The 72,089-nt window shown below is 38.8% G+C and overlaps 1 protein-coding gene, 1 non-coding gene and 1 pseudogene across 4 annotated transcripts; 2 read left to right on the top strand and 1 right to left on the bottom strand.

Annotated features, from left to right (window-relative positions):
- Positions 1 to 14,872: 14,872 nt before the first annotated feature.
- On the top strand, positions 14,873 to 14,979 carry LOC145566367 (small nucleolar RNA R71). The gene has a single exon (XR_014095405.1). It is a non-coding gene; the product is annotated as a small nucleolar RNA R71 (small nucleolar RNA).
- Positions 14,980 to 22,634: 7,655 nt separating this feature from the next.
- LOC145555874 (shaggy-related protein kinase kappa) lies at positions 22,635 to 65,868 on the bottom strand. 3 transcript variants are annotated; one of them, XM_081617591.1, is made up of 13 exons: positions 65,712 to 65,868; positions 65,217 to 65,463; positions 62,803 to 62,898; positions 62,650 to 62,709; positions 62,290 to 62,562; positions 40,662 to 40,736; positions 32,321 to 32,377; positions 32,031 to 32,171; positions 31,897 to 31,947; positions 27,180 to 27,275; positions 25,365 to 25,448; positions 25,128 to 25,230; positions 22,635 to 23,204 (listed from the first exon to the last, which is right to left on the bottom strand). In XM_081617591.1, the coding sequence occupies exons 2-13, from the start codon at positions 65,364 to 65,366 to the stop codon at positions 23,116 to 23,118; spliced, it is 1,275 nt and encodes a 424-aa protein (XP_081473717.1). In that variant the 5' UTR covers positions 65,367 to 65,463; positions 65,712 to 65,868; the 3' UTR covers positions 22,635 to 23,115. The 3 variants fall into 3 exon arrangements, with proteins under 3 accessions (XP_081473717.1, XP_081473733.1, XP_081473725.1); XM_081617607.1 differs by having other exon boundaries at positions 62,803 to 62,895; XM_081617599.1 differs by having other exon boundaries at positions 65,217 to 65,442; positions 65,712 to 65,862.
- On the top strand, positions 45,281 to 47,660 carry LOC145563598 (uncharacterized; annotated as a pseudogene).
- Positions 65,869 to 72,089: the final 6,221 nt, after the last annotated feature.

Here is a 72,089-nt window from a genome sequence, read left to right as displayed (position 1 = left end):
CAGGAAGAGGTCAAAGTCTTTGAAGTCAAAGATTCAAGATTCTCTCAAAAGATTCACGCAAAGTGTGAATCTAAAGAGGGGGTCAACCTCTGTTATAGAGAGGGTAAAAAGTCTAGGGTTAAAACCCTAGATTCCCCTATGTTGAACAGTAAAAATCCGCCCAATGGGAAGCGGACACCTGTCAAATGCGTCTCGTGTTGAGCCACGTCACCCCTGTGAGGGGCAAATGATTTGGGTATTTATACCCCGCCCAGTGGCCCAATGATTAGTGGATTGTTGATTTTCTAGGAGTCGGCCAAATGGACTCCCCAGATGCTGACACGCGTCATGCAGATATGGCACCTGGAAAATGGCGGCCTTCAAGGCCCAAATCCCAAGGTACGCCGCAAAACGAAGCTGCCCAAATTCCTAGGTCATCAAAACCTAGGACATGACACTCTTTTCTAGGACCCTATAGGGAGATTCCCCCAATTATTGGGGCAACGTCTTAATCATTACGACATTTATTGCTCTCGAAAACAGAGAACACCTGATCTCGGAATCCGAGAAGATACTTACTTTTCGCACGTTTTACTCCAAATCCATATTAACTTAATCTTCGGAGGCGGACCTCCGACCATCTGGAGCTCCGTTCTTTTGCAGGTACATGTGGCCTTGTCGAATCCAGTCTTCGAGTTGTAACTCTCCCAAGGGACACAAAAACACCCGAAACAACTCTTGATTTGGTGATATTGTTCTTAGATTTTAGAGAGAGAAACTTGGTGTTTGATGATTGTGATATGGAGATCTTCATTCCTCTTTGATATTGATCAAAGTTTTGTAAGAATCCTTTACTTTTCAATGCAATTTGATGTTTGATTTTGTTATATTGTTGAATTTGATTTGTTTAGCTTGAATTTGATTGTTAAAGTTTGAATTACAATGTTGATGATGAGATTTATGATTTCTTTTGTTATGCTCTTCAATTTCACTATGATTAGTGGATAGTTGATTTGCTAGGGAATGTGATGAAGCATGTATTGGGGATAATCTAATGCTAATTTAGGGTTTTTGATTGATTTTTTAATGTGATTAAATTTGTTAATGAAATTTGTGCATGTGCCTGATTTGAAGAGGAGTAGCTAACCTTGATGATCATGCTAGATTGCATGATAGCCTTCAATGACACAAACAATTGATTTGGATGCTATTATTATTGTTTGATCTCGATTTGTGATTTTCCTTTGAAATCATTTGTAGAGACATCTAGCTTGACCCTAGGAAATAGCCTATTGAGTTATCTTGATTCCTTATTCCGTTTTCACTCACATCGCTTTGTTGATTGAATTCCCTCGAATTAGCAAATTGTTATCAATGCATGTGGATCCTAAATTCCCTTAGTGTTTTGATATTTGATCTCTACTTGATTTTTTTTATTGAATGGCTTTCTATAGTTAGACCAACCCACTCCCTTTAGCTTTCGGAATAGCTTAGCATCAACCTTAGTAATCCCTCCTTCCCTTGGGATTCGATCTAGACTTACCCTATACCTTGGGTTGGGTTAAGATTCATAAATATTGTTTTGACCAAGAAATCTAGCTTCCAACGACTTAAAATACACTGCCGCCGCTAGAAGGGGCATATTGAATCAAAGAAAAAGTACGGGATTGTACGTATTGTCTCGAAGCCCTAAATGGTCGTCCTATTCCTTGTACAAGGAATACGGATAACTTGAAGAAGTATCATGTTTAATTCTTACCCAAAAGTTGAATTTTCAACTAGGCCTGAACGGCCGAGCAATAATATAAGTAAGCCTTAATGGCGAGTAGTGTATTTAAATCCGTACGGACATCAACAATGTAAAAATTTGACAATTATTAATGAAAAGTCAAAACATTGTTATTAAACTTTTACTATTTACCATTATGTACGTCTACATTGTAAAGCTAAACAATCGAATGCAAATTATAACAAGGTGGCTTGCAGCAATGCTGATCGGCCACCACAATTAACCATAGCAGCTACCTGAAAGGAGAAACTAGTGATGCTTGCAACATAGCAGCTCGATTGTCCTCGAAATAAGGGGCATAAGGTTCTGGCCAAGAACAAACTCACCAAGAACATCCCAAAACAAAACTGTTCGGGCAACCCCATTCGAATGACAAAATGCCATAGATTGTCCAAGTAAACTGTTAAGTTAGGGCATCCTTTAAACTTATTCAGACACAAAATCGAAGCGAACAATGAAACCCTTCGGCCCTATGCTTGACGGACAGTTCATTAAAAAAAAATAAAAAAAATAACCCTTAAAATGCCGACTAAAAAGTTTGGCAAGGGCATCCCAGCCACTCGGCCATAAAGCCTATAAAGCTAATCTTATCATTCAGCGGACGGAAGAAGAATGGGAAGTTAAAAAATTGCCTACGACACTTGATACCAAATTAGGACAAGGACTCCTCTGTGCAAACGAGCCCCGTAAATAGAGATTTCCAAGTTAAGACAATACTTGAAATCTCTTAAGTGCGTTCGAGGGATAGTTTCAAAGGACAACTCAAACAAAGCCAATAAAACGACAATATGCATAACTAGGGTTGTTCCTCAATCCAAGACCGGACCGACCGGACCGAAGACCGAAAATTAGAATTTTAATAACTAAAGACCGGACCGATTAAGCTAGGACCAAACCCAGAACGGAGCAAAAGAGTCAGTACAAAACCTGGACCAAATTGTTTTAGACCAATTTAAGAATTTTTTTTAATAAGAATTCTAATTTTTTTAATAATCTTATGGAAAACTCGAAAAAAAGTAAAGGAAAATCTATACTTTAACCTTTTTTTTTTTTTGTATATTTGGTACAAAAAAGCTCATAAATTTAAAGTTTTTAAAGCTTATTAAGGATAATCTTAACCATAATTTAAAGTTTCACGCATGTTTTTAATAAAAAAAATCAGTCCGGTCCAAGATCGGTTTTATAGGGTATTGGACCGGACCGGACCTAAGGTTGGGAAAAATTTTCTAGACCCGAAGGTCCGGTCCGATCAAGTGTTGGTCCGAGGTGGTCTGGTCCATTTTTCGATCCGGACCGATTTATGAAAACCCCTATGCATAACGTTGATTCGGCATTCATGTAGTCCAAGGACAATCATTATTATGATCTGATTAAGGTACTAGTCGTCATACCCTTTTAAGGTATAAAACCGTGAGTTTATCAAACCACCTGAAATATGGACTACGCAAATGCCGAACAAAGGGGCAACCCCCAGTACTCGTACGAGCAAGCATGTCTAAAGCATGAAAACATTCCTAAAAATGCAAGTATGAAAAGCAAAAAAAATAAAAAATTGCATCAATTAAAATTTAAACCTCAGTGAGCGGCAAAAAATAAAGTTTTACAAACACCGCTCAAACAGGGGGCAAGCTAAAAATTATTCAACAGAAACAGGAAATAAAAATAGAAAGACATTTAAAAAAAATTAAAAAAAAAAGTTGAAATATAAGCTGTAGAAAGGGAGAGCTCTTCAGAAGGCCGCCTGATTACCATCCTGGCCATCTGCAGGCTTATTAGCGGCTGCATCCTTCACCTTAGCCGACTCCTCATCCTTGGTCGGCCCCCCATCCTTGGTTGGCTCATCATCCTCGTCTACCTCTTCCTCCTCCTTCTCTCCGTCCGAGCCATCTGACTCGCTCGGGGCAGGAGTCTCGACAAATAGTGAGACCGACAGACCAACGGCTTGGCATTCATCCCTCATAGTTATGAATTCCAGCCTCCTGGTGAAGCGCTCTAAATAGTAGCCGATCTCACTACTATTTACCATCATGGAAAAGGCCTCGTCAAATCGGTTCTTCAGTCGGGTGGTGGCCGACTTCTCGATCTTGACTACTTCAGCCGGGGAGACTTGCCTTGGAGCGTTGAGCTGTTCTTTCAACTCCTCCACCTCCTTCTTGATACGCTCATCCTCTTGGTTGTGTTCGTCTGCGATCTTCAACGCCGTTTCCAAAGCCTCATTATTGGACTCAAGCTCATCCTTGAGTTTGTCATAAGCCTCGGTCGCATCCTTCTAGGTGGCCGCCTGCGATATCACCTCATCTCTCTCTTTCATAAGAGCTTCGTTGACCAGCCTTTCTTCGTAACGGCATTGAGGGTAGTCTCGTGCCTGATCCTCTCCAAGGCCAGCGTGCTTGTATTCTCGTCCTGTAGCTTCTAGACGTTCTCCCAGGCCGCCAGGAGCTTACACCTCTGTAGTGAACGCCAGTCCTAGAAGACAAAGAGCCTAAGGAGGAGCTGAGGACGAATAGAAGGAAATTAGTCTAAGAAAGATGAAAAGTATGAAAAAGTATTGAAAATGGGAAAAGTGTCAATACCTCAACGCAGTTGTTGATCATAGGGTCGAGGTGCCCATTATGGATGCCTCAGTATTTGTCCTGAGCTTTGGCCGGAATGGCCCTTTGTATGGTGTCCCGAACGGCTTTTCGCTCGGTCCCCGTTAGAGAAGAATCGAGGGTCGAGCATCCGCTTCCTCGGAATTGTCTGTGAAAAGAAAACACGCATCAGAATGATAAAACATCAAAACCAAATTTATGAAAGTCATGAAAAATAAAGTGTTCCAAGTGTGGATCGAAGGGTTCTGCTAGCACGAGCTGGGTCCCGTCAACGACCTGCGCAAGGTAGCACACGTAAATTGCCCTCGGGGGTGGCTTGAGGAACCCCCCTCGGATGCTTAAGTTAGTGACAGGGTAAAGTCGTATCCCCTAATCAAAAGTAATTAGCTAAGTCCTCTAACTAAAGTAGATAGGGAAGTAGGGTCGAACTCCACAGAGAAACAATTCTTTCTATTCCTAATTAACTAATATAATCTAGATTATGAGGTAACCAATATTTATAATTGAATAATAAACTAAACTACGGAGATCAAGAATAAGGAGAAAATAAAATAATAAAGGATCTAGGGCATAGGTTCACCAATAAATAATATTCCAGGGTAGAATATAATAATCATTCATCAATGCATACATTAATCAGATTATAAAGGGCTTTCGCTGCGTATTATAATCACACAATTAATTTACTGGTATTAAATCTCATCTTTCAAATCTCGACCTAACCATTTATAAATTAACCTGCCTATTGAAACTAGACCTAAACATCAATTCTCATCTGTCGAATCTCGAATCAATATTGTCAAACTCATGCATAAAAGATCAGGCCTAATCTAGTCACAGAGCATTAAATCAATCAATAGGAAATTAATCTAGCATTGATAATTAACAACAATAACTTACCCTTTCATATTATTTATTGATCCCCATAAACCCTAGAAATAGAAAACTACTCACACATAATAGAAACTAAACTAATCAAGACAATAAAGCAAGACATGATTAAAGGAATAAAATAAACAACTAAGATTAAGAGAAGAGAAATAGTTACCAAACAATTCTTGAATTAAGAATGGATTAAGAACAAAAGTTTAAGAGAGAGAAAATCTAAGAAAACAATTAAAAGAGTAAAGAAAGAGTAAAGAGAGTGAGAGAGAGAGAGAGAGCTCCTAAAATCGTATTACGGAAGAGTATTTATACTCCGTACAAATCCTAAACTAAAACAAACTAAAACGACGCTAATCGTCTCCTAATAATTACATGCGCCCGATCGGGCGAGGCACCGCCCGATCGGGCGCGCCTTTTTGCTCTTCAATACGCTTCTCGCTCCCGGCCAGACGCGTCACCGGGCGCCGACCTTTGCTTCTCTCGCCCGGCCGGGCGCGCCTCCGGGCGCCAGCCTTTTTGGCCAGGCGGCTCTCTTGGGCCACTAATTGGACTACGATTGGGCTCTAATTCTTCGGGCCAATCTGGGTTTCCTCCTCGGGTCTTGAATACTCGGTCCAAATTCCCTGGTATCACCTATACCGAGCCCTTAATCACCGGTTCGATGGCTCTAACCGGCCCTGGGCTATAAAATCTGGTCGTGCTTCTCCAATGCTCGTGATTGCTCCAAAATATCTCGGAAAAATACTCAAAAAGTGTAATTATGACCAAGGTACGGGGGTAAAATACTATATAAAATAGACACATCAAACTCCCCCAAGCCAAACCTTTGCTTGTCCCTAAGCAAAGATCTCATCAATGAATCAATAAATATGCTTCACCCCAAAAAGTAAAAATCAAGCACAAACGATTCACGGTAAATCAAATAAACATGCTTCAAAATCAACCAATCAAATCCATCCAATTACCTTTCCTCCCTAACAATTGTCAAACAGAGCAAACCACAAGAGCATATAGAATTCAATACTAGTGCTCACACACTTAACTCTCATTTTTGTGGCGAGTAAAAGATGTACTCGATCGCTCTCCATTCAACCCCTTTATGTGAACAATGCCCTCCCAACTCACACTCTTGTGTGTATAAAACAATGAACGCTCAATCCTACTAGTCGACTCAAAATATGCCAAATCATAACTTGCATTGATAAACAACACTTTCACATTCATACAACTCTATGCACAAAGGTCGGAAGGTCTTTTAAGCTTGTAATGTAAGGCTAGGGTAAAGGGTAGGAATCATTTGGGAACAAGTGAGAGAAAAGTTATGTGTAATACCCCGTATTTTTATGTATTTTTATAAAGTATTAATAAAATGTATTGTCAAGGGCTTAATTAAATATTTTAAAGGGTTAAAGTATTTTAAATATAAAGTTTTATAAAAGTAAAATAAGTTTTTGGCCAAACGTTTATTAATTATTGGGCAATGTAAATTATTCCTACATACTCTTATTGGAATAACCCATTCCAAAAACCATAACTTAATCCCTATCCCATAACTCAAGCCCACATTTTTATAAGCCCAAACTTAACCCTACACTTTTTACTCTATAAATACCCCATGAATCCCCAAAAATTTCCCACACAAAAAGGTTAGCCTTATTTTCTCTCTCCTTTGTTTTATTAATTTGTGTAATTATAATTATTGATTTATGGGTTTTGATTTTATTAAATTGTATTTTGATGGTTGAACTTTATAATTTTCAGATTTTGTAAATTTTATAACCTAGGGTTTTTAATTATTGAAAATCATGATTTTAGGGTTTTTATGAATAATTGATTTAGGGCTTTTATAATAATGATGTTTTGAAATTTTGGTGATTATAACTACTTATTAGTTTAACTTAATTCCAGATTTATTTTGAACACGCAAAATTCATGTTTCAATAATTAGATTTCCGTTCGGTAATATTAATCTCGTTTTAATCCCGATCAGGTTCTAAACTCCTCCGATTTTGATAAAATAGTAGTGTTTTTCGAGTAGAAACAACGTTTTAAGAAAGACTCACTACCTTATGTAGTGAGCACCACCCTCTCGTGGCAAAATTTAGCCTCTAAATACGATTTTCGAGCAGTTTTTGATTTTTAACGAAGTTTTTTTTTATGCTTTAAATTTTATCTTTGAGTTTAAAAGGGGTAAGAGATAATTTAATGTTTCTATGGATAATTTAAGTATAAAGATGTATTTTGATGAAGTTTTAAAGGATTTTTGATTAGTTTAAAATGTTGGAATTTTATTTAAAGTAGTATAATTGTGATTTTTAATAAAAGGGTGTGATTATCCATTAAAAAGGAGTTTAATTAGGGGTTTTTAAATAATTTTCAGATTATTATAAGTTATTTAAAGTGAGTTTAAGTTGCTGGAAATTGTGTATACAAGGGTAATTAATATAGTATTATTGTCCCTTTATGTAGGAGACTTGGTTCGAGAATTGTTGTAGAGTACTCGATTATTTTAAGAGCTTATTTGAGGTACGTTCGCGTACTTAGCATATTTTGATGATGTAGAATCATGCTAGGTTTAATTTCAATCAATTACAAGTAGTATCATGCTAAGGTTTATGTATTGAATCGTGAATTATTGGTGTTGGTGATTGAATTGTGAAGCATGAATTATTTGTGAAGGTTTATGGATTGGAAAAATTATATTTTGGCATGATTATATGGACTACATATTTATTTATGGCATGATAGAGAGCATGTTTAATTAAACTAATTGTTTAATTATGGTTGGAATATTGAAAAGAAATTTTATTATGGTTCATATAATTTTTATTGATGCTTTAAGCATGAGAAAGGAGCTATATAAGTGTCTATGTACACAAGGAATAAATTGTATGTTGGTGCCTTTGTGCACTTAAGGTGTTTTAACACCGAGGTATAGGATTGTTGGCGCTTTATGCATTTAAGGTGTCTTCGACACTGAGGTAGAATTAAAAAGGGTTCAACATTAAATATTATGTGGTCACTAATGATTCAAGAATTAAATTGGTATATTTGTTTGATTGAATAATTATTGTTGATTAACTTATTATGCGTTGAGAGTCATCACCAAGTCTAATAATGTGTAAATAACGTAAAGTGAAAGAGATTATGCACCAAAACTCTTGGAACGTATATACCTTGAGTATGAACATATGGGGGGAGTTATGTGACTTTATATTTGATCATAACTTCTAACGGAGTACAGGACGCTGTATATTCCTTTTTATTATTATGCGCTGGAATTCCGCCACCTATGTGTGGCACAGGTTTGTTGCTGGCACGGTTAGCTCCCGTGTCAGTTAACCCCAATTTATTTGGGATAGGTATAGTTGGAAACCCGTTCGATGCGTAATCAACGCTAAATGAATTATTTAGTGTCTAGTTAGAGTGTCTTGTTGATTGTTGTGTGTGCTTGTAAACAGGTGCAATGAGGTAAGTGTGTGTGATGATATGAGAATGCATGTTAGTGTGTTTAATTACGCTTATGTACTCAGCTTTGCTGATTGTGTGTGTTGTTTGTGTCTGGCCATGTCTTTATTTTTTCCCTACGATGATCCATTTTAATGGGGAGTAGTGGGGGCAAGTAGAGATACACTTTTCAGGTATTGAAGCATGTTCATGACGGGGCATGAGTGAAGAGAGAATCATGCTAGCTTCCATTAGGATATGATGTGTTTTATGCATTGAATATTTTATTATATTACTTTATGGACTAACACAAAGGTTTGGTTGTTTCGGTTTTGAATAAGGGCCTTAAATGGTTCCAAGTTGTAGTGGATTTTATTTGACTTTGGGTTTGTTGATTTTCAACTTTACTTTCGTTGGTTTGGTTTTTAAATTGGGTTATTTAAATAGTTTTGGTTTTCAAGTCTTCCGCTGTGTATCTTTGATAGTTGCCTTAGCCGTTTTCACGGTGGCGGTAATGTCTTAGATATTCCTAAAACGTATTTTAAAAAGAGTAAAGTGTGTATTTAAAGGAAAGGAATTTCTAGGGTGTTACACTATGCTTAAGGGAGCAAATCCTAGTAGACCCCATGATCAAAATAAATAATGATCAACAACTCCTACATAACCAACTCTATCATCAACCAAATATACTCCAATCAAAATAAACAATCCCAATTCTTACAATTTCACTCATAAAAATATAATAATGAAGAAGTGGAGTGAATAAACAAACTTTATTTCCAAACTTGAATTTTTCATTGAAGCTCTTTTTTTTTTTCTTTGATCAACCTCCAACTAGAACATTTGAACATTGAACACTTTTTTTCTTTTTTTTTCTATTGAAGTTCACTTATTTTTTCCACTTTTTTTTCTTGAACTTCTCTTTTTTTTCATAGCATCATGATTTATTTATTTCCAAGAAAATATAACTCTCAAACTCATCAAAAATAAACATGATAAAAAACAAAACAACTTCTCAAAACCCACCCAAATTGTGCAAATAATAAGTACACTACAAACTCCCTCACCTCACTCACTAATAGCTCCCCCAAGCCAAGCTTGGGACTAGTAACCAACGGGGCAAAATAGGCTTGTAATGTGGCTAATAAAACAACAAAAAGTCAAGGCAACAACATGGGTAGCAAGAAGGGAACAAATGTATCTACAATCATCTGGAGGCTACCTAAAAGAACAAATGCCTTCGTCCTCCTCAATGTGCATAATAATGAATCATATAAACATTACTAATAGTTGCAAACCAATAATCAAATTCATTGACATACCAGGAACTAACACACATTCCTAATCAAATCAACTAGTCAAGCACTATATTCACAAGTAGTTGGAAAAAATTGACGCATGTTAAGGTTCCAAGGCGATCAAACATCAAATCATGATCAACTTATCCACAATGCTTATCATCATATACCAAGAATCAAAACATTTTTTCTCAAGTAAGGGGCAAAGGGAAGCATGATTTACAATTCATTGGAACATATTTTTGGATTTTTTTTTATTTTTCAATTTTTTTTGTATTTTTCATATATAAGAAAGCAATAAAACTAACCTAGAAAGCAATAAATCTAAACTAAGAAAACACACCAAAAATAAAAGAAAAGAGAAAAAGAAAGATACCTAATCCAAAATCTCCCCCAAGCCAGAATCAGACAATGTCCTCATTGGCTCGGGAACTAGCCCAGCATAGCTAGTCCTGATCATCTTCATCCATGTGGCCGAACCCTGCACCTCCACTGCCACCTGCACCACCTGCACCAGAGTGCTACCACCAAAATAATCAGCCTGAAAAGTCCCCCCCGCCGGTCCCCCGAAAGGAATGTCCTGGCCGTACCCATGGAAGGCAGAATAGTCAGTGTAAATACCACGAGCAGTGGGATCCCTATCGTATCCCTGGGGTGGAGGCTGAAACCAGTCAGAGTAAATAGCATCGTCGGGAATGTTGCCCCGACGAGCATAATCATCGTACATAGGGTAGAGAGCTCTACCCTGATTCCTCTCTAGGTACCCTAACCTCTAGTCTATAGAGCCTATCATCCTCCTAATGTCAATGTGGGAATGCTCGATACGTCCTAAGGCCTGACCTATACTCTGAAGGTCCCAAACTGGGTCAGAGTCAACATGAGGGACGGAATGAGACATGCGAAGTGGAGAAAACGCCACCTCGGGCTGAGGCTGAGGCTGGGGTGGTGGAACTGGTGGTGGTGGTGCTTGCCCCCTAGCGTTGGCAACTAAAAGATCATATGTGTAGGACGGTTGCCCTGGGGGAAAAGAGGTCAAGTCAAGACTAGGTAGGGGAAAGATGGGCAAAGGCTACTCGCTCCCAGTCCTAATACACCAAAAGGGTGTTTGCTCGCTATCCGGTCGTACCCACCCCAACTCCTCAAAATACCTAGCAGTCATATAGGTATCTGGTCCACAGTTGGTCAGTTGGTGGGGTCCATCCTCTACAAAACCGGCCTTTTTCACTGCTATTCGAGTGATAAGGCCTCCTATACGGATGGGGGTGCGAGATGTGGTACTGGTCGTGGCATGTCTGCTCAGATGGTGAATAATGTACCTATCTATGTTCAATTTCCCAAACCCAGACACATAGTGACCTATGACAGCTAGCTCGTTAGTTTGGGCGTTATGGGGCTCGTTCCTACCTAAAAAACACAAACCCGCATATCTTTGCCAGATTTTCGAGACAGGGTGATGAATAGGTTTGGTGCTAGCATGTAGGGGGTCGGGAGTAGGCAAACCAGTCAAAGCATGATATATATCACCCATTTTATAGTCCGCATGCCATTGGTGAGGTAACTCAGAATTTAATTCAAATAATTTACAAAATTCCACAAATGTTAAACTAATATTTCTATTGTTCAACCTAAAATTTAAATTCGGCCCATTTCTACTATTTACAACTTTAAAAGAAGACAAGAATTCACAAGTTAATTCTCGGTAAGTAGGATAATGCATATCAATGAATTTTCTCATGCCAATGTCATTTAAAAACCGTTTTACAAAATCATACAAACCAAATGATTCTAAAGTAGGGCGGTGTAACCACCGTGAAGGAATTACCTCGCGCCCGATTAGGTGTTCCAGCCGCTCCTTTTGCTCCTGGCTAGCGATACGGATCGTCGGCCAGTACGGGAGTTGCAAATCAGGATCGTATTCCTCCCTCGAACTAGAACTCCTACCGAAAATGGACCGAGCCCTCTTTGAAGCCATGGTAGAAATGGGTATGAAATTAATTTGAAAGAAATTCGAAAATTTTTATATAGGAATGGAGAGGATGAAGAGAGGAGTAATAATATGTAAAAAGTTTTGGATTTGGGTGAGAAATGGAGAAGAAATCTTAGAGAGAAGGTAGAGAGAATTTGAGTTTTAGAGAGAGAAAGTTATGGAGGAAGTAGAGTGAAATGAGAAAAAAGACGAAGAAAGGAGAAAAGAGGTCGGGTCCGTCGCGCGGGGGCTTGCCCGGTCGGGCGATCTAATTTACAAATTTTGCTGTGCTCTCGCGCCCGGTCGGGTGGCATTTGCCCGATCGGGCGATCTAAATGTCCGATTTGCGTCAATTCTCGCGTCCGGTCGGGCGATCTAACGCTCGAAATTTCGCCCCTTCTCGCGCCCGGTCGGGCGAGAGTCGCCTGATCGGGCGGACAAATATGTCCGTATACAACGGGTTTTGCGCTCGGTCGGGCGCCCATCGCCCGGTCGGGCGAAAACACTCAATTTTTGGACCTAGCTCTCGCGCCCGGTCAGGCGAGCTTCGCCCGGTCGAGCCCGAGGCTAATTGACGAATTTCGTATTTTCTTCTTTTCTTCAAATTTTGGCTAACTCTTTTCCTTCAAAACTGTACAAAAACTCATAAAACTCGATAAATTCCCTCATCTCTCCTCTCATAAAAAAAAAAGAGAATAAACTAGTCTAAAAAGCATTAAAAATACGGGTTGCCTCCCGCAAAGCGCTGGTTTATCTAGGTCCCACACGACCTTCTTACCAAGTATAATAACTATGACCCTTGGCCTAACGCTTGATCGGGTGGTTTCTCACCCGGTCTAGCGGTGTTTCGGCTGCGACGCGGCTTCCGGACATGCCCTGTGGGACGCCAATTCACTTTGTCCGGTGGATCCTCCTTGACTTGGGTTGGGGGTTCTTCAATGCTACGCACTAAAGATCCTTCTTTGATCGAGGGTTGCTTCAAACTGTCATTACTTTCAACACTTGCAACTCAATCTGGCGGAACACTTACCGTAGGCTCAAATTGCACAACTTGCTTGATTGATTCCACCTTTTCGTCCTCGAAACCAAGACCAATAGTGTAGAGGGCTCTTTCTATTACATCAACTTTCTTCTGCCATTTGTCTATCTCATCTGAAAGGGATGCAATACAAGATACCGCCTCCAAGGGATCTTTTTCAAGAGCTTGGGGCTTGTTAGAATAATTCTCAACCACATTGACACTAAAACATTTCTCCTCAGTCATGGGGCTTTTGGGGGTATTATTAAGATTAAAAACAATTTTATCATCCCCTACTGATAGTGTTAATTTACCACTTCTCACATCTATGATTGCTCCTGCAGTGTTGAGGAATGGTCTACCCAAAATAATTGGGGTTTGCACATCCTCAGCCATATCAAGAACAACAAAATCAACAGGTATATAAAATTTACCTACTCTAACGGGGACATCCTCTAGAACACCTAAGGGGTATTTGAAAGAACGGTCGGCCATTTGTAGAGTAATATTAGTAGATTTTAATTTACCCATATTCAGTTTAGAACACACAGATAATGGCATGACACTAACGCTAGCACCCAAATCACACAATGCATTATCAATCATTAGATTGCCAATATGACAAGGGATAGAAAAACTACCCGGATCTTTTAATTTAGGTGGAGATTTATTCTGAAGTACGACACTACACTCTGCAGTGAAAGCTACTGTCTCTACCTCACTAATAGACCTTTTCTTTGTCAATATTTCTTTCATAAATTTTGCATACGAAGGAATTTGTGTGATTAATTCAGTGAAGGGAACTGTTACCTTCAAATCTTTCACCATCTCCAGGAACTTACCAAACTGCTTATCCAAGTTTGTCTTTAAGTGACGATTGGGGAATGGAAGTTTGATAATTGGCTTTGGAGCGTTATTGCTGTTATCTAGAGTGGCCACCTTCTCTAGAGTCGTACCCTGCAATGTAGAATTAGATGTATTAGTACTATGCTTTAGCCTGCAGGGCTATTAGCTACATTGTCATGTTTAATGGAATCAAGATTAGCATTATTTAATAAAACAGGTTCATCAACTCTGGGCATAGGGGGCCCTTCATAGTTTGAACCACTCCGTAGAGTAATTGCATAGGCTTGATCCGTAGGCCTGGTCGGCTGTGCTGGAAGAGCTTCCTGTTGGTGGGCTTGTAGAGTAGCGGAAAGTTACGCAATCTGATTATCTACAATTTTGTTATGCGCAAGAATTGAATCAATTGTCGCATCTCTACTCTTTATGTGCTTCTGCATATTGACCAACATCGCTCTAATTTCCACCAAAGAAGGATCGGAAGATGAGGAGGTTTGTTGTGGATGGTTCTTCTGGCCAGCATTGGGATGGTGATATTTCTACTATTGTTGCTGTGGCGCCTGTGGTTCTTGTGGTGGTGGATTTTGAACATTGGTACTCCGGTAGGAAAGGTACGGATGATTTCGATACCCAGGATTGTAGGTGTTGGAGTATGGGTTATTCTCCCTATAAGCTTGAAAGGCATTAACTTGCTCCACGGAACTCCTGCAACCTTGTTCCCAATGACCTATAATACCACAATTTTCACAGAAAGCCTCGTTAGAATAATTATTAATTGCGGAAACATTAGCTACATTAGCAGTGCTCAGATTATCTAATTTTTGGCAGATAGAGGTCAATTGAGCTTGCAAAAAGGAGTCGACACTATGCTTCCCCTTGTTAGCAAATCCTCTAGGATTCCCATATTGGGAATTGTGTATCGTCATATCTTCAATAACCTGACCTGCATCATCAACATTAAGATTCATAAATCTCCCACTAGCTGCAGAATCTAAAATTATTCTAGAAGAATTTCCAATGCCATTGTAAAAGGCTTGGATTAACTGCCATTGTGCTAAATTATGGTAGGGGCATTCTCTTTGTAGGTCCTTGAACCTCTCCCAAGCCTCATATAAAGATTCATCGGCTTCTTGGGCAAAGTTCTGAATCGCACTCCGTAGTACAGCTATTCTCTCTGCAGGATAATACTTGTTATAAAAATTCAAAACAAGAGTTTCCCAGTCAGTTATACCAAGTGCAGTTCTATTTAAACCATTAAACCACAATTTAGCTTTTCCAGTTAAAGAGAAGGGAAAGATAATCTCCCTGATTTGGTCTTGAGTGACCCCGGCTTGCCTGATGGTATTACAATATTGACAATAGTCGGCAATGTGAAGATTTGGGTCTTCACCCTTAGCTCCACTGAATTTCTTCCTCTCTATCATCGTTATAAATTGAGGTTTAATTTCAAATTGTACCCCATCAAGAGCCAGAGTGGGGGTGAGATGTGGAAAATCTGTAAGCTTTGGTTGTGAGTAATCACTAAGCTTCTTTGGAGCCGTCATCTCTAATTCTAGATCTGATGATATCTCTGAATCGCTAGAACCAGTTGGAGGATCGCGGTGATTATTATTATCACCAGAATCTGCCAGGATTTGCTTGTAGAGATTTTTCTGTTTATGGAAGGATCGTTCGATCTCAGGATCGAATGGGATGTACCCTGATATGGAACACCTGGGCATAAACAAAAAACTAAAAGCAAATATGGGATTTTCCTCAAAGAACTAACGTTCTCCGAGACAAAAAGAAATAACCTAGACTACTAAAACAATCAGAAATAAAAATAAAACCGTTTCCTCGGCAACGGCGCCAAATTTTGACAGGGTAAAGTCGTATCCCCTAATCAAAAGTAATTACCTAAGTCCTCTAACTAAAGTAGATAGGGAAGTAGGGTTGAACTCCACAGGAAAACAAGTCTTTCTATTCTTAATTAACTAATATAATCTAGATTATGAGGTAACCAATAATTATAATTGAATAATAAACTAAACTACGAAGATCAAGAATAAGGAGAAAATAATATAATAAAGGATCTAGGGCATAGGTTCTCCAATAAATAATATTCCAGGGTAGAATATAATAATCATTCATCAATGCATACATTAATCAGATTATAAAGGGCTTTCGCTACGTATTATAATCACACAATTAATTTACCGGTATTAAATCTCATCTTTCAAATCTCGACCTAACCATTTATAAATTAACCTGTCTATTGAAACTAGACCTAAACATCAATTCTCATCTGTCGAATCTCGAATCAATATTGTCAAACTCATGCATAAAAGGTCAGGCCTAATCTAGTCACAGAGCATTAAATCGATCAATAGGAAATTAATCTAGCATTGATAATTAACAACAATAACTTACCCCTTCATATTATTTATGGATCCCCATAAAACCTAGAAATAGAAAACTACTCACACATAATAGAAACTAAACTAATCAAGGCAATAAAGCAAGACATGATTAAAGGAATAAAATAAACAACTAAGATTAAGAGAAGAGAAATAGTTACCAAACAAATCTGGAATTAAGAATATATGGATTAAGAACAAAAGTTTAAGAGAGAGAAAATCTAAGAAAACAATTAAGAGAGTAAAGAAAGAGTAAAGAGAGAGAGAGAGAGAGAAAGAGAGAGAGAGAGAGAGAGCTCCTAAAATCGTATTACGGAAGAGTATTTATACTCCGTACAAATCCTAAACAAAAACAAACTAAAACGACGCTAATCGTCTCCTAATAATTACACGCGCCCGATCGGGCGAGGCACCGCCCGATCGGGCGCGCTTTTTTCTCTTCAATAGGCTTCTCGCGCCCGGCCGGGCGCGTCACCGGGCGCCGACCTCAGCTTCTCTCGCCCGGCCGGGCGCGCCTCCGGGCGCTTGCCTTTTTGGTCGGGCGGCTCTCTTGGGCCACTAATTGGACTACGATTGGGCTCCAATTCTTCGGGCCAATCTGGGTTTCCTCCTCAGGTGTTGAATACTCGGTCCAAATGCCCTGGTATCACCTATACCGAGCCCTTAATCACCGGTTCAATTGCTCTAACCGACCCTGGGCTATAAAATCTGGTCGTGCTTCTCCAATGCTCGTGATTGCTCCAAAATATCTCGGGAAAATACTCCAAAAGTGTAAATCCCTGCAAAAGTCAACCAAATCTACGAAAACACTAGAAAATACCAATTAGTAATAAAAGTGGCTCTAAAGAGCCAAAAACACTACTAATTATGACCAAGGGACGGGGGTAAAATACTATATAAAATAGACACATCAGTTAGAATGTGTTTAGAGAGAGAAAGTGTACTTAGAGAGATAGAGTGTAATAACTAATGTGTCTAACCTCCTTTCTGTTGTACTTTGCCCTCTATTTATTGGCGTACGATCCCCTTTGTGGTGAGTCATACTTAGTCAGCCTACGAGCTGACTCTATCGGGCTGAGGAGCCACTTCGGCTATCCTTTCAGCGGTGAGTGCGCACCCCGGGGCCAGTCAGGGAGTCTGGTGATAGCTTTGTAGGAGCTACTCTATACATAAAGGTTGTATGAGTACCTTCCGAGAAAGAGGGTGGTGCTTGCAGATGCCTCTTCAAAGTTGGAGTAGGCGTAAGCTGCTGCTCGTCTGCCTTGAGCGGAGACAGCTACTCTTCCTCAACTTGGGAACCCAATAGCCGAGTCCCTAAGAACTTAACATACGGAGTTGAGTTGTCACCGGGCGTTTGGTCCAGGGACGGCTTTCCCTCTTCGTCGTTTAGGATGTTCTCGTCTCGGGCCACGTTGGATGGTTGTGGCTCTGAGCGCTTGAAGCCCTCACTAGGTGTCAGTTGGAGTTGTTCTCCTTTAGGCTGCTCTTTGAAAGCCCGCGACCTTCCCCTAGCCGCCTGCGCCCCTGAGGGGATTTTGGACGCAGATACCTTGCGAGATTTGGACGACCCCTCATCGTTTGAAGTCGGCGTCGACCGCTTCCTCGCAGGCTACAGAGTTGGACCTTCATGTCCGAGTAGAAGTTAAGGGAAAGCCCCTCCAAAGTATATCCACTTGGCCAGTCTGAAGAACAATAAGGTTGTCCAAATGAAAATGAAAAGAACCCTATCCAGAGTATAACAGGTCGGATGCAAAAAAAAAACAAAAAAAAAAACAAAAAAAAAAAAAAAGCATTTGTACCCCCTTAGCCGCCTCGTATTCCTGCCTCATGAGACGAAAGCACTGGGTTGAACTCGTTCATGTTTATTTCTGTCTTTTGTGTCTGGATGCACTGGGGGCGGTTCGGTCGATGATCTCCTCATTCGATTTAAACATGAGAAGAAATAAAATAGTTCATCTTCCTATTAAAATTCCGATCCTTGCATCAAACGAGGTATAACCTCTGCTTCCAGTCACGCCATTTGGAAGGCTTGGGCTGAACGACCATGTATCTGGCCGGGTGTTATAGATGAACCACCCGTCCGCCTCCGCTTTTAGTTTCATCATGTTGTGCATGGCTTAGAAGACCAGGAAGTTAGGGGTGAAGCCCATCTTAATGCATGTCACCAAGTACTCAAAAAAATTTGCCCAGCTATTCGTCCCCGGCTGGAACAAAGCAATTTGGTATTCGTCCAACAACTCCTAGACGAATGGATGAAAAGGGAAACAAAGGCCAACCTCCAAGGCGGCCCTATACACATTGAAGCCCGGCGAATAACGGTCAAGTCATCCAAAGCATCCACCGAATTAGAAGTTCTCGGCGGCTGGATTCTAAATTCCTCCCCCGGCATGAGGAACCTTTCAAACTTCTCAAATTTTTCATTGAGGAAACTCAAGGACGTCTCCCCTATCTCACAGCCGTACGGGCGGTCAAAATCATTCTCTTCCTCCTCAACCGGGGTGTCGGGGTTTTCATATCCCTATTCCGCCGGTTATGGTTCGGGTGCTCTCACTGAACCAAAGTCAGCGAACAAAACTCTATCCAGCTCAGCCACCTTGGCTGAGCTTCTTCCAACCGAGTCATGCCCTAACTCGACCACCACCACACTTTCAGGCACTAAGGGGGCCTTACCCTAATCTTTAGTTCCACCCCAGAACTCTTACTTCCAAATGGAACATTACGGGGGCGGTCAGTCGGCTCAACAATGTGAATGCCAGTTCGAGGCCTGGCCGATCCTGAATGATGTGAAGCGGGTGGTGGTAAAGTTTGTTCGAACGCCACACGAGACTGTGGCTGATTTTGGGCAGATAGAACAGTGTCCGATCGAGATAAAGAACGAGGCCTCCAAGAAGAATATCTCTCGGACGACCTTACATTCGACCTGATACGTTGTGCTGGGAGATGATTTGGGTTTCGCCCTGACGCTAACCAAGAAGAAAAAGTGTTTGGCTGATTTGCAGCCGGGGTTTGTTCGGATGTAGAAGTGCATCGCTAATTTTTGCGCTTCTCAAAAGAAGTAGTCACCTCAATCACGAGCATGCGCTTCCACCAGTAGTGGTAGAGGTTTTTGTGTTTGTGTTTGTGTTTGTGTCTATATTGGTGGTCTCTACATCTGTTTTGGGTGTTTTTTCCCTTGGAAGAGTTACGTCACAAAGATTGGTCCGGCTCGAGCTGCACCTTCAAAAACACGGAGACTCCGGTTGTAGGAGCTCCGCCTCTGACGATCAAGTTAGTAACTTGAAAAGGAATAAAGAGTGCGGAAATTTAGGTGGGTATCTGCTTAGATTCCAAGCTCAGGTGTTTCCCTGATGTGAGAGAATGTAGGTGTAATAAATGATTGATTGTGTCCTTAAAATGGGGGAATATATCCCTATTTATAGGATCATTGGAGGGTGTGCCCCTATCTAGGTCACTTGACCTAGATTTTAGTGGGCTACGCCGTTTTACGGCACTCTTGGAAATTGGGCCCTTGAAGGCCATAATTTCAGGAGATATCTTAAGGGGACACGTGTCAAATGGCTATTGGCCCACTTGGACCAGCCTGAGCTTGACATGTGGTCTTCTCTCATTGGTCCACATGTCTAGGGTATTTTTACCCTAAACAACGTCTGTATTATTCGGATCATAGGAGGCAAAAGGTTGAATTATGACGCCGTCTAGATTTCTAATAGCAAGCATAACGGTCGTACATTTGCCTCTACGCGCCATGTTCGACTGCATGAACATAGAAGAATAGGTGTGGGTGAGTAGTTACGCCCTAGAAATGGACCTTTTCCATAAAGACGAGGACTGGTCCCCGTCCACCCAAGATTCCTCCGTCCCGGGCCTCATGATGAGAAACGGATGAGGCCGAGTGTTGAGCCAGTGTGTGTTTGGAAATACAACAACTATAAAAAAAATAAAAGGAATGGAAAAAGGGAAAGAAAAAAAAGGAAAGTATTCGATTACCTCTGTTCGAGTAGAAAACTTGAAGACTTTGAAAATCTTGATGAAGATTGACTTGAAACTCAACTCCTTGACTGGAAAACTCCTAATGCACGGTAAAATTCTTGAAGATTCAAAGAAAACTCAACTTTCACTCTCTAGAAGCTCTGACTTCTCTCTAGAAAGTGAAGTAAACCAAAATAACAAAATAAAGTCAAAACTTTGTTGTATATAGGCGAAAATTTACAAGGGCTGGATGGTAAAATCACCTTTTCCTACCTAAAGAAGTCCAACAGTTTAACTTTTCAAAAGCTTAACCTAGAAGACAAACGGTTGAAAGTTAAAGACGCGGATTCAGATGTGCGTCATAAGGACCCGTCAAAGTTAACGTCCCTCTGGAACTTGAACCATCTTTTCGAAAAATCCGGAAGGATATTGATCATTTCCCAAAGGCCATTCAACCACACCGTCCGCCTGACTATCAGATAAAGTCCACCTATGAGATCTGGAGACCCGAACGAGGCATTCAGCCCAAAAACTCTCAGATAAATGGACGAATCTCTCCGACCTCTGATAAAGCTCCTAAATGCTCAAAAAAAATTAAGTACACAGACGAGTGGAAGATCAGAGGAGACGGCCCGCAGAGTACGAGCCACCTCCTCATAGGGGGGATTGTTTAGGGTAAAAATACCCCTAAAAACATGGACCAATCCCATAGAGACACGTGGCCTAACTTTAAAGGCGACACGTATCCTATTTGAATATGACATGTGTAAACCCTAAATGAAGCACCTGAATATACACAAGAAGGCCTCCTTACATCAGGAGACCCAATTCCCTAAACAGCCGCAAAACGACGCCCTCATCTGAAATGTGTCGTCATCTTTTGCTCAGTCAATCAAAGCACGAAAATCTAGGGTACCAACCCTAAGGGGCACAATTTCCCACCCCTATAAATACCCCAATCATTTATGATAGGAAAGGGTGGATTGTGACATACTCCCTCCATCTCCAAAACTTTAACCCTTTGGCCTAATTTTAGTCCCAAAATGATCGACCCATTTGCATTAAAATACCCACCAATTTACAACAATATTTGTGCAAAATTAGCTTCTCCATATAAAATTTTGTTTTTTTTATAATGTATTTTTAATAATTTATCTCTACTTTTTTACAAACCCCATGTAAATTTATCTTTCTTATATGTTTTTATTTCTTTTTATTTAAGTTTCTTAATAACTGAGAAATCAACCCAAAAGAGTCGAAGTTTTGGGGACAGAGTAACATTTAAGAGCACAACATGCTCCAACTTCTCTACTTTCTCTCTCTAGTGTTTTCGTTTTCGGGTTACTAACTTGACCTATCGGAATATTCGTTATTTTGCAGGTGTCCGAGCCCGAGCCCATCTATTAGAAAGCGTCACCAGTATCCCAAGGGAAATCAAAAAAATCCCCCAAAACACCCTCTATTTTATTTTAGGAAAAATTGCTCCCATTAATCTGAACTTTGCCTCGTCCGCCGAAAATAATCCCAACTTTCGTTTATCATCTATACTCCCAACTTTAGGGGGTATTAATTTTTGTTGCACCCCAATGACTTGGAACCGGTTGAAGAGGTAAATTTTGTTGACTTGTGATTAGTTGTACACGTGTCGCATCATGATAGGTTAAAATTTTTTAAAAAAAACTCACATCCACTTCCATCACCACCACTTCCCCTTCCATCAGCCCCTGAGGGTTGAAACGAAGGAGGAAATGGGCGAAAATGGAGGGAGCAAGGTGGCGGAAACGGAGGGAGGAAGCTAAGGGGGCGAAACGGAGGGAGAAGAGGGCAAATCGGAGGTGTCGGAGGGGGAAGGGGGTGAATCGGAGAAAAGGGAACGAATCAGAGGGGGCGAAAACGACCACCCTCCTGCCGGAAACAGCACGCAGGGGCCTCCCCTCTGCCGGAAACTGGAGGGCCTGCCTCGTGCTGGAAACGGAAGCTGCTGGGGAGGGGTTTTCGAGGGTGGCTGGGTTGCTGGGGAGGGGATTTCGGGGGTGGGGGAAGGGAAGGGGTGGCTAGGCAGCGGTTTCCGACAGCGGGGGAGGGGTTTTTGGGGGTGGGCGCGAATTTCCGGCGAAGTGGGGGTGGTGATGTAGTGTTTTTCGGGAATGGGGGGTGGTGGCTGGGTTTGGTAGTTTTTTTTTATTTTTGTTTTCATTATTTTTTTTCTTTTTTTATATTTTTTTTGGACCTATCACGTGTTGACACGTGTGTAGGTAACCTGCTACACCAAGTTGGATGACCTGTTGGGTGCAATAGAAATTAATACCCCTAAAATTAGGAGTGATAGATAATAAACGAAAGTTGAGATTAATTTGGGCGGACAAGGCAAAGTTCGGATTAATGGAAGCAATTTTTCTTTTATTTTAAGACAGTTTTTTTTTTTACACCACCCATTCAGTCATTCTGATAGGTGAACCAAAAGAAAACAGGAATTATTAAATATAGAATCCGTGCACAAAATATTCACATTATAATATACCCCTTTAAACTTGACATCATCCGTTATACCAAAAAACCATACTACGAAGTCTACAATCTAACAAGATACACACCGTGAGACAAAAAGATGCCCAAAGCTCTTTTAGTCAAACAAAATATTGGATACATTCTCGTGATTTGTATTGAGTTACTATACTATGCCAATATCTCAAGACGATAGTGTAAAAATACATGAATGAAATGATCATATTTTGATAAATAATACCAAGAAACCCCATCCAGCCCTTTCGTCCTGCAGGCTCTTGCAGCTTTAACTCGCTAACAAACAAATTTCTGTAGGCTCACAAGCTAATGCTAATATTTTACACAAGAATATTAGTCAAATGCCTACACAATTTGAGCAAACCCTAAGTGGATAAGCTGGCAAAGACATGCCCACCGCCCATCGATTACTTAAGAGTTCAATGCCATGAATAGGTTCTGCCTTCGAGCATGCTCCGGGATGAGGCGGTTTACCATATCAGGTGGGATGCCTGAGAGTTCTGAGGGTAAAACGAGATACATGTTATATGTGATGGCAAAGAAAATTGAAAAAAAAAAAAAAAAAAAAAAAAAAAAAAAACCAGATTTGGCCTATTCCAGACAAATAAAATTTATAACTATCCATGTTCCAAAGTTAATTATACAATGGTTATTTCAAGACTGCAATATTTGAACAAAATAAATAAATACTTCCTCCGTTTTTTTATTATCGCACCATAGGGGATGGGTACAAATATTTTGGTAGTGGGAAAAAGTAAGAGAGAGAAAGGTAAAAATACAAAATTGTCCATGTGATATATTGATAAACTATAAAGTAAGTGTGAAAAAACAAGGGTATGTTGGGTATTTGTAGTGTGAATACAAATAATTTTTTTTCTAAAGAGGAAATGGTGCAATAATTGTAAAACTTCCTAAAAAGGCAAGTGGTGCAATAATAAAAGAACGGAGGAAGTATATATATATATATAATATATAGGGGGAGGCTCTCGTGAGAACTTTTCTTATGTGAGAACACTCTTTATGTTCTAAATTTTTACTCGTATGTTCTAAATTTTAAATCCGATGTTCTAAACTTTTCCTTAGGTGTTCTAAATTAAATCAAATGTTCTAATTTAGTACTCACATGTTTTAAACTATAAATTAGTTAAGTTTAATATCATAAATTTTATTTTAAATAGCTTGTTCCAAAATTTTAACTTATATGTTCTAAATTTTAAAATGTGTTCTAAGATTTTTAATTATATGTTCCAAATTTTAAAGCGTATGTTCTATTTTTTTACTATTATGTTCTAAATTTTTTACTCACACTTTCTATATTCTATATCAGTTTGTTCTAGCGTTTTTCGTCAAAACAATAAATAAATAAAAAAAAAAAATCAGTTTGTTCTAAATTTTTATTCACATGTTCATAATATTAAATCAGATGTTCTAAATTTTACTCATATGTTTAAAATTTCATAAAGTAGATTTTATAAATTTTTAATCACTTGTTTTAATTTTTAAATCAAATGTTCTAAACATATTACTCACATAGATGTTCTAAATTATTACTCAGATGTTCTAAATTTTAATTTCAGACACATGTTCTAAATTTTTACTCGTATGTTCTAAACTTTTGCTCACATGTTCTAAATTTAAAATCAGTTCTCATATAAGTATGAATTCTCATATAAGTATGAATGCTCACATGTTATTTTTTTGGAGCAATGGTCAAGGAGAGATCATAAAGACAGACTATAGTCCTGGCAGCGTACTAAATGTTTGGTATCTTAAGTCTATATCATAATGGCTCATTAGTCATTTGTAAACGGGTTTAGATAGGTGGATAAAAAAAATAGTGTGGTTTTGTATATACATATAAGAAGAGAGGGGTTTTAACTTCACACATAAATAAGAGTGGGATTTTAACTTCAAAAAGGGCCAAAATTCTCAAAAAAGAATAATTACGTTGGAAAATTTGTCAATACTACCTAAAAAAAAGACCCTTTGTGGGCTTTGTCAATTACTACCCCTATAACTGATAAATTTGAATGACTACTACTAAATGTAATTTTCCGAGTACTTAAGGCTATAATGACAACATTTGTTAGTGAAAATGTAATTTAAGGATTTTTTTTTTTTTTTTTTTTTTTTTTGAAGGAAATGTAATTTTAATCCTTATTTATTTAGTTAAAAAAATGAAATAAAAGAGAAAAAAAAAAGGAAAGATTGTTTTAAACAAGTGTTGGAAGTTCCAAATAAAAACGCTTAAAAACGTAATTCCCAAATAGTTTCAGATTTCAGCCCCACTGTCCTGACTTTTTGTTCAGAACAAGTTTTTAAAAGCTAAACCATTTCAACAATTTTTTCCCAAAAGGCAGCAGAATAAAAACTCCACTAATATTTAAATCACAATCCAGCTTGCATTGACAATAAAATCGTACCTTGTGGCTTGAAATTGAACAGAGGAGGAAGAGGGCGACCATTAGGAAGTCGTGTATTTGGATCCCTCAACTCATCAAAGAACGAGTGAATGCAAGCTTCCAACTGCAGAATATTTATACTGGATATATAAAGTTGGCATTACAGAATCCTCAATCAATTCTACCAAGAGTTATATGGAAGATAGAAGTAAGCAAAATAATGACAAGCATATAAAAAAAAAATAGCAGCCAACTTACAGCAGTGCATCTCAAATTTGGAGAGTACTGAAAGAACCTACAGATTAAATCTACTGCTTCAGGAGGCAGACGTTTCTGAAAGACCTGAGAAAATACACAACAGTTACAAAATTAAATAAACTCAAAGTTATTAGGTTTAAATAGCAAAACAAAATGGCTATAATAAAAATGAAAAATTGTTAAAAGACCATTTCAACCAAAAGCTTAAGCTGAGAGCCCGTTTGGGCTAGAAGTGTGGATGCAGCATGGGCCCTCCTCATACCCAGCGCGTAATATTCCACTTGAAAGTGGGGGTGGATGAGATTCGAACCCGTGACCTTTGTGTCACGCTGGCTCCGATATCATGTTAAAGGACCAACTCAACCAAAAGCCTAAGTTGATGGTTGAGGCCCAGGAATATGTTTTATACTCTATCAAAAATGAATTTTCAGACATAATTTTCCAGGGAAAAATATCCTATCTAACGAGCTTAAGCACCCATAGTGCTTTCATGTATAATAGGTTGAATGATAGATTTAGTGACCCTTTCCAGGCATCGCCTAAAAAAAACACTACCTCAAGTGTAACACGGTTTAAGCTCTCTTCTGGAAAGACTTCGAGCTGAATATTCTAAGTTCATTTAACAGCTACGTCAGCTATGAGACTTCTTTTGGGAAAAGAGTCTTATATTCTAATAATATTAAGGTCATAGGCCCTTTTTATATTTCTATATATCCAAGAAATATTAATGGTATAAATTCTCTGTAAACAAAAACCTATGCAATTCTAAAACACAGCAGATCAAAAAAGAACAAACCTGTACAAAAGTGCAACTCCAATATACCAAGTATGTTTTTAAAGCCAATATACAAAATGTATCCCTTTAGACGGAAGTAGCAATCTTGAATAAAATGACTGCTAAGAGAAAGGTGGATCTCTTCCCCAAAACAAAAATCAGTAATCTGTCAGCCTTATATCATATAGTTTGACCACAAACATATTTAGAGCTAAGCAAAACAGAAAATCAATTGTTTCTTAAAATAACATTCAACCATGGCTTGAATGACCCTCCAACTGGATCTCACTGTGTGCTACACGTGAAGTTTAAATAATTAAGCAAGTCTGCAAGGATTATTATCAACTGATGGTTCTAAAGCAAAAGAATTCGTTGTCCTGCAATCAATTTCTAACTGACAAGAATTCCTGTAATGTCATGATTCTGATATACAAAGAAGAGCATTTCATTTTACATTCCAGGTGGAAGATGCTTAAGATCACTCCTAATGGTAATGCATCACAACTAATCCACCTTGAGTCAAGAGACATTGTACTCTCTCCCTCTAGAATACTCAAAGCATTCCTAGACATCCTAGAAAATAAAATTTCCAAAAGTTTTATTTCTACGTGAACAAGGCAATGCATATATAACTGTGAGCCCGTGAGCTTTCACAAGACGCAAAAAGAAGAGCAAGATATAAAAAACACATAAGACAAAAATCTTCTATAAATAGTGTAAGTCCCACGACATTCTCATTGTGACTGTATTTTTCAATTCTCAGGCTACTGTTTTAGGAAAATGAGTATCCGACTTAAATGGATTGGCTTGACAAAATTTGTCTTCATCAATATTTTTCTTTAATTTTGATAATCGTATGGAGTTTGTTAATAGCATGAAATTATAAGAAATTCGGTTGTTTCTGTTTGTCGATAGGTGACAAAAGCAATATTAGGACATATTGCCAATGCTTGCCCCGGAAAGAAAACTCACACCATAAGAGCAACATATCCACCAATGGGAACTAAAAGATAGAGACAATCGACATTATTTAGTCATACCTTGTGCCATGGATGAGGTTTTATCTGTGGAAACTTGAATTCAGTGTAATTGGGATTCATACATTTTATCTCTTCTCTAGTTGGTGTTCCAAGAACCTGCAATAAGACAGTGTTATGCATCCTGATAAAGATAAGGTTGATTATTGAACATAAGACAAGATTAACATTATTTCCTGTAAAACGAAATGCACAAAAGATAATAATAAAGTGGATAGGAAGATGATTAGGACTCCTCTTAAAACTAAATGTAACGAAATTGCATGTGTTACATGTTGTACATCATCCACAAGATAAACCAAGGAAATCCTCTAGAGATAGCACCAAAGAGAAGCAACAATACAAGTGTGCTGAACACATGTAGATTACCTAGAAATATTCAAACTTCTATTTCTCAAGTTAAACAGAATGATCTGCAAATGCAAACCAATATAGATTGTGCACACAACATCATTAAAGTCTATAGTCCCAAACAAAAATTCCAAGGAAATTATAGAAAGCACCCATCTATGTAACTCGAACTCTTCAAATTACCTCAAGTACTTGTGTTGTACCCTCAACACTCGGACATGGGTATGACACTTGGACACTTCATTTTAGTTCAAAATTATTGATTTTTTTTTCACAAAATAGACGAGTCGGACACGGACCCGTGTCAGACATGGGTACCCGAGTAACATAGCATCTAACAACACAAAATATAATGCTCAATATTTCGAAAAGCCAAAGCACATCAAGCACACATCAACAAAGTAACACTTTGTAATCTGAGCCTCTATACAACAATAGTACACATACTAAATACTACAAGCTTCGGAAAATTTGTCAGAAACTTTTAAGAGAACCACTATGCGAAAAATATATTTATAATTTATTAGCAAACAAAGATGACCAACTTACTATGTTTTGCTAGATGAAAGCTCAACATACTTTTCCAGTGTTGGACTCGCATTTTCCGGCACGTTTTTCTTTGTGAGTCTTGAAAGATCCACATCACTAACGCCTCCAATGTTCGCTCTCCTCCCAACATGACCACCACAATTTCTTATCTCCTGCCTTCAATTTTTTCTCTTTTCTCATAATAAACTGTCCTAACACTGTTGTACATCCTCACTACCCTACATACCTAGTTTCTCCAACCGCCGTTTGTCTTCCCATCTCTTGCCTTGCTTCAATTTTTCTCTCCTCTTCGTGTAGTTATTTCACCATATAATGGTTGAATTCAGATCCAAAATCGTTCCGACCAAATTCGACTATATTAGGGTTCGTTTCCATCATTAGCGTGTGACGTCGTTTAATTCATGGTGGTGGTTGTAGTTCTCATGGTGGATTATCCTTGATGATGAGCAGCATCAAAGTGGTGGTGGTGGAAGAAAGGAAAGAGAATAGTGGTGGCGGTGGTGGCAGAAAGGAGAAATAGTGACGGTGGTGGCAGAAAGGAGAAATAGTGACAGCGGTGGTGGAATAAAGGAGAGGGCAGAAAGTGAAGGGTGGAGAGGAGAAACAGTGGTGGTGGTGGTGGAAGAAAGGAGAGAGAGTAGTGGTGGCGGTGGTGGGAGAACAGAGGACGTTGGTGGTGGGAGGAGAGAAAACATTGGTGGTATTCTCACAAGAATAGAGGGTCTCTTCCTAGTTGCAACTAGAAGATTGTCAGAAGTCACAACAAGTGTTTTTTTGTTATGCACCCATATTCAAACGGTAAAAATTCCTAAAAAAACTCAAAGGATTCGTTATGCACAACAAGTAATGAGAGAAAGGATTCATTCTCAAAACAAAATTCACACAGTAAAAAACTTTATTGGTATGCACCCATATTTATGGGGTGAAAAATCCTACAAAGATAAGATAGTAAACTATTAATCATAATCCTAAGACAAGACAGAAAACTAGGAATCCTAATCATAATTCATCTCCTAATCATACTTGTAACCAACAACCAATTTTATCCTGAATTAGAAATATAAATATCCTAATAACCAAAACCCTAAACACAAAAAAAACTTTTCAAGTGAAAGGTACAAACCCATAGGTAAAAATCCTAATAATTATTTAATAACTAAACAATAGTGTAGGTTATCAATAAACTCCAAAATTCTTCACAAACATTCCAAAAATCTTCAAGAAAACTTATATTGGAGGAGAGTTAAAATTGTTGGCTGTGAAGGAGGTAGAGAAAAATAAAGTTAATGTCAGAAAAAGTGAGTCAACACAAGAAAACCACTTCAAGATTTCATCTTGCTAAAAAAAGTAAGAGCTTGTCCGTCATCATTTTTTTGTTTGCAGTTTTCTTTATTTTTTAAAACAAAAACAAAAAAAAAGGAAACTAGAAAAAGTTGTTTCCCCTTTTCTATTGTCAGTTTACAAAATTATCATGATTATAATAAGTTTGACCAAGTTTTGATCATTATATGACACATCATATAGTTTAAAAAAAAAATAGAACACTATGACAATACCGAACAGACCCCAAGTTAGTTGTTTTTGTTTGCAAAAGAATTTTAGGAGCTTTTTTTTTCCTCACGAAGGTGCTTTTAAAAGGCTTTTTGACAAATTTTCCAAACCTGTAAATCAAAAAATTGTGCAACCCTTCATATGTAAACCCCAACCCCCCCCCCCCCCCAACCTGTAATATATATGTCTCCATCTAAGTAAACCCATACAAAGTTTTTACCCAATTTACAAAACTCAACGACGATGATATACCCTCGTACTTAAATAAACCAAATGGCACTTTCATTAAGGAGGAAAGAAGATAATAAAATATAATAAAACAAAAGGAAATATAGGGGAAAAGGGGGAGGGTGGAGGGTGGGGAAGAATTTACACCTAATCCTTAACAAAGTACCGATGACAAATTTTCACAATATAGCCTTGATATACAATTTAATCCACAATTCACAAACCTCTGAATACAAACTTCTGGTTCTTTTATTGCCCAATAGGTACCGAGAATAGCATTTTGATCTACTAACTTTCTCTTGGCAAGTTTAAGAAGAGTAACTTCAAATTAAAATATATCATGAAAAATAAATAAATAAATAAACAAATAAAAAGAAATTCACTAGGAAAACAAAAGAGTGTTCTATAAATTAGATTTTACGTAAAGGACATCTCACGAAAATTAAAACAATAGGAGTACCAAAATAATTTTTTCAAGGTGCATCGGTAATCCGTAAAAATTCAAGAAAATATAGAGAGAAGTCCATCCCATGGAGTTTCACAGGTAGCCTTTCGCCCACTTCATACCTTATTGTTTTATCAAGCCACTTGATGATGATAAGACAAATAAGAGGGAAGCAAGTAACGGAGGAAAAATTATGGTATTCTTTACCATTTAGACTGCCTCAAAAAATGAGGATAAAAGTTTCCCACCTAATTCCTTGGTAATTTTTTAATCCCTTAAATAATTTCCTCTTCTGATTTCTCCTCATACCTTCATACCTTTCTCACATTATTCTACACTCATTAGCTCTACATTCTCTTTCTCCTATGCATCTTTCCTTCCCTTAATCTCCTTGGTTATTCTCCTTTCTTTCTCCTTCACCGGGAAAAAAAAATGCATCCTCATTGGTTTACAATTTGAAGATCTATAGAATTCAATGAGGAAGTTGTCAAAATAATTGGTTTTTGGCGGTGGCTAAGGAAGGTGATGGTGGTTTTTGGTGTTGCCGTCAATGGTGGCGGTTTCATGTAAATATATCCGATGAAATCAATGAAAGATGAAATCAATTACCTCAAAAAAAACATTACCCTCACACCATAGCTTAGAATACCCCTTTTAAAAATCTCATCTCTTAAATCAATTCCATGACAATAGTTCACCTCTTAATTTATACCTTTTGTAACACTAATTCCAGGCATAATGAACGAAATTGCTATAAGATGAAATCAAAGACCTGGATACATATGCAGGTATCTAGCATGAACCTCGTCTTGATCCCTCAATGTCATACAGAATTAGGCAAAAAATGAAAATTATAAGTTGTCCATACAAAAAATATATACTACGTATATACTTCCTTTGCTCCCCTAATATTGCAACAATTAATAATTTAGAAAATTTTACAAACATTGCAACATTACAAAATATGCACATGTATTCTCTTCTCTCTCTCTCTCTCTCTCTCTCTCTCTCTCTCTCTCTCTCTCTCTCTCTCTCTCCCCTCATCAAATGGTCCCCATTTATATTTATCTTTTCTCACCTTAAATTCCGTGTCTTCCCCTTGTTGCAATATTAGGGGTATGGAGGAAGTATATTCTAGGTATACATCACAATGACACGAATAAAGTCTCTCATCTTCAGATTAAGAACTAAGTCCCACTCACAATATGATCAAAGCCTCCTTTTTCTCCAACCAAAACTTAGTTGATTTTTCAATGGCCAAGATTAGACAGGGATGGAACAAAAGTATGTTAATGCTAGCTATTCAGCACAGCTGTACACCAGCAGCTTTGAGCTATTTTTATTTAGTTCCCTTAAGTGGATTCATAAATAGCTCTATCTACTAAGTACTTTCCTCTGTTGCCCATATAGAGTTTGTAGAAATGTCCAGAGTTTTTTTGCTTTATGAGCATTAGCACCTCCACAATTTTAATCCATGGTGCACTTTTGGTTACAAGGGATGCAAATTCATTAAAAATATAAAAAATAAATATATATATATATATATATATATATATATATATATATATATATATATAGCATGATAGATATTCTTACCTTGATGATCTCCACTAATTGATCAACCCCACTCTCTCCAGGGAATAATGGCTGTTAAAAATATTCATTTAGGGTTAAAGGATGTACATCACCAAGCATATAGCAGTCAACATTTTCTAATGAAAATCAACCACCTGCCCAAGAAGTAATTCTGCCATAACACATCCTGTAGACCATATATCAATTGCAGTGGTATACTCAGTAGCCCCAAAAATGAGTTCTGGGGCACGGTAGTATCTTGAGCATATATATGAAACATTGGGTTCTCCTTTAACCTAACACAATGAACATGCCAAAAAAAAAAAAAAAGAAAAAAAACACCATTAAGGCACAAGAGAACAGACAAAAGAAAACAACAAAATTGATAAAGTATCTCAAAATGGACATATAAGTCTTATTATTATCCAGCCAATTAAAAGCATACCAATACTTTCGCACTTCCAAAATCACATAGTTTGAGCTGGTGTGTATGCGGATTTACCTAGCACCACAACAAAATATTTCAGTACAATTGTGCAAGATAATTATGTCACCAGATAGTACAACCAATGATTTATATGGGATCAATGTTATTTCACAAATTTTAAGTATTTAAACTAATGTGCTCTCCCTTCTCTGTCATGTTAATTTCAGAAATAAAGAGGGCTACGCAATAGTGTAGAGTGTAGTGCCTTAAGCGACGAAGAGTTCAATGCAATTATTAAACTCATGTTAGTATAATCAACAAATATAAATTAGTTGCTATTTGCCACAACTTCCACCCTTTACCCAAACCTTGAAGTACGAAAATATATTTAAGCTGCCTTGGGTTTGATATAAATGTTGAAAAAAATTTATAGAAAAAGGGGAATAATAATTTGTTTGACAATGTGAGCTACCTTGGTAGAAAGGCTACAAAGTATCATGTAATTGCCACCAAAGTTATTATTCCGTTTTCAACTTGGCAACTTGAAAACCCAAAAATTTTGTATCCCTTATTTCCTTATATTTCAACCAAAATTTCTCATCAAAACATTTAGATATTACTGGTCTATTTTCCTTGGACAACAATACAGGGTTGGGATCAGGTTAGAAGTGTGCTTAATGTAGAGGCGTGAGTGTTGTAAATATAGAAGAAATATATAGTAATAGTATAAAGAAATAACAAGTAAGACCGAAAAATTGATCTCACAAAACAAAGGAACAAATGGTGTGTCGTGATGCAAATCACTGACTTGAAAACGAAATTCCGGCATAACCATGGTGCTCAATTGTATTTGCCGGCACGTTCCCTAAGGTTAACACACCTCTTCCACACAAAGGCACTTTTGGGTGGAAGGTTGGAGTCAAGTATCTTATGCCCAAAGAGAGATGAGTTAAGCTATTGTGTTTGATTGTATTCTCAAGTGTTTGAAATCAGAAAATCATTCTCTAATTTATAATAGAGATAGAGGTAGATGAAAAGATCATAGAGAGAATATTCTTGAACAAGAAGAATAAAATCAGAATTATTATGGTGGTTAAAACACCATAATCAACCTCTTAAATGGGGGGTTACAAGAAATCAAACAAGAAGAGGAATCCAAGGGAACCGTTGGAGTCCAACGAACAAACACGCGCCCGATCGGGCGGAGCTCGCCTGCGGACACTTTTTTTCTCAGACGTCTTCTCGCGCCCGGTCGGGCGCCTGATCGGGCGGCAGAACTCCAGAATTTTACGACTCTTCTCGCGCCCGATCGGGTGGAGCTCGCCCGATCTGGCAACGGAGCTCTAGAATTTTATGACTCTTCTCGCGCCCGATCGGGCGATGCCCGCCCGATCGGGCACCCATATCTGACCCTTTGAATTTCCTTTCTTTATTTCCAACAATCCCCCACTAAAGGAAGGGAAGAAAAGCCAACAAAAAGATGAGGATAAGCAACATATTGGGCATAAAAGGAGATCAATACATAACACTTAGATATTTACATAAGTAATTTGAAATCTAGTGTTTAGTGAGATGAGGCAATGAATTACAAGTATAAGGGTGGAAAAACCCTTGAAACCCTTACACCCTTGATCAAAGAGTGGACGGACCTTGGAACTCTAAGATTTAATCCAAGACCCCCATATCACATACGTCACTCCAAAATATACTTGAACTCCGCGAAGAGATGTACTTATTTATAGCCAAGCACATTCACCTTAGGTCTAGTGGAGGCTCTAGAAAACCGGCCAAAGTTTTCATAGAAGATGGCTAGTCTTCACAACCACTTAGGTGAGTCCTTTAGTGTGCGTCTCAATAGCACAAGGACCCATTAACCATTAAGAGTTAAACAACTCAACCTCACAAACTCAACCAAACATTACCAACAACATCACCATAGAAATTATGACAAATGTAATGTATCATAAGGCTCAAGTCCAATTCCCCTCGATTCATCAACTTGCTTTCTTGTCAATCCTTTCGTCAAAGGATCCGTCAAGTTCTTTTCGGACCTCACATAGTCCAAAGCAATCACTCCATTTTTGAGAAATTGTCTCAAACACTTTGTGTCTCATAACGAATATGTCTCTTTTTACCATTGTAGTTGTTATTGTTTGCCACTCAATTGCTGCTTGTGAATCACAATGTATAGACACCGATGATGAACTCTTCCCCCACAATGGAATGTCGGCTAGGAGGTTGCTAAGCCATTCCGCTTCATGACCTGCCAACTCAAGAGCAATAAGTTCAGATTCCATGGTGGAGCGAGCTAGACATGGTTGTTTTGAAGACTTCCATGAAATAGCACCTCCACTTAAAACAAAAACATAACCACTAGTAGAAGAAATTTCATCATTATCGGTTACCCAATTAGCATCACAATAGCCTTCCAAAACATTTGGAAAGCGATTAAAATGCAAACATGCATCCATAGTACCTTTGAGATACCTTAATAACCGACGAAGTGCAATCCAATGATATTGACTTGGATTGTGAGTATATCTACTAAGTCTACTTACCGCATAAGCAATATCAAGTCGTGTGCAATTCATTAGAAACATCACACTGCCAATTACCTTTGCATAGAGCTCTTGAGATACACTTGTACCCTTGTTTTTCTCAAGCTTTAAGTTGGGATCATATGGAGTAGTGCTAGGAGCAACATCAAAAGAATCAAAATTCTTGAGTATATTTTCCACATAGTGAGATTGACTCATGGAAAAACCATTCTTAGTCTTCCTTAAACAAATTCCAAGAATAATCGACTTCTCCCATATCTTTCATTTCAAACTTAGTGGAAAGTAAAGCCTTAGCATCATTCACAACATAGATTATTACCAACAATAAGCATATCATCGACATATAAACAGATTATAACACATGATAATCCAAAGTCCTTAGAATACAAACAAGAATCCGAGGAATTAGCCACATAACCACAATTCCTAAGGGTATTATCAAACTTTTCAAACCATTGCTTAGGAGCTTGCTTAAGACCATAGAGAGACTTTCTAAGCCTACACACTTTATATTCTTGTCTCTTAACCACAAAACCTTCCGGTTAGGTCATATAGATTTTTTCATCAAGGTCTCCATTAAGAAAAGTCGTTTTGACATCCATTTGGTGAACCACTAAGTCATGAATTGCCGCAAGGGCTACCAAGGTTCTAATGGTGGCTATCTTAGTCACGGGGGAATAGGTGTCAAAGAAATCTATACCTTCTTTTTGGGGTGAAACCTCTAATGACGAGTCTAGCCTTAGAACTTTTCTATGGTCCCATCCGGTCTAAGTTTCTTCTTAAAAATCCACTTACAACTTATAGGTTTAGAACCCTTAGGCAAGTCACAAAGATCCCAAGTGTGATTGGACATGATAGAATCTAGTTCACTCTTAATGGCCTCTTTCCAAAAACTAGCATCTATGGACCTCATTGCCTCATCATAAGTCTTAGGATCTTCTTCTAAAAGAAACAAAGACACAACATGCTCACTTAAAGAATCCACATCAAAGTCTTCTACAAGAAAAGAAGTCAAGAAATCCGGTCCAAAGGAAGACTCTACTCTAGGTCTTTTACTTCTCCTAGGTTCAACTACTACCACTTTGGTAGAGGAAGAAGGGAGACTAGAACTATGCATAGAATCAGCTAAAGGCACATCCATACTTTACTAGCATGCATATCTACATTAGAAGACAAAGATTTGTTCATAGGAAAAATATGCTCAAAAAATACCGTATCTCTAGCTTCACAAATTGTTCTATCACTTAATAACATAAACCTATAGGATGCACTATTATGACTTTATGAGCATATCCAATAAACACACAATCAAAAGTTTTAGACCCGATAGTGGATTTTTTAAAGTCCGGTAAAGCCACCATAGCCAAACACCCCCATACTTTTAAAATACTAAAATTTGGAAGATATCCCTTCTAAAGTTCATAGGGGGTTTTATCCAATTTCTTATGGGGCACTCTATTGAGTACATAACAAGCGGAAAGAACCGCTTATCCCCAGAAGTTATCGGATAAACCGGAACTAAGAAGCATGACATTCATAGTCTCTTTTAAAGATTTGTTTTTCCTTTCGGCAATGCCATTTGATTGGGGTGTGTAAGGTGGACTAGTTTCATGTATGATGTCATTGGCTTCACAAAAATCTTTTAAAGAATCTTTTCCAAATTCACCACCTCTATCGGTTCTAACTCTTTTGATTTTAAGGTCCAATTGATTTTTAACTTCGGCTTTATACTTTAAAAATGCACTTTCGGCTACATCTTTAGTTTTAAGCAAATAAACTTTGGTATAACGAGAAAAGTCATCAACAAAAGTAATATAATAATTTTTACCACCCTACTAGTGCATTTTTTAAAGTTCGCTAAATCCGAGTGAATCAATTCAAGTAATTTGGTAATTCTTGAGACCACTTGCTTAAAAGGTTGCTTAGTATGTTTGGCCTCAACACAAATATAGCATTTGTCAAGTTTATCATCCATTGAAATATTAATTAAATTCATGTCCTTTAACTTTTTCAAATAAGAGGAATTCAAGTGTCCTAAACGGTTGTGCGAAACATCCAAAGACTCAACAATATAAGCAAAAGTACTTCCATTCTCATTCATAACATTCAAAACAAACAAACCATTATTAAGGTAACCTTTCCCAACAAAGTCTCCATTCTTAGTCATTACAATCTTGTCGGCATCAAAGACAAGTTTTAGGCCGGCTTTGTTGAGAAGGGCTCTTGAAACAAGATTTCTCCTAAGAGAAGGAACATACAACACATTATTTAGTAATAAAGTTTTTCCGGAGGTGAGTTTGAGATAGACCTTTCCTTTGCCAAGGACTCCCGCGGTGCTACTATTGCCCATGTAGACATGATCACCATCGGTAACATCTTCAAACTCGATCATCAAGGCCTTACTAGCACAAAAGTGCCTAGATGCTCCGGTGTCCAAAATCCACTCCACTTTGTTCTCCACCAAGTTGGCTTCTACCACCACCGCCGCAATGATTTCTTCTTTTTCCACCACATTGGCTTCGGAGGTGTTGCCATCTTTCTTTGCACCATGCCTCCGGTTGCATTGGTATGCTTTGTGTCCAACGATCCCGCACACATAGCAAGCACCCTTTGGCTTTTGGATTTTGTTGTTTGGAGTGAGATTGTTTTTGGACTTGTTGTTTCCCTTCTTAAAATTGTTCCTGTTTTTAGACGCATTCAAAGAAGACTCAACAAGATTAGCTTTAGAAGAATTAAGAGACAAATTCTCAAACTTATCCTTAAGGCGATTAGCCTCTTCGGTTCTCATGTGACTAATGAGCTCTTGGAGGGTCATGTCCTTGTGCTTCAAAGAGTTACGGTAGTCATTCCAAGAGGGAGGGAACTTCTCCAAGAGAACATTGGCTTGAAGGGTCTCACACATCTTCATGCTTCACCAAGAATTTCAGTCACCATGTTCTCATACTCATGGACTTGAGACATGATAGGCTTCTCATCATCCATCTTGAAATTGAGCCACTTGCCCACCACGTACTTCTTTTTCCCGGCATCATCCGCTCCATACTTTTTCTCCAAAGCGTCCCAAATAACCTTGATTGACCTAAAATTGACAAAGTATTGTTCATATGGTTGAAGAGATGTCCACGAACAAGCTTGTTGTCCTTCTCCTTCTTCTTCAAGGCATCGGTGATGGCCACCGAAATGGGATCCGTTGCAACCTTGGCCACTTCCTCCACCTTCTCCAAAATTTCAATGACATCTTCTATCAAAACATAATCTATTTCCACTTGTTCAAAAAATTTTAGTAGCTTTTGTGACCACCTCTTATAATTGTTACCATCGAGAGGTTCCAACTTAGAGAGGTCGGGAAGAGACTTCATAAAACTATTACCAATAGACATAATTTCGTGTTCAAATTGTTGTAAATATAGAAGAAATCTATAGTAATAGTATAAAGAAATAACAAGTAAGACCGAAAAATTGATCTCACAAAACAAAGGAACAAATGGTGTGTCGTGATGCAAAACACTGACTTGAAAACGAAATTCCGGCGCAACCACGGTGCTCAATTGTATTCGCCGGCACGTTCCCTAAGGTTAACACACCTCTTCCACACAAAGGCACTTTTGGGTGGAAGGTTGGAGTCAAGTATCTTATGCCCAAAGAGAGATGTGTTTAAGCTATTGTGTTTGATTGTATTCTCGAGTGTTTGAAATCAGAAAATCATTCTCTAATTTATAATAGAGATAGAGGTAGATGAAAAGATCATAGAGAGAATAATCTTGAACAAGAAGAATAAAATTAGAATTATTATGGTGGTTAAAACACCATAATCAACCTCTTAAATGGGGGGTTACAAGAAATCAAACAAGAAGAGGAATCCAAGGGAACCATTGGAGTCCAACAGACAAACACGCGCCCGATCGAGCGAAGCTCACCCAATCCGGCGGACACTTTTTTTCCTCAGACGTCTTCTCGCGCCCGGTCGGGCGCCTGGTCGGGCGCTTGATCGGGCGGAGCTTGCCTGATCGGGCGGCGGAACTCCAGAAAATAACGACTCTTCTCGCGCCTGATCGGGGCTCGCCCGATCGGGTGGAGCTCGCCCGATCTGGCAACGGAGCTCTAGAATTTTACGACTCTTCTTGCGCCCGATCGGGCATACCTGGCCCTTTGAATTTCCTTTCTTTATTTCCAACGGTGAGAAGTTGATGTACATTTGGGTTTCAATGTAGATATATCAAGCATCCACTGCGGGTACAATAAACATATATTGTAGATACATTATGCATGCCTCGGAAAAGAAAATGAAAGCAAACCAATATCTCTAAATAGCCAACATCCCATTGTTTATAAGCTCAAAGGAATTCTTGCAAATAAACATCCAACATCATTCAAATTATAATACTTTTAATCGGTACAATAAGGATCAAATATAAATACATTAAGAAAACATTATAGAAACATCAAATGTAAGGTAGAATTACATCAAGTAGATGTCATCTAACTAGGATAAAGTATATAAAAAATGAAATTCCTTAATACCAATAGAACAAAGCTCAAATTATCTTCAATAAACCAATAACACCGGCACCATAGTATTAGTGGTTTTGTTATGAAAATACAAAAAATATTTAGATATGAAAGCAAGATACCAAAAGTAGAACATATACAAAGGAGGAAATCTAAGATTATATTATGCTAAATTGATCTATTTTCAGTCGTCGTTGTTGGAGCTTCAACAGAGAAGACAATGGAGAGTGGAGAAAAATCAACAATTTAGTTCCAATTGATTGAAATTCACTTGACAGAAATCTGAAGGTTGAAGGCTTACAAAAAATTGAAGGATGAAGAAAGATTACGATTTGAATTGAGAGGGAGAATGAAAACCATAAACTAGAGAGAGAAAGCATGTTATATAAAACCTATTACTCACATGATCTAAATTTTAAACCTGATGTCATAAATTTTTATTCACGTGTTCTAAATCTTAAATAAGTAAAATTAAATGTTCTAAACTATTACTCCATTGTTCTATATCTTTAATAGTTATATGTTATATCATATGTTCTAAATTACTTTCAAATGTTCTAAATCTTAAATAGGTTGATCTAAATTTTTTTGTGTTCCAAGAATTTTAACCATAAGTTCTATATTGAATCATATGTTCTTAATTTTTACTCGTATATTCCAAATATGTCACATGTAAATTTGAGATTTGTTCTCATATAAAGTACGTGTTCTCACAAAGTGAATATTCTCACTAGTTCCCTCCCCGTGATAAAATCTTGCATTATAATACACAGTTTTTTCCACCATATCATAATAATCATCCAACCTTTAAATTTGAAGGGCCAAACATAGTAGCAAACAAACATCTTATTTTGCCTAATGTCAGTACTTATGTTTCCATTTATGCTACATTAAACAACACATTTAAGATATTAGCGGGAAAAAAATAATATCTTAGTACCACAGTTTTCCAGATTCTATACATTTCTATAATGTAAGTGATTTACATAATTAGGGATCCAATTATATTGCCAAAATCAGAAAACAAACTGCAAGTATATATTGCAAGCCCATTGCAATAGTTCTCTCAGGTAATACAACTCAAACGATACTATAAATTTACAGCACAATCTGAGACACAAAATTCACATAGCTTTTGAAAACTTGGAAATAACAAGAAATTAATGTATCAATCTGATACAAATCAAGGTTTTCGGCATATACCAAAAGTAACACAAGGCTTTTTAATTGTAACCATTCCAATTACAATACCATCAAGTATAAGATTGAAGTCCACAATGCTCAAATCTTACCAGTAGATTCTGAGGCTTAATATCCCGATGGCATATTCCGATGCAGTTGTGTAAATATGCCAATGCCCTGCAGATCTGCATAGGCAGAAAATTAACCACAAAGAAGTGAGTGAAGTTATAAAGAAAGAGGGGAGACGAGGAACCAGTATCAGCTACTCCATACTTAATATGATCACACATAATAGACCATAAGCATTTTCAGTAAATGTCTCCTCAAGATGCTTAGTAAAATTCCTACACACCCACCCCTTCATTTTCATAGAAGCCCTTACTGCTTAAGCCCAAAGGATGCTATGTTAAAAATCCTAATAAAATCCACCATGATTAACCCAAAAGCTGAACTGAAACTGCAATACAGCTGATGTCATAAACTAGAGAATTTTTTATTCCATATTAATTAAAAAAAAAATAGATAAATTAAAAGGTACTTGGGATTCTTAACCAAACAGGATGACAATAGTTGGCAACTTAAAAACTAAATTTAAAATACCAATGGTACTAAAATATATATATATATATATATATATATATTGTAATCCCCCATATTTTAACATATATTATAAATGAAATTATATATTATTTATAATATTTATTTGTATTTTTCCGGAATTTAATTTCAAAAGTTTCAAATTATTTTTGGGGTTGATAAACGATTTTATTACAAAGAACTTTTTATGAACCTTCCTTCTATAATTTATGTCCAACAAACAAACCAAACCCAGTTTAATTTCTTAATTGACCCATTAATTTAATGAGGCCCAATATCCCTACTTACCCTACTACCCTCTCTCCTATAAATACCCCATACATCCCCAAAAATTTCCCCACACAAAAGGTTAGTCATATTTTCTTTCTCCTTTGTTTTATTAATTTGTGTAATTATAATTATTGATTATAGGTTTTGATTTTATTGTTTGAAATTAATTTAATTAGTATCAAATTGTATTTTGATGATTAAACTTTATAATTTCAGATTTTATAAATGTTATAATTTTCAGATTTTGTAAATTTAATAACCTAGGGTTTTTAATCATTGAAAATCATGATTTTAGGGTTTTTATGAACAATTGATTTAGGGCTTTTATAGTAATGATGTTTTGAAATTTTGGTGATTATACTACTAATTAGTTTAACTTAATTCCAGATTATTTTGAACACGTAAATTCGTGTTTTAATGTTTAGATTTTGGTTCGTTAATATTAATCCCGTTTTAATCCCGATCAGGTTCTGAACTCATCCGATTTTGACAAAAAAGTAGTGTTTTCCCTGTGGAAACAATGTTTTAAGAAAGTCTCACTACCTTTAGTAGTGAGCACCACCCTCTCGTGGCCAAATTCAGCCTCTAAATATGATTTTCGGGCAGTTTTTGATTTTAAACGAAGTTTTTTTTTTATGCTTAATGTTTATAATTAGTTTTGGGTTTTGATTTTATAGTATAAAGTTTATATTTTTAGTATCAAAATCATGTTTTTATGTTTTAAACTAATAATTTCAGATTATAATTGTTGTTATAATTTTCAGATTTTATAATTTTAAAACCTAGGGTTTCAATTTATTTAAATTGGGATTTTAGGGTTCTTATGACTAATTAAATTGGGGCTTTTGTTCCTATTGTATTTCTAATGCATAATTAACCATAAAAACATGTTTTTAATGAAGTTTTAAGGATTTTTAATCTAAATTATATTGCTGGAAATTTGGTTAAGTATTAATTTATTATTGTTGCTTGTTTTCTAGGAAGTGATTATTTCTTAGGAGACTTTTAAGTGATTAAAAGTGGCACAAAGGATTGTTTATACGAGGTACGTACATGTCTACTTCGTTGTAAGTAGTATCATGTGTAGGTACCAAAGAAAAGAACTTAAAATCATGATTAGAGAACACTTGGATGAAAATTTTTTGGTTATAATTTAATTAATTCATGTGCTTATGTTTATGAGACATGTTTTGGTAAATTGATTATGTTTGTATGGAATTATGGATGCAAACATGTTGAATTATATTGGATTAATTGTTTGTATGGAATGGTGATACAAGCATATTTTATTGGATTGGTTTGTTAACCACATTTGGATTATTAAAGGATTGGAATTTAATGGTTTAAATGGAATGAATTTATTAATTATTCCACAAGGTTGTTATTTATTTTATTTTATTACTCAATCATGAATTGTTAGTATGTTGAGTAAAGGTGGATTAAGCCGAAATGGCTAGGTGAGTTGACTATGTTCAACAATTTGGATAATTTGGAAGTTTAATGGAACTAAAGGTCAACTTGTGATGTGATCACCATTGTCCTAAATAAGATTAAAAGTGAATTGATGTATGATTGTTATGTATGGTCTTCTTGAATGAGTCGGCTATTAATTAAAATTGTAATCACGTAAAGTGAAACATGGATGAGCAATAAAACTCTAGAAAGCGTGCACTTCTAGAGTATTGACAATTATGGGTTGGGGTACACGGTGGTAGCCCGTGGCTTTCCGAGGCTTGTTTGATCAACATGTCCTCTTTTCTTTTGGTATTTACATTTTATTTTTATAATGAAAGTTAGATGGGATCCTAGACTAACTTTGTGAGAATGGAGTCGCGCCCATTCTTGCATCGCGCTAAACTTTTATTTTAAATGGTCAGTTGGGACCAAAATGATTTGGTGGATTGGACAACCTCGTCTATTGCTTACTCCAAATTAAATTAATTAAATTAAATATAAAGAGTCAAGTGTTTGGAATTGATTAGCAAGTATGTTAAGTCGATTGAATTGTTTAAGTGTGGAGTCTTGATTAATGAATTCGTGTTGTATGTTTATTTACTTTAATTAGTTGAGCATGCTGGGCTTGGTACGTTGTAGCTTGTATGTACTCAGCTTTGCTGATTGCGTGCTTTTGTGTGTGTTTTCTTTTGGTCATGGCCTTCGCCTTTCAATGACCCTGTGATGATCCAATTATTACATTTGTATTATTGGGGAGCAGTATTGCACAGGTTAGCTTGATGATGTGAAGTTCGGGGATTTGACATACGCATTGTCAAGGGATTGGTGTGATTGAGAGTATTCGTTCTTTGTGTTGAACTTATTTATGTTTTACTACTTTAATTATGTTTTGGGACTTTGATTATTGGTTTGGTTTTAAATAAGGGCCTTTATGGTTCCAATTTGTAAGCCTTGACTTATTGGTTTTCTAAATTATATTATTTTAAGATTTAAGTTGGATTTCCGCTGCAATACTTTGATAAAGCCTTAACGTTTTAACACGTGGCGGTAACATGCCAATGGTTCTCCTCTATTTTTATTTAAAGTAAATGGTTTGGAAAAGGGAGAATTATTGGGGTGTTACATATACATATATATATATATATATAATTTTAATTAGGGTGCTTAGTTTTAAAAAGCGCGCCTAGGCGCACTTGAGGCGCGAGGCGAAGCGAGGCGGTCAGCAAAGCGCCTCACAATCTAAGAGCGTGGCGAAGTTAAGGAGGCGCGCGCCTCAGTGCTTTTGCCTTGAGGCGCTATGAGGCGACGTCTTTTAGATGTCAGGCGATTTTGAGACACGTGCAACTATTTTAAAAAAAAAAAAAAAAAAAAAGGCTTTAATTAAAGAAATAGAAGAGAGAGAAAACATGCCTATTTGAAAATTAAAACCCTAGCTTCCAGAAACCAGCCAATTCTCGTTGGGTCTCTGCCGATTCTCGCCGGAAACGACCCAAGCTGTGGTGGATCTCGCCGAAAACCAGGTTAGCTTGCTATTTTTTTTTCGTTTTTTGTATTGCTTTTTTTTTTTTTTTTTTGAGGAATTGTACTGCTTCTTCGTTCTCTTTTTTTTTTTTATCTTTTTACTGTGTTTTTAAAATTTGTTTTTTTATTTAGCATACTTGTATTTATCTTCTGTGTTCTGATTTTATATTCTGTTTTTTTTTTTTTTTGGCTTTCCAGTTTATTTATTTTAGTTTTTTGGTTCCAATTTTTTTTTTGTTCTTCTTTGTTTATATTTATTTTGTTACTGTTTTCTTTTTTTTTTTTTTTTTTGACGAAAATTGTTACTGTTTTCTGATTATAGGAACATCTTCCTTCCACCGGATCATCCGATCCCGGCCGGCTAGAAAATATGGAAAACTGGAACCTAATAATAGAGTTAATTGGCATTGTAGTTTTTGTGGTAAAGTGACTAAGGGAGGGGCAAATCGTTTAAAACAACACTTAGTTGGTGGCTTTAGAAATGTCACTAAATGTCTAGAACATGTGAGGGAGGAAGTTAAGACTTTTATGATAAACAAAGCTCAAGCAAAAGTGGATAGTCAAATGATGCCAAGCATGTCCCAACTAGAAACGGATGATGCTGATGAAGAAGAGGAAGATGTTGTCACAAAACGTGAAAAAGTTTAGGCACAAAGGTCCTTTGGATATGTTTATCACTTCAACTCCTAAAGAAGTAATGCAAGCTAGGAAGGAAAGGAAAGGAATTTTTGGTGCTTGTGATAAGGAGTTAAGGGAGAAAACTTGTAGGACAATTGGTAAGTGGTTTTATGATGCGGGAATTCCATTCAATGCAGCTACCTATGCTAGCTTTGGAGCAATGATTGAAGCTATTGGTCAATATGGTCCCTGATTAAAACCACCAAGTATGTATAAGCTTAGAGTTCCTATCTTGAACAAAGAAGTGAAAGATGTTGAGATGCAAGTAGAGGAGAGCAAGAAAGAGTGGGCAAGTAAAGGTTGTTCAATTTTATCCGATGGATGGCGTGATTCGGTTGTCCAAAAGGATATTATAAACTTCCTTGTCAATTCTCCTAAGGGTTCCGTGTTCATAAGATCATTGGATGTTTCGGTTGTTGTGAAAGATGCGGAGTTATTGTATAAACTTCTAGATAAGATGGTGGATGAAATTGGAGAGGAAAATGTGTTCAAGTGGTGACGGACAATGCATCCAATTATGTCAAAGCCGGTATGAATTAGCAAATAGTCTTGTCACTCTTGTGACATGTTCAATTAAATTTTACTAATTGTTTTGCTTTGTAAGTTTTTATTTAATACTTTTTTTTCCTTTTTGTGGATTGTAGGAAAAAAACTTGAATCTAAGAGACCTCATCTTTATTGGACTCCTTGTGCTGCTCATTGTATTGATTTGATGTTAGAAGACATTGGCAAACTACCAAGAGTTTTGAATGCACTAAAGAAGTGCATGTTCATCAATGGCTATATTTATAATCATACCTCTCTGGTGAACTTGATGAGGAAGTTCACACAACAAAGAAATTTACATAGGCCATCAATTACTAGGTTTGCAACATCTTTCATTACACTAGCTCAATTTCATAAGCAAAAGGGCAACTTGAGAAAGATGATAACCTCTCAAGAATGGAGTGCTTCCAAGTGGCAGAAGGAAGCGGGAGGAAAGAGAATTGCAACTTATATTTTGCAAGCAAGCTTTTGGAAGAATGTGGTGTATGCTCTTAAGCTAACAAGTCCTCTTGTTAAGGTGCTAGACTTGTTGATGGGAGAAAAAGCCTCCGATGGGATACATTTATGAAGCCATGGATAGAGCTAAAGAGACTATAGAGAAGACTTTTGAATTAGGAGAAGAGAACTACATTAAGGTATTTGAGATCATTGATAAAAGGTGGGATAGTCAACTTCATCATCCTTTGCATGCAGCGGGTTTTTATATTAATCCGGAACTTCATTATGATCATTCCGTAAATGTAAATTGTGAGGAAGTTTTGAAAGGTTTGTATGATTGTATTGAAAGGCTAGTTCCAGTTATGGAAACTCAAGATAAAATACTTGCAGAGTTGGATGAATTTAAGAATGCTACCGGTCTCTTTGGTCGTACAATGGCAATTAGGGGAAGGAAGACTAAATCTCCACCAGTGGTGCGACCACTCCTAATCTCCAAATGTTTGCCATCAAAATTCTTAGCCTCACTTGTAGTGCTACAGGTTGTGAAAGAAACAGAGGTGTTTTTCAACAGGTTTGTACCTTCACTTTTATTGATTTATGTAATATGATTTTATTTTATTACATTATATAGCTTATATTATTCTATTTTTACAGCTTCATTCTAAAAAGAGGAATCGATTGGCACAAAGTCGATTAAATGACATGGTTTATGTCAAGTATAATCGAGCATTGCAACGGTGATACAAGAGGAAAGACACCATTGATCCCATTGTCTTGAATGAAATTGATGAAAGCAATGAGTGGCTACTTGGAAGAATGGAAGAAGAGGAGGAGGAGAATGATTTTGTATTTGAAGGGGAGGACTTGACTTGGAGTACAGTTAGTAAAGCCTCCAGAGCTAATGAACCTTTCTATGCTACTAGAGGAGCATCAAAAGTTGATAAAGGAAAGGGAATTGCTAGTGGCTCCACTTCTAAACCACGTCATACAATTGTGATAGATGAAGATGCTAAAGAGAATTATGATGATGAGATGGAAGAGGATGTAAGTGGAGATGAGGCTTATCAAGAAGAGGAGGATGTGTATGATGATTCATCGGATGAGGAGATGGATTACTAGTGTCTTAGTATGCCATATAACAAGCTTGAAGACCTACTATGTTTGCTTTTCTTTCTACTTGATTTACTTTTTCCGTTGAATGTGTGATTTGCTTTTTAGTTAAAGAGTTTCACGCCATTAGCGCCTTTTAAGGGTATCTTGTAGTTCCTTTGTTAATTTATGCATTTATAATATGTTATTTTGATTATTTAAGGCTTATATCTTGGTCTAGAAGTAAGTTTTAAGGTTTTGGGCACTTAAGGTGCGCCTCGTATCCAAGAGGCGCGCGCCTCCGCTTTGCGTCTCAAGCCTAGGCTCTGGGGACCCTTTGCGCCTCTCACTTTTTAAAACCAAGTTAGGGTGTGTTTTAGTCACCTGCAATAATTTGTACTAATTTGAACTGAACTAAATTCGCCTAAATTGGTTTGAAATTATAAACTTATTTGAACGTGGGTAGCTCTTATTAACCCTTATGTATAACCTTTATTTTACTTGAGCTTATTAAACCCTTATTTGAATTGATTTGATTTAAAATAAGCGGAAGTATGGCAAATCAAATAGAGCCTTAATGATAATGAAAAAGAAATGCACACAAGAGCAGCCAAACACAACTCCAAAATAAGTAAATTAAATGGCCATAGCTGCACCTCTCTTACATAAAACAAAGCCCCAATTATGTGAGCCCAATTTTCCATGAAACTCCACAAGTTTAAAGAACCAACTAATATAAGACAATAGGTCGCATTAGTGTTCAGTGTTTCCATATTATACAATAAAACTGCCACAATTTGTTTAAGAAAATCCTAAAACTCAAATTATTTTAAATAGACAGCAATTTGAGCAATTAATATTAGTACCGTAGCTTGATACAAGACCTCTGAATCCTACACCTAGCAGACATTTTATGAAGGAGATCTCAGGAAACAGAAGAATGCACCAATCATGTGCAAGCCAAGGAAAAAGCATAATAATTACATGGAAAATATTTCAATCTACAAATTGTACACCTCCATTTTTAACCAAATATCTGACCCTATACACAGCATCCTATATCAGTCAGGATTCAACAGCATCTAAGATATTCTCAGTGTTGATTTGGAAAGAAATTTGTCAGAGAAAAACTTATTACTTTCGACATTTTATCCACAAATGTTTTACATTCATGTAACCAAGTTATATATCTAATCATAGAAAAACAGATGAGACCATTACAATCAATCAATCAATCAATCAATTGAAGCCTTAATCCTATAAGTGGGGTTGGCTATATTCCATAGTCATCCACAAAAATCTTCCTCTTCCATCCCTTACGATCAAATACCTCATTCATATCCTTCCTAACTCTTTCCAACTAAGTCATTTTCGGTCTCCCTCTACCTAATTTAAGCTCTCCATGATCCCACTCTTCGCACCGGTGCACCTTGGGGTCTCCGTCTTACATGCATGAACCAACATAGGCGATTTTCCCTTAGTTTGTCTGCAACACCCACTTTCTTACGAATAAGATCATTTTTTATACTATCTGGTAAAGTGTTCTCGCACATCCATCTTAACATGCGCATTTATGTAACCTTCATCTTTTTAATGTGCTCTTTCTTAGAAGCCTAACATTTTATACCATAACATTGGTCGAACATAGATAGTTTCTAAACGTAAAAGAGGGGTTCTCACAATAGTATTCCCTTAAACACATAGTTCTATGAAAATAGATCTAAACTTTAGAACATGTGAGCAAAATCTTTAAAAATATGAGTGAAAATTTTAAACATATGATTTAAATTAAGAACACATGATTCAATTTAGAAAATATAAGTAAAATTTAAAACAACTAATTTAAGATTTAGATCAAGTTAGTAAAAATTTAGAAAACCTAGTTTACAATTAAAAATATCTATTTTAAGATCATGTTTGGCAAAAGTAGCAATAGTGGGTAGCTTTTAGCGGTCGAATAGTGGTAGCTCTTAGGCCTTGTTTGGTAATAGTGTTTGAGGTAGCGGTAAGCGTTTTGACCAGTCAAAACACTACTATAAAATATTTGAGAGTGTTTGGCAAGGTAGCGATTCTAGTAGCGGTTAGTGATAGAGGTAGCGTTTAGGTAGCTTTTCTCAAACGTTAAAAATAGTAGCATTTAGAAGTAGCGGGTAGAGTTTAGAAGTAGCGGGTGTTTTGGGGTGTTTTTGTCCCTTGGGAGAGTTACGTCACGAAGTCTGATCCGGTTGAGCTGTACCTGCAAAATAACGGAGACTCCGGGTGGTTGGAGCTCCGCCTCCGACGGTCAAGTTAGTAACTTGAAACGGAATAGAGAGAACGGAAATTTAGGTGGGTATCTCTCAGGTCTTTCTCTGATGTAAGAGAATAAGGGTGTAATAAATGATTGAATCTGTCCCAAAATGGGGAAATATCTCCCTATTTATAGGGTCGTTGGAAAATGTGCCCCTTCCTAGGTCACTTGACCTAGATTTTAGTGGGCTGCGCCGTTTTACGGCGCTCCTAGGAATTTGGGCCCTTGAAGCCGCCATTTCAGAAACATATCTGAGGGCGCCAAGTGTCAAGAGGATGTTGAGCCACATGGGCCATCCTGAGCTTGACACGTGGCGACCTCTCATTGGTCCACGTGTCTAGGGTAAAAATACCCTAAACATTTGCCCCTCACAGGTCGCACGTGCACATCACGTGGGGCCTGTGACACGTGTCCACCTTTCATAGGTGAACAGTAACGGACAAAATTTTTGAATTTCAAATCAAAAATTTTCCCCCCACTTTTACTTTCTATAAATAGAAAGTTACCCCTCTCCATTTCACACCTTACGTTCACATTGACTTTTTAGAGAGAGAAAAAGAGAGATTCTAGAGAGATTTCTCTGCTCCCGTCTGCATCACAGCAAGTTTCAAGCTTCCGAGTGCTAGCAATTCATCACCCGGTTCACCGGCTGTAGCGGTTTTCAGATTTTTCAGAGTTAAAGCAAGGTAACCGCCTGTACCATTTTAGCTTTTCTCCCTTTCAATTTGCATACCATTTTTTCCGCCTGTATACCCGGCTTTCTTAAGAGAATATAAATGAGTTCCCAATCCACCTACTCGGCACTGCCTAGGACACTCAGCCGATCCCCCGGAACGGCTGAGTCTAGAACAGGGGGTGCCTCTTCTGGACTGTCGGAACCAATATGCTCATCTCCGAATTCCTCCCTCTCTGTGTCTGTGCAGGACACAATGGCCAGAACGAAACAAACGGCCAGGCGGTCTAAAAGTCGGCGCACCATGGGAGTGCCAAGGGGAACAGAGGAATTGGGAGGAGAGCGGATCTGACGAAGAGGCTCCCTCTTCGTCCGGGAGCTCTGGAGTAAGAGAGGTAGACGGCGAGGGAGCCGCCTCCTCTAATGAAGCCGACGATGCTGAGACCGGCCAGGGATCAAGAGCGGAATCTTCCGGCTCTGACTAGGGTGATTTTGCGGATGACTATCAGCAGGGCGGCTGCTGACAATCCCAACCCCAAGAAGACCCGGACGCTGCCGAGCAACATTGCACTTCTGAATAGCGGGTTCAGGGCCTTTAAAGAGAAACATCCATTTGGAAGGGGTTGGGAAGTTATTGTCCCTCCGGCTGATGCTGTGATGGCCTGGGGGGACGACATTGACCATGCAGATGATTACATCATCTGCTATGAGGCGGTTATCGAAGCCGGAATCCGGTTCCCCCTCCACCCTGGGATTAGGAAAATCCTCAAGGGGTATGATCTGGGGGTTTGGCAACTCACCCCTAACTCGTGGGTGAATATATTAAGTTACATCGCCGCCTGCGAGTTTCAGAACTTGAACCCCAGCTTTTCCGCCTTCGCTCATATGCACTACCTGAGCAAGGCCCCAGGCGACCATGGGGCATGGTATACGCTGACTACCTTGCCCCAATATCTAATGACTTTGGACAAAGTGTCCAAGTGGTCCGGGTGGAAGGACAAATTTTACTTGATTTCTTCCCCCACCTTGAGACACAACCGGACACTGCGCCGGTACAACACCGAGCCGGCTCTTCTAGGCCGGAAATGCCCTCTCCCGGTGCTATCTACTAAGGCCCGGGAGCAAATAATAGAGCCGGGATTTTTTGAGACAACAACTGAGCCCATGGGGGATGGGACTCACATCATAGTTCCCAAGAACTGGATCCCCCATCCGGACTTCTTCAAGGACGAGTGCTTCTTGTCCGCCTGCAACCTTAGGGTGGCGAGACACCTAAGGTTGCAGGCCGTGCGGCAACCACTGGGGAGGAGAACAAGCCGGAGACCCATCCGGAAGCTCAAGGTAAGGAACGAACTGAAATACCTTGGCCACTTGATTTCATGAGAATCAAGGCCAAGGTTGATTCTTCAAAAGGGTCAGTCAGCAGCCGGCAACGAATGAATGCCGACTACGCTGCTTCTATCTCATAAAGCATTACTTTTGATGCAGATCTGACTTCTGACCAGCAGGATCTTGCGAGCTTCGCAAAGCGGATGGTGAGGACCCTCACCCGGACTGAGAAGGCTTCCATACCTGATGTGCAGGTCGTGGACTTTGACCGGATAATGGGTTCTGTGGCTGAGGTAAATGATTCCTCTATCTTGATGTCTTTAATCTTTAATTTGACTAAGTAACTCATAAACCGGCTGTCATTGTCTCTGGTGAGAGTGGACAGTCTCCGGGGCCCCTTCAGGCGGAAGCAAAAAGAGGTAAATGACGCCAAACGTAGGGCCCTAGAAAACCTCAACTTTGCTGAACATTCTGATTATATGTGTAATTTAAAGATTAAAGCAGTAGAGTTGAAACAGGAGGAGCTGATCCGGAGTTTGACGGCTGCAAACGATGAAGCTAACAGCCGGGCTGATGACCTTGACAAGAAGCTGAAAGATGCCAAATCAGATCTCAAGGCATTGGAAGATGCTGACAAGGAGAATGCCCAACTCCGGATTGACAATGACCGCCTGAAGCTCGAGCTCATGAATCTGCGCAACAAGCAGTCGGATGAGCTGGCGGCTGACTGAGGAGAATGAACGGGACAACTTGGCCCGGCTGAAGGGGCCTCCTTTACCCAGAAATAGACTTTGAGGTATATAAGCTGAGGTATGATTACGCCACTGCGGTGTATGATGCGCAGCAACTGGGTGATGCTCCACCGCCTCGCTTCAAAGACTGGCTGCTGGGCAGGGATATGAAGTCTCTGATGATGAGGAGCTGGCGGATGATCATTACGAGGGCCAGGCAGCCAGACTCAGCTGGAGAAGACTCCACCTCAGCCTTAGGCGGGCCTCCCCACTTTCTGCGGCAGTATGCCAACAATGTTATTTACCGGCTTGCATGCCGTGCTTTGTTGTATCTTTTTACCAACCATGGGGTTGGATTAACATTTTCTCTTTATTTCTTCACCGAATGTGTCCGGTTAACACTTATTCTGGCCTTTGTGCCATTTCAAATATAAATGAAGTATTCCGACTCAGTCGGTTTTTATATATGTCTGTGTTTTGAGGTTTTTCAATTTGAATTTTGCATCTGTTTGCAATTCTTTAGTATTTTGCCTAACTTAAAAAAGCATGCGGCAATTTGCAATCCGAGTGCTCTTGCCCCTGGGCGGCTGTGTGGTTGGTTTAATGTCAAGCTCATTGATTGGCTTGAAAACACTTGATACTTGGAGAAGTATGGAGTGTTTTTAGGCCAATCAATCACAATGGTGATTGCCCCAAACCAAGTGCACAGCCGGCCATAAAAGCGGGTGCTTTGAGCTTCTTACCCAGGCGGTTATATTCCATCTGGGGTTAACGCGTAGCCATTACACAATCTTTTGCCTCAATAGGGGAAGTGAGTGCAACTTTGGAATAAATAACCCAAGTAAGAATTTCTACCAATGACCGACTGATCCGGTACTTGGTTACTTAATTGTTCTTCATAGGTTATTCTGGTCAGACAACTATGAGTTGACCAATTTGGTCGTTCAATTTTTGCAGTCTGCATGGATACGTAGAACCGACAAATAGTCTGTTCTCTGCGACGATTGCACCCGGAGGGGTGTCGCCGGACACCCTGTCCATGTTGGGACAGGCGATTTCATAAAATAAGCAACCATCCGGCCATATTGGCCTTTGGTCTCGTTTGAGACCGGTTGTATAGCTACTAAGCATTTTTGTGCTTAGTTTTTTAATCGGATCATTTGGCCGAGCATAATTACAACATTGAATTTACACTAAGTATCGAACTTAGTTTGTTGAACAAATAGTCCGTCTGAGTGTTACCCAGGCGGTCCAACAATTATTAAGTTACATTATCAAACATAGTTAAATAAATAAAGAATCCGTCTGGGCTCTACCCAGTCGGTTAGGCAGTTATAATATTCAACCAAACTAAGTATCAAACTTAGTAAGTTAAACACACGGTCCGTCTGGGTATTGCCCCGGCGGAATAAAAATGGCAAAATAATTCTGCAAACAAAGCCTGAATTTTCATTAATTGACTTACTGTTTACAAAAATTACACATTCTCAGAAGTAGTACTTTTTTAGATTGTCTACATTCCAAGTTCTAGGCAGGCGGCGTCCGTCCGGAGTTTCCAGACGGTAGGTGCCGTTCCTGACTTCTTCATAAATCCGGTAGGGGCCTTCCCAAATAGGGGTTAGCTTCCCAGCCTCATTGTCCCTACCGGTTGCCTCCATTTTCCGCAACACAAAGTCATCCACTTTCAGAGGACGCTTGTGCACTCTCTTGTTATAGGCTCTGGTCATCCTCAGACGGTATATCTCATGGCGCAGGGTAGCATTGCCCCTACGTTCCGGGAGGGAGTCCAATGCCAGTCGCATGGCCTCCCAATTTGCCTCTTCATCATAGAGCATAACTCTGAGAGTCGGCTCATAATGCTCAATAGGCAAGACGGCTTCAGCACCGTATACCATAAGAAATGGGGTTTCTCCGGTTGCCCCTTTAGCAGTGGTCCGGATGGCCCATAGGACATGAATTAATTCTTCTGCCCACAAATCACCGGCCCGTTCAATTTTCTTTTTTATGCCGTCTGAGATGAGTTTGTTGAAGGCCTCAACTTGGCCGTTTGCTTGGGGTCGGCCGACTGATGCAAAACAATGTGAGATACCCTGATCTCCCAACCAAGTCTTGAGCTGAGGGGTCTCAAACTGAGGACCATTGTCAAACACCATAGACATAGGTACCCCAAACCGGGTGATGATGTTCTTCCAAATGAAGGAGATGACAACCTTAGTCTTGATGTTTTTAACCGGCTCAGCTTCTACCCATTTGGTGAAATAATCCACAGCCACCAAAATATAGCGCTTTCCACCTGGAGCAGGCGTATAAGGACCCAAGATATCCATGCCCCATTTAGCAAATGGGATTGGGATGTGGATTGCCGTCAGATCAGTAGCCGGGCGGCGAATCAATGGGCCAAACTTTTGGCACTTGTCACATCTTTTGACCAACTCTTTGGCGTCTGCTTCAAGAGTAGGCCAGAAGTATTGCCGTCTGGCTCTGACGGCTAAAGACCTGCCGCCTATATGAGAGGCGCAGTATCCGGCATGCAATTCTTCTGAGAATTTCTTTTCCCTTTTCTGGGTAACACACTTCAATAAAGGTTTGAGGAAACCTGCCTTGAAGAGTTCTCCATTTTTCAACTCGAAGTTTGCTGCTCGCCTTTTCAGGACGGCTGCTTCTGTTGGTGAATCAGGAAGCGTACCATCTGCTAAATACGCCCGGATGCCATCCATCCAGGTAGAGCTTCGGTCTAAGGTTCCAATGGGCTCTTCATATATGCTTCTCTTTTCAAGAACTTCCCAAAAGACCGACCGCAGCAGGCGGATGAAGCCAATTTGGACAATGCATCCGCTTGGTTGTTATCTGACGTGGGCACTTGATTCAGACGAAATTCCTCAAGTGCCCCAGTCTCTTCTTTGACTGCCTTTGAGTGCCTGAAGGTATTTGATCATAGCCGGATGAGTTGCCTCATATGCTCCCTCATACTGGCTAACGACCAACTGTGAATCAGAATAGGCGTCAATTTTCGTTGCCCCTGCTGCCTTACACATGCGGATTCCGGCTAGCAGGGCTTCATATTCCACCTCATTATTTGAGGCTTGAAACTTAAACCGCAGTGCATATTCAAATTTGTCCCCCTCGGGGGACTCATATATGATTCCTGCACCGCAGCCGTTCTTTGTTGAGCTTCCATCTACATACACTTTCCAAACCTGGTCAAGATTATCCGGTTGCACCGGTCGGGTCATTTCAACAATGAAGTCGGCAAACGCCTGACCTTTCACTGCTTTTCTAGGTTCAAAAGTGATTTCAAGACTTTGCATTTCAATAGCCCATTTCAACATTCTTCCGGATGATTCCAAAGTAGACATTGGCCGCTTGAGGGGCTGATTGGTGTAGATTACCACCGGATGAGCCAGGAAGTATGGTTTCAATTTCTTGAATGCCATATAAAGAGCAAGGTCAAATTTTTCTACCATGGGGTACCGGAGCTCAGCATTTTTTAAGACATGGCTTATGAAATAGACCGGAAGCTGAACACCGTTTCTCTCAGCAAGGAGAACGGCACTGAGGGCATGATCTGAGACGGCTAAGTACATGTATAACACCTCCCTAGGCAGTGGACTAACAAGTCTTGGCAAAGAGTGGAGGTGTTCTTTCAGCCGTTGAAAGGCCGCCTCAGCCTCATCTCCCCATTCAAATCTGGTTTTCTTCCTGATTGCTTGGAAGAAGTAAAGGCATTTGTCACCTGACCGGCTGAGGAATCTCCCCACAGCAGCCAGGCAACCGGTTAATCTATGTGCTTCCTTGATAGTGCGGGGTGACTTCATGTCAATCACCGCCTGTATCTTCTCAGGGTTAGCCTCTATCTCCCTTTGATCAATCAGGAATCCGAGAAACTTCCCAGACTCAACACCAAAGACGCATTTCTTAGGATTCAACATGACCTTATGCCGCTTGAGTGTGGTGAAGGTTTCTCGGAGATCAGCAAGGTGATCCGCCTGCTGTTTGGATTTGACTATCATGTCGTCAATGTATGTCTCTACATTCCTCCCAATTTGATTAATAAAGACAGTATTAATCATCCGTTGGAACGTAGCCAGCGCATTTTTCAAGCCAAACGACATCACCGTGTAACAGAATAGCCCCTGATCAGTGACGAAGGCCGTCTTTTCTTGATCTTTCTTCCACAGGGGTATCTGATGGAAACCGGAGTAGGCATCCATAAAACTCATCAAGGCATGCCCGGCTGTCGACCAGACTGTCGATCTTAGGAAGCGGATAACTGTCCTTTGGACATGCCTTGTTGAGATCCGTGTAATCAACACACATCCGCCAGGTACCATTCGGCTTCTTTACAAGCACAACATTCGCAACCCAGTCGGGGAAATTACATGGCCGAATGAACCCAGCATCCAACAGCTTTTTTACTTCGGCAGCCACCGCCTGATTTCTTTCCTCGCCGTGATTTCTTTTCTTTTGTCGGATGGGCTTCTTTTTAGGATCCACGGCGAGTTTGTGGACAGCAAGGTCCGGGCTGACGCCTGGCATCTCTTCCACTTCAAAGGCAAAAATGTCTTTGAATTCTTTCAGCAAAAGGTGCAAGTTTGCACCTAACTTAGCAAAGGCAATCGTCCCAACCTTCACAGTACGCTCCGGACGGCTGTCGTCCAGAGGTATGTCAACATGCTCACCAGCCGGTTGGGGACGGAGCTCCTCTGGTCAGTGATTGCTATTTTTTCTCCTTCTTTACCTCCACCAGCGTAGGTGCCTTTCTTTTCTTTTCGGCTGCTGGTGGGGCAAGCGCTGGCTCAGCATCCTTGACATTGTCAAGGTCTATTGGTTCCTGGACGCCTGGGTTACAGTGTCTCTAACGGCTGAGAGATAGCACTCTCGGGCCGTCTTCTGATCCCCATTAAGGGAACCAACAGAGCCGTCATCCCTCTCATACTTGATGAGCATGAGAGATGGGATGATTACTGCCTTGGCTACGTTGAGGGTTGGCCTGCCAAGGATAATGTTGTAGGCGGTCAACTCCTCAACGACCAAGAATCTGACGACAATATGTCGTCCTTGGCCCTTCTCTCCCCGATGGGTAAGTCAATTCTTCCGGCTGGGTAGACTATCCCACCCCCAAAACCAACCAAGGGGTGGGTAACCGGATGCATGTTGTTGATATTGTATTTCAGCTTTTGCAAGCACCGGAGGCTGATGATGTCTGATGAGCTGCCGGTGTCTATAAGGATCCGTCCAACCAGCTGGTTGGCAACCTTAGATTCAATGACCACCGGGTCATCATGCGGGCGGCGGACGTTGCCCCTTTCCTTCTCAGTGATCAAGACGTCCGGGATTGAGGAGTTGGCAGACGCCTGCTCATCATCATCTTTGTCCATCTTTCGAAGATGGCTCTTGGTGCCCCGGATGGTAGGGCCACCACATGAGAACCCGCCTGCTATAGTGTAGACCGGCTCCTTATCGATATCCGAACTACTAGCAGGCTGGGGGGTAGTCTTGGAGGACTGACCCTTGTTCTTCTTCTTAGCCCCGGGTGGGGACTTAGAAATATAGGACTTCAGCATCCCCTTGTCAGCCAGACGGTCCAACGTCCGTTGAAGGCTGAAGCAGTCGTTGGTGTCATGGCCAACTTCCTCATGGTATTGACAAAATTTATTTTTGTTCCTTGATTGAATGGAACTTTTCATTGGATTCGGCTTCTCTAGGGACAGCCGGTCCTTAATCTCCATGAGGATGGAGTTGCAGCCCTTGTTAAACTCGTACTTTGGGACGTACGGTTTAAATTCTTTCTTCTTCTTCTGGGACGGCTGGTCAGAGTCACTTACCGCCCAGATTTCTTTTCTTTTCTTGCTCTCTTCTTTCTTTTTAGCCGGCTGAGCAGGCCGCTTGTCTTTCTGCTTGTCAGACTTCTTAGAGTCCGACTGGCTACCAGGCGAGCAGAGGTCGTTAGCTTGAATGTAGCTTTCCGCCTCCCTCAGGGCCGCCTGTAAGGTGAAAGCCCCTTTTCTGACTAGGTCGAACTTAATGGTCGACCCGTCTCTCAGACCCTTGAAAAAGTCTGTAAAAGCTACCTCGTCAGACAGTCCTTGAATCTGAATTCTTATCAGATTGAACCGCCTGACATATGAGCGCAGCCCTTCTCTCTCTCCCTGCTTAACAGTGCTCAAATCAAGGCTTGTTTTCTTAGCAGGGATGTTCATTGAGAAGTTGGAAGCAAACAGGAAGGCGAGCTTCCTGAAGCTATCGATGGACCCGGCCGGCAAGTTGCCAAACCATTGTTGGGCAATGCCCTTCAATGTAGCCGGGAAGCACCGACACCAAGTGGCATCATCCAACCCCTGCAGATACATAAGGTTGGTGTAAGCCATAAGGTGGTCTTCCGGGTTGGTGGTACCATCATAGGTACCAACCAACACATTCTTAACCTTGGCCGGCTGGGCCGCCTCGGTTATCTCCCGGGTGAACGCAGAGGGATGTTCACCCAGGCGCAGCAGACGAAGCTGCCAGTCCAATGGCTGGACATTTGGATATGCCGCCTGACCTCCAAAGAAGGTCGACTGCATGAAGTGAGGAGGATACTGTCCGTAAGCCTGAGTAGGCACATACGGTACAGCATCAATCATGTGAGGGCCAGAATGGACGGTATTACCGCCTGTCTGGCTCTCATGCAAGGAGGGTGCACTCCCTGCAGAAATATTGTTGAAACTGTCTGGAAAGTTCGACATTGAAGCCGACTCAAACAACGATTGGTTTCTCCTCCGATTAATGATCTCCCGGGCATCAAGAGTTGATTTTTTACTTCTCACCGGCTGCTGAGTCCGGCGAGTGTTATTGGTGTTTTTCCCAGGAAGGAGAATTTTTTACCAATCAATGGTCCCGGCTGCCTTCTCCTTTGGATGAGGAGTGAGCTGCCGGTCTCTGACTGACTTCCCCTTCTCTGGAGGAGTCTTCTTCGCCGACTGACCTTTACTTGGGCCAGCCCGGCTTTTGGTGATCAGCTCTATAATTTCACCCTTGAAACTTGTCATGAATCTCATGAGTTCGTCTCGGGTGACAGGGGCTGATCCAGCGGCCGTTTGGGTTTCCCCTTCCGGTTGCCAGTGGGTCTGCTCGGACCCGCCTGGGAGGCACCCCGCTCCAGAGTCTCTCTGGGCCGGATGCGCTTGATTCTGAGAGAGCCGTCTTCGGCTGTAAAGGTTTCGACCTAAGGATCTTCATCCTCCTAGTCTGTAAAAACTTCTGGGTCATCGTCCAGACGGTTAGGGGGTGGTACAGACTCTTGAACCATCTTCGAGGTACTCTCCCCACAGACGGCGCCAAATGTTTTGGGTGTTTTTGTCCCTTGGGAGAGTTACGTCACGAAGTCTGATCCGGTTGAGCTGTACCTGCAAAATAACGGAGACTCCGGGTGGTCGGAGCTCCGCCTCCGACGGTCAAGTTAGTAACTTGAAACAGAATAGAGAGAACGGAAATTTAGGTGGGTATCTGCTCGGATTCCAAGCTCAAGTCTTTCTCTGATGTAAGAGAATAAGGGTGTAATAAATGATTGAATCTGTCCCCAGAATGGGGAAATATCTCCCTATTTATAGGGTCGTTGGAAAATGTGCCCCTTCCTAGGTCACTTGACCTAGATTTTAGTGGGCTGCGCCGTTTTACGGCGCTCCTAGGAATTTGGGCCCTTGAAGGCCGCCATTTCGGAAACATATCTGAGGGCGCCAAGTGTCAAGAGGATGTTGAGCCACATGGGCTATCCTGAGCTCGACACGTGGCGACCTCTCATTGGTCCACGTGTCTAGGGTAAAAATACCCTAAACAGCGGGTAGCGTTTAGAAGCAACGGTAGCGTTTGACAAATTTTATTACTTTTAAAACAATAATTACATGAATTTTGATATATATTAGTATTGCAACCGCTACTTTTGCCAAACACTCATACTATCAACCGTTACCTTGACAACTAACCTCTACCCGCTACTAATTGACCACTACTCGCTACCTTAACAGCTACCCGCTTTACTCAACCACTAAAAGCTACCCGCTACTTATGCCAAACAGAACCTAAGATTTAAAACACGTGACTAAAAATAAAGAATACCTGATTTAAAATTTTAAACATATGGTTTAAATTTAGAGCATGTAAATAAAATATATGAGTAAAGTTTTAGAACATATATATTAAAACCAAGAATATATTATTAGAAATATTTGAACAAAATTTATAATTTTGAAAAATACAAGTTCAAGTTTGAAACTAATTTAAGATTTAGAACACGAGAGATTATAAATGTGGATAAAAACTATGAGAGATTATAAACAATCATAAATTCTAACAAAAAATATTCAACTGAGCTTCAGAATATGGGTTTCAAATCTGAAGTAAAGAGACCTAAAAGGACTGAGAGAAAAAGAACATGACTACTAAATTACGCTAAAAAATCTTACCCAATCTTTACATCAATTACTTGTAGAATGAACACAAAAGATTATTTCAAACTTCAACGGTGATTAAGGTTACATGGTTATAAGCTAAATATAGTAAAATTGCCTTGGATGTAAGGCTAGCAAAAGTTGACACGACCCGAAAACCCGACACGAACCTGGCTTAAAAATAACGAATTGAAATTTTTGACCCGAAAACTTAAGTTAGCCAACAAGAACCCAACGTGACAAATAAACGGGTTAGGTTAAGGTAGAATATCTAACTTAAAAATGACCCACTTTACCCGAAATATTAAGTGGGTCATATAGGGGGCTGAAATTTAAAATATATATATATATATATAAATTCAAAACTAAGCCTTTAGGATTTGTAAACAAGAGGATTATGTCATTTGGGATGGGAATTGGAGATTGGACCTAAGCCCACATCTTTTACCTTATCATAAAATCAATCTAAACCCTAGCCGTAAGTTCATTCTTCAATTCCTCCTCTCTTTTCTTTAACAACACTCTCTCTCTCTCTCTCTCTCTCTCTCTCTAGCAGCACCTCACTAGTTCTTTCTCTCTCCAAAAATCCCCTTTTAGGTTCTCTTCAATTCTTTTGTTCAGTTTGTAAATTATGTTTTTAGTGGCAGATTATAGTTTAGTCTCTCCCCTCTTACAAGGATATATTGTATTGTGATTACATAGGGTGATGCATGTACGAGATTCGAATAAAAAGCTTTTAAGTCCAAGCTCTCTTATGCACTTCATATTTTCAAACAAAAAAATTAAAGAATTTACTAGTTATATGTTGTAATACTTTGTATTAGTTTGGGAATATTTAATTCTGTTTTGCGAATTATTTTTATTATTCTATATTACCAAATCTATTACTTCGTAAATTGTTTTCCACAAAAAAAATAAAAAAAATAAATCTATTAAATTGTAATATTTATAAATTTAACGAAATGCTCCGCAGTAATATAGGATTAGAACTGAAAATACGTAGTATATATATTCTGTAACAAAAAATTGTTACCTCCAAAAATTAATTAAAAATCAGGTTAAACCATGTCAAATTCGTGTTGACTAGAACCCGAAAATATGGTCAGGATTTGCTTACCCGAAATTAGGTGACCGAACACAAACCCGACCCAACCTGATTTGTTGCCAGCCCTACTTGGATGTGGCTTTTCATAAATTAGCTCCCTTCCTAAACCATGCTCAAAAAGTTCCTAACTTTTACTTTTTGCACCAAAGTTAAAGCAATTTGAAAGAGAGTGTTGATGTCGTGACCGGGTGAATTAAAAAAGTTGAAAAAGTAAGAGAGAGAGCCAAAACAGGATAGGTTTAAGTAAAAAGGTGGATGTAACTATGACAGAATGACCTAAAAGTTGTAAGTGTGTAGCTATAGTGGGGTTATAATATCATATAGTAAAAGGGTTTGCCAAAAGTGAAATAAAAATAAACTGTTAAAAACTTATCTAAAATGGGTGAAGATGGAAAGAGGTTAGAACCTTACCTTTTCTGTTCTCTTTTAAGTAGTCGACTGAAAGTTTTCTAATATCATTTCAGCATGCAATTAATAAACTAATAAAGTCATAGAGTTTTAACAATTTTAATTGAAAAACTTACAAGACTTACATAAGGAGCCACAAAAGAGATGGGGGAGATTACATGAATATACTTTATAGCAAATACCTGATAGGTATAGAGTTTGACATATATTAGAGGCATCTTCTGGTGCATTCTGTTGTATCCCCTTGCAATGCGATTGACAGTTTCAGGAACATATTCAAGAACGAGATTGAGGTATACCTCCTCCTTATCTGTTGTTGAAAAGAAACAATGCTTGAGAGCTACAATATTAGGATGATCTAACATCTGCATGATCTGTAACTCTCGGTTTTTGTAGCGTTTGTCCTGTAACACCTTCTTGATGGCTACAATCTCCCCAGTCTCCCTGCACTTTGCCTACATAAAGAATTTTAATTTACAAGACAGAATCCAATACAGCCTAAGAAATACAAGAAAACACAGAGTAACCATGGATACACTCACCTGGTATACAACACCAAAGGAACCGGTTCCAACCACGTGCTCTGCAATATAATTGATGGTCTGTCCAAGGAAATCAAATAATCTTGGTAAGATCTTAAAGATCATCTCACTCAAGCAACAACCTGAAAATTTTATACATAACATTCATCCAACCTGTCTAGGTTGACCATTACGACCGCCAATCGTTGTCCTGATAACATGCCCTGCTTCTGCACCAACACCATCAATAATATCTGGTTCACTATCCTGCTGAATGATCCAATTTTGAAATATTATATCAGTCATTTATGGCATTTGTAAATATCAGTCATTTATGGCATTTGTACATTAAAGGCCAATTCCGTAGACACAAACAGTTTTGCGCCTAATAGAATTGCTCGAGTTTACAATCTAAGCTTATTAAGTATGATCGTACATAACAACTCTAAGGGTGTGCTCATACGCAACCCTGCTCATAAACAATCCACTAAATTGAATGTGTTATCCTATCAGATATAAAGGAATTAAATATATGATGCAAATTTAGCTTTCATGTTTCATAAGAAGACTTTTCTGGTTTTCTATGAATGAAGGTTAATAATATAGGCAGTTTGGCACACTATTTTACAGTATTAATTTCATATGATGCTTGGACTTGGATACGGTTGTCAAACTTAGGCGTAGATTCATGTTTTCAAACATGGAAATTTTTTTTCTTAAAGATACTGGTACATGGGTGATGAGGGTGCAAATTGAAGACTGAGGACCAGCACACTGACCATTTATATAAGTTCTCCTATAATTATAAATCAGTCCTGTTCTATATACAGTTTATTTTTTTCAAGGATATGGTATAAGAAACAAGTAGATAAAAAAAAGTATAAAAGACAAAATATGGGCAAAATGAAAATGGATGAAATTTTTATGGAAAAGGTACTTAAGCTTTGACCAGTCAAACCCTCTTTACTATGAAGTAAAAACCCCTCTCATGCTATAACGTATTTTGGAAAACACAGTAGAGATGCAGAATTACAGCTATCATCCACCAAAGGCCAGCCACATCTATCCAATGGACAGAAGTATTTAATGTTCCATTTCATTTAGATGTTAATAAAGGCATGATTTTCCCACTTAGAATCAATCAATGTAAACAAAAGATCTAGTAGCTGTTGACGACTATTAATTTCAGATGAAGTAATAAAATATTCATTTATAGATTTCTAAACAGAACGTGAGAAGCCGTTTCTGTTTTGTCCTTACCAAATCCGGCCCAAGTCTCATATACCTATCCACAGCATGTATCTACCAACGCAGAAATGAAAGGGGTGATTGGCGAGCCAAATCTTTATAAGAATTTTCTGTTTGATAATGGATCCTAGCCAAAAATTTCTATATAGCCCTACCGTTTTCTAATAACTTTTGTTTTGACATCCTATGTTATTATAATTCCTTTTCAGAACTAAATTAAAATGGAAATGGAGTTTTACCATGCACCTATTTTTTTTATTGGATACCGACAATTGAAAAATTAAAATTTGAGCAAACAAGACTCAGGTCTTTTTTTTTCCTGTGACCAGGAATTTATCCTTTTTCACGCTGTTATGGAGAAGACAAGTGTTTATGAGGCATGCCAACATAATTGATTAATTTATTTAATTTTTTGTTATCATTTTATGGATACTACAATGCATTCATACATGATTTATAAGTTTGAAAGATAAATGGTTTTCATTGGCAGCCCTCTCTTCATATAATGACACATTGACACCAAATACTACGAGCGATTACAATTTGTCTGTAATGAATGGTATGGTAGTTGCCTGTAATGAATGGTAAGAAATGTAGGTTCATCAACTTGTTATTGTAAGAGAAATAATTTGCTAAACTGCAATTCTAGTTACCTGAACCATTTTTCAGAACATCAACAGAGATGCCACACATATGTAATAAAGCATACTAATACATGGAGCGACACTGATCCCCCTTCCACCCCTTCTCTTACACATGTGCTACAGCCCACATTATTGGAATCCATAACAATACAGAAAATACTATAAATAAAATAACCCTGATAGTACATGCCATAGATAAGAAGTGAAAATTGAAGATTGTTTGATTTCTCCACTAACAAGACAAAGGCATACTTGCATCAACAGAAAAGATCTATGTTACGATGAAGTATTGTTAATGGGTTGAACAAGTTTTTTCCATAAACAAGTCGGGTAACCTTAACTTTCCACACACGATAGAAGGACAAGATATAAGCATTTGGCCTAGACATGAAGGGAGAGGGTTCTCAAATACACGCTATGATCAAACATAGAAAGGGAAACGAACAAAAAAAAATGCTTACTCCGATGACTAATCCAATACTTATCACCCCTCTTATCGACAAAATGAATTACTAAGAGACAGAACAAAATTATACGACTGGCTTCATAAAAAAATAGTAAAAAAAACAAAATTTTACACTTTTTCAAGCTCTAAACAAAGTGTGTTCATTATAATATGATAATCTAACAATTATACAAATCATAAAAGTTGATTATAAACGAAAAATAAACACATAGATTAAATTAGAATCTTACTCTATCATCATCACGGTTTGATCGGTCTCCTCTAAGTCTTAATTCAAGCATCTCTTTCCCCAACCAATCCACAGAACTAGATGAGCCGTTTTGGCCATTAGATGCCATAGAACTGCCAGGCCCTCCATTCCCTATACTGGCAGAGGACATTTCACCACCTAATAATCCTAATTTCCCTACTGTTCACCCAATTGCCCATGACTTTCTTCCATCAAACCTTGCTTACCTTCACGTTCAACACCAAATTCTTCACAAATCCACAAAAATATATATCAACAACTTCAAAATTAAATACATATCGGTGTAAGATTAATCAATCAAACTATCAGAATTGCGGAAAATCATGTATCGAAGAACTCAGGTCAATTTTGATCTCAAATTTTAAAAAAAAAATAAATAAATAAAAATGAGACCTAAGTAGCGCAACAACAAAAGGCTAACAATGAAAAATAAAATTCTCAAAGAAAAACGGTAAAAATTGAAGTAGATCGTTACCAATCAAAATATGATGAGTGATTCTGAAGATGATCTTGATAAACAAACACAAACTATGGCTGGCTTTCGCAATTCCTTGTGATGGGGACTGTCGCTCTATCTCTCTCCTCTGCTTTTATCGTCCAAGTTCTTCAAATAGTTAGCTGTTAAAAGAAAAACTAACTTTTTAATTTATGGATATTTTTATTTTGTTAGGTTGGGGAAGTAGGATGATTCTATGGTGATCGCCATAAGGCCAAGGTGGATCTAGAGCTGTCAATTCGCATAAACGGGTAGGGTTTGAGTCGGGTTAGCATGAGTCGGGTCAACTCGGGTCGGGTTAATGTCATAACATATGCGGGTCGGGTTCGAGTTGGGTCATGCTTGAGTCGGGTCACGTCGGGTCATACATCTTATCGGGTTTGGGTCGAGTTTAGGTCGGGTTAGTAAAAGGTCGGGTTACATTCGGGTCGGGTGAATAATAGGTCGGGATAAATTCGGGTCTTTACGGGTTTAAACGAGTTAGGGTCGTTCTCGGGTTCGAGTCGGGTTCGGTTTAAGTCAATTATTTACGGGTAATAATCAGGTCGGGTCATTCTCAAGTTCAAGTCGGGTTCGGTTCAAGTCAATAATTCGCGGGTTATAATCAAGTCGGGTCGTTTCCAAGTCGGATCATTCTCGGCTTCGAGTCGAGTTCGGTTCAAGTCAATAATTTGCGGAAAACATGTTTCGTCCCTAAAAACATGTTGTGAAACTAACCTCTTAAAATTCAAAGTGAAATATTGAAGGAATAGAGTTAGGATTCAATTTCCGTTCCAATACCAACATGAGATAACGACCTATACATATTGATTCGATAACAAGTCGGGTTGAATTTGGGTCGGGTCAATAACAAGTCGAGTTGATTCGGGTCGGGTTTGTAACAGGTCGGATTGAAATTTGAGTCGGGTTTGTAGCAAGTCGGGTTAAATTCGAGTCGGGTTAGGAACAAGTCGGGTTGAATTCGGGTTGGTTTAGGAACAGGTCGGGTTGAATTCGGGTTTTGACAGGTTAAAACAGGTTTGGGTCAATTTGGGTTCAGGTCGGGTTCGATTCAGGTCAATAATTTACGGGTTATATTCAGGTAGGGTCGTCTCTAGGTCGGTTAATGTTCGGGTTCGGGTCTTAAATACTCGGGTCAACTCGGGTCTAGGGTTGGTTTCAGGTCGGGTTAGGTCGGTTTCGGGTCACCATTTTTTTCGGGTTCAGACGGGTCGGTTAATAGGTCGGGTTAGGGTCGGTATTTCGGGTTGGGTCAGCTGTTAACAGCTCTAGGTGGACCCAATGAAGTGTCACCCTCATGGACAAAAAAAAAAAACCTCCTTCATTTTTTATTTTCCAAAAATTCATTTATTTCAAAATTACTAAAAATCAATTTCAAATTAGATTTTCTTATTTTAATATATCAGAAAATGGAATAATTAGAAACTTACAAAAAAATTAATTAGATTTTAAGATTATTGATGTTAATTACTCTCTCTCTTAGGGTTTATCTAATCCCTTTCTCTCTCTTTTCTCCCGGTCATCTCCGGCGTCCGGTGTATGCGGAAACCTCTTTAAATCACCGCGAATCGATTTCTAGAAACGGGTAGCCCTTGTATGGACTTCAATGGAGTTCATCGTATTCCTTGTGTTTTGGGTGTGATAAATCTTGACAAACAGACTTTTACATCACGATTTCATATGTTGTTCAATCAAATTAGTCTTTTTCGAATAGTGAATTACAGTACTTATGGCGTTTTATGTGTAATTTTAGAAATTTCTGCAATTTCAGAAATTTCATTAATGGTTGTTGAATGACCTGAGGGAGATGATGAACAGTAACAGTTCCTCAATTGGAGCAAGAAAAAAAAATAAAGGAAACTTCCACCTCTGGACTAGGACAATACCAACACCCTACAATTTAGGGTATAGTAAAAATACTTTAAATTATTTGGACATGTCCAACTTTGTACAAGGTATTTTCCAAACAAACATTACGTAGGATCTATCTATAATACTACATGGTAGTTACCTTACTATATATTACTTCCGGAGATCACAATTATCAAAGTAGGTGGTTTGTCCACAAACCAGATAAACAACCCCACCCCTAAAAGGAACATAAAAAATAAAAAAAAAAACCAGCTGTAGACACCCATTTATGTCTCCCCAAAACCAAACCCAGTGATGAGTACCTTTCACGTCGAATCATAATCGAATGAATTGAAAGTGTGGAAAGTTTAGTGTTGCGGATAGTTTTAATTTCTTTTATCTTCTCTCTGTTTTTGAAAACCTATTTTAAGAAAACAGCCAATCTAGTTTAGTTGGTCCATAAAATGGGTCCAATAGTAGTGTAGTTGGATAGGGCTTGAAAAGACCTTTCCAACGATATATTATAAGCCCAATTCCGATGAATATTGAGGAAATTATGGCCAATATACTAAACTGGGCCCGGTTTGAGCCTTATATGCGGCCCAATGATCTAGAGGAGGGCCTAATATAGATTTATCATTCCTAATGCAATTAGGAATGGTTTTAGTCTTCTAGATTCTTATAGAAGGTTCTTTTCATTCCTAATTTAATTAGCATTGATAAATTGACTTTTGTTGACTTTTAGAGTTTTTATCAGAATAAAAGAACGTTTTTTGAGGAAAATACGATTTTATCCTCCTGTACGGCAATTTCTATCTGATTTTAGAAAACGCGTCAAATTCTTAGTCAGCGCCAAACGCCAACAGTAGCTCCTGACGCTACGCTTGGCTCTAGCGTTAGCGTCTGGCGCTAATGTCATCGTCTGGCGCTAATCCCCGTTTTACACGTTAGAACTCTGTTTTGATTCACCAACTCTCATCAAGATTTTCTTTATTACTCTCTCTCTCTTTTCTAAACTAGCTTTTTCACAAATATAAAAATTCCGCATTCATTAGATTTAGAAACACCTAGCCATGTTCGAAGTTGCCTTCGCCCTGACGTGAAAGGTTTAATTTCTGAGGGTTTGGTCCCAAATCTCTCTTTCAATTATTTAATTTAATTGTTTTAATTATTATTTTCCTTGAAGTTACTAACGTGTGTATTTTGTTATTAGAAAGAGGTACGAGGCATCCAAGTAAGTGTTTTAATTGTTTACATTGTTATTATGATATAGAAATCATGCTTAGGTTGTTATTTTGATTCCTAGTATCATGTTAGGATATTTTATTGCTTCCTAGTATCATGTTTGGGGTAAAGAATATAATATCAATTATGATTTCTATGATACCTTTTATTGTCTTTTTTAGTAGTATCATGTTAGGGCTAAAGCTTTGATTTTTATTGCTTAGTGACATGCTAGGGTTTGTTATTAATCTTGTTAGTATCATGCCTAGGATCTTGTTATTATTATGCTTTAGCATGATTATTATTATTAATATTATTTTTATGTTGCTTGATATTTATTGTTATTGCTTGATCATGCCTTTTACGCATGTTTAAAGAGAATTTGTACTTGTAATCACGCTTAATAAGATAATTAATAATCTTGTTAGGGTTAATTTGATTATGACTCAAGTGATCACCAATAATAGTTTTATTTGTGCATTAATATTCAACCAACATAGATAAACAGGTTTAGGGTTAATCCTATTGATTGCATGTTAGTCAGAAAGCGCACATGAATACGATCAGAATAAAGAGATGCCTATTATTAGGGCAGGTTCAATCTCTTTTAGTTTGGATTTGTACCTTCATCCCCGAACCCTATTTGGTTCAAGACCTTATGGAGCTGACGATCTCTTGGATCGTTAAGGGGTGTAACCTTCACCTCGTGAATGGTTTACAAGTTCCTAAAAAACTTGTTGGCGACTCTTTTGCTCTATCTTCTTTCCCTTTGGACGCCACCGTACTTAAGTGTATGATCACAGTGGGGTTCAAGCTAGGGATTAACGATTGAAATATTCCCTACGGTTTTGGCGACTCCGTTGGGGAGGATTTCTATTTTAATTCCTGAAATTTATTTCGGCAATGATTTAGAATTAGTGGATGAGACTCGAAACATTCTAAGTATTTCATGTGCGTAATTTTGATTAACATTATTGTCATATGCATAAAAAAGATCTCATTGGAAAGACCATCCGTAATGAGTTAAAACATAGGAATTTACACGTAGGAAATTTGAGGAATATCTTTCACAACTAGGACCGAAATAAAACTGCGCGAAACTGGAAAATTTTATCGAGCACAGAAAGCTGCTGAGGCATGTAGGAATTAGCGTCAGCGAACAGAATATTAGCGCCAGAATTTTGACTGTAGCGCCAGACGACAGCTCTGTCGCCAGGCGCTACAGCCAAAAGCTGGCGCCAATTTCTGTTTGCTGGCGCCAAATTCTTCCAATACCGAGCCAGAAATATGCATTCTAATTTCGACCAGTTTTTCGCATTGTTTGCTCGATCCTACTTCCTGATTGAGTTTTTCTCACTTTTCTGAAACCCATATGTGTTCTACATATGGACATAACCCCCTGGGAATTCATGCTCCATCTACCTGATTGAACGCTCTGAGTAACAAAGGGTACATCCGAGAATGTTGAATTCACCAAACCATGGAAGCGAGTTTTTTCTAAAACTCGCGGTGTCCCATCCACTCGCGCCAACCCTTCACGGTTAGGTTTCCGCGCGGTGCATCCAGACAATTAACCATGGACCCTCTATTGACTAACCCATATCCCGAACTTTAGAGAACTAGAGCCATGGTTAGGTTGCAAACTCATTGCATCATATCGTGCCTATTTGACTAATTGTGCATTATTTGTTGTGCATATGATATATGTTTTTCTTAACTGTTTGTTTAACTTGTGTTAAGATTAAATAAATTAATGACTAAAAGAACTTTGCCTAATTAATTTATTAACTAATTAATTTGAGTAAATAAAGTCTAATATTTTTAACCAGAATTGACCTAGTAAGACTTTAGGCATACCCCTGTTGATTAATAATACTGAAAGCAGTCTCAGATCGAAGCTCCAGCAATGGCGCCAAAGTTTTAACTGTAGCGCCACTCTGTGGAGTGTGGCGCTTGGCGACAGCTTTGTCGTCTGGCGCTACACTGCAAAGAGAGGCGCCAGTCCTGTCGTTTTGACGACAGTTCGGATTATTGATCGAGTCATCACTTTGTGTCTAATTAACCAGTTTGCTAATTAATTCGGTTAAATTTTACTATCAATATTACTACCTTGTTAAGTCATTAATTGAGTCTAGGCACCAAGTCCCATGGTCTTATACAAGAGTCCAAGCATGTCACTTACACTCAACGCACACACCAATACACATACTTTGACCATGTCTAAGAGAGTCTTGTATGCGCGTTTTTTCCGTCATTTTTTTAGGGGGGTAAGTCGGATATTAATCCTCCAATGTAGATACCATACTTGGTTCCTAAAAATAAATACATTTTGCCTAAAAATATGCACCTATTTTTTTTATTTTTTCCTCTTTAAAACCGTAAAGTCAAGGTCGATTTGAGTCAAGTAATTAAAACAAAATGGTTTAAATTACAGCGCGTGGTCAAGAAAGGAAGGGCGGTTAATCAAAGACAATCTTTTCGTACAAGTCCAAATTTTCGACAAACCCATTGCTCGTAAGAGGAAAGCTAGGATAGTAATGGCAACACAAGAAGAAGTCAATGAGCTCAGGAACCAACTGGTTACCGTGACTGAGGCACTAAAGCTCCTAACCCTTAAGATCGATGATCCCGTGAAACAACAACAGATGGACCTCATGCAAGAGAGTCTAAGCAAGCTATCTAGCGACTACAAGTTTCAAGGGATTAGTTCACAAGGGGTCTCGATGGACAAAGATCTTCTTCCGCAGAAGTTCAATGCCAACGACATCCCGAAATTCAAAGCAACCGATAACCCTTATTTTCATTTAAGAGCCTTCGAGACAATAAAGAGTAATAAGGGTATCGATAAGAAGGCTTTCCCCTCTCTGTTCTCACTATCTCTCGAGACCATTTGTCCGCAATGGTTCTTTTCTCTCGAGAAAGAGAAAACCTCCACCTGGGAGTCCATAGCAAACGCTTTTGTCGATAGATACAAATGCAACATTCAAGTTGAGACTGACCATAGGGAGCTTGAAATCCTCAAGCAAAAGGAGAACGAAGGTGTTTTGGGTGTTTTTGTCCCTCGGGAGAGTTACGTCACGAAGTCTGGTCCGGCTGAGTTGTACCTGCAAAACCACGGAGACTCCGGGTGGTTGGAGCTCCGCTTCCGAAGATCAAGTTAGTAACTTGAAAGGGAATACAGAGTACGGAAATTTAGGTTGGGATCTGCTTGGATTCCAAGCTCAGGTCTTTCTCTGATGTGAGAGAATGTAGGTGTAATAAATGATTGAATGTGTCCCCAAA

The sequence above is a fragment of the Chenopodium album genome, chromosome 1, assembly GCF_948465745.1.
Source record: "Chenopodium album chromosome 1, dcCheAlbu1.1, whole genome shotgun sequence".
Lineage (NCBI taxonomy): Eukaryota > Viridiplantae > Streptophyta > Magnoliopsida > Caryophyllales > Amaranthaceae > Chenopodium > Chenopodium album.
Note: the sequence above shows the minus strand (reverse complement) of the source record. Positions and strands in the feature narration are given on the sequence as shown.

Excerpts from the sequence above, each read along its gene's own strand:
- LOC145555874 (XM_081617591.1), bottom strand. The coding sequence starts at position 65,366 with ATGTCCTCTGCCAGTATAGGGAATGGAGGGCCTGGCAGTTCTATGGCA. Across the intron at positions 32,378-40,661 it reads TTAAGCCTCAGAATCTACTG|GTAAATCCGCATACACACCA; the intron begins GTAAGATTTGAG and ends TTGTGGTGCTAG. Across the intron at positions 25,449-27,179 it reads AACCTCATCCATGGCACAAG|GTCTTTCAGAAACGTCTGCC; the intron begins GTATGACTAAAT and ends GTATTTTCTCAG.